Consider the following 60948-nt stretch of genomic DNA (forward strand, 5'->3'; position numbering starts at 1 on the left):
TGCGCTCTCTCTCTCTCTCTCTCTCTCACACACACACACACACTCACATGAGGGGGATGAAGAAGAGAAGACAGAGCCCAAGGTGGGAATGAGTGAGGGAAGCATGAGGCATGAAGTAGCCAAACGTAGCACATCTGGAAAAAGTGAGCTGAGAGGAGACAGGCCAAGAGGAGAAGGAAGAGGGTGGGGGGACACAGAGAGAGAGAGAGAGAGAGAGAGAGAGAGAGAGAGAGAGAGAGAGAGAGACTGAAGACAGAATGGAGGTGCTGACAGCTCAGCCCGCACACAGAGGGCTTGGAGAGAGGAGTGGGGGGGCACGCAGGTGCAGGGGGAGGACAGAGAGCTGGGGGACATGGTACCGCATCCTCCCAAGTGACACCTTATAGATACAGATCGGATCAATAACGGATCACGGGGAGGGCACCGTGATCACTCACACACACACACACACACACACACACACACACACACACACACACATTCTCTCTCTCTCACACACACACACATTGAATGCAGAATGAAAGCCTGACTCCCAGAGCACAAAAAAAAAAAAGAGGCCCTGGAGAAGACCAGAGGGACTCCTGTCTCCCCAATCCTGCCTTCTTAAAGAATGACAGTGACCCCCAGGGCCAGAGCAGAGAAGACAACAGTGCAGTAAAAGGATCATATGGACAGACAGACAGACAGTCCTACTGAGAGAAGAGAGGCCTAGTATGCTACAGCAACTCCTGTGCACACACATGGGCACACACATCTCTGCCGCTCGCTCAAGGTGTCCAGAGCCATCCAGCTAACACTGAGACGTGGGGAAGGAGCAGAGAGGGAGGAGTGACAGCTTGGGACCCGTCTCTCTTCCCTACCTTTCTCACCCACTGACGTTCTCCACAGTTACTGGAGGAAAGCCCATCCTGGTACGGTCACACGAATGCTAAGGGGCTCACGGGCACCCTGACAGACACCCGACACCTCCCACACACAGGGTGGAGGCCGTTCTGGGATCTCTTCCCTCAGGATACCTCAGAGGGAGATGCTAACCACAAGTGATGCAGAGCACCAGAAACCACTCACAGGCGTGGGGAGTGGACTTTCAGCCAGATGGCAGCCTAAGGCACGTCAGGCTGGACCCCATGGCTGGGGAAGGTAGCAGATATAAAGGCCCTGAGGGCAAGAAGGTGTGTGGCTGGCCATCTGGATGCTGGTGGCCATCCCGTCCCAGCCAGTGACAAAGGGAGGCGAGGTGTGGAAAGTGTGCCACCACCCGGCTAAGGCCTGAACTGCATCCACTCTAGAGCTTTAAGGGACAGGATGGCTGAAGCAGAGGAGAGACAGATCAAGGGTGTGTTGGAGGAGCTGATGTTTAGAGAGGGTGACAGAGGGATCAGGGCTAGATGGCCAGCCAAGGGTAGCAGGGGAAACTGGAAAAGAACAGCAGCGACACTAAGGGAGTACACCAGAGGCAGCAGGGACGGAGCTTGTGAGCCACAGCCTCAGAGGGCCGTGGTCCAGAGCCAGCGGGGGTGACTAGATCATCGCAGCAGGAGGGGCCAGAGTGTGGCTCATAAAGACAGCAAAGGTCATGGGCCTTGGAAAGGAGTGAAGCAGGAAAGGCCAGCCTCCCCCAGGGGTGAGCCCAAGCCTACTGGATGAGCCCTCAAAAAGCAGTAAATAAAGAAGTCACTCTGCAGCCGCATGCTGAGATCCCATTCACACAGTGTGTCCGTAACAGATGTCCAGTAGACAGTGCACAGACAACGTTTCCAGGGACAGGCTGGGTGTGGGAGGAGCTGGTGAGAGGCAGTGGCCTTACACGCTGGGAGTGCTCTAAGGCTTTGAGTTGTCCACCTCCAGAAGCCACCTTTAGGTGGTATGCAATTTTATCTCAATTTTAACGTTTTTAATTTAAAAAGGAATAGCAGCATACTTTAGAAGTCAACAAGCAGGGACAGAGGGTGGCACCATCGAATGTGGAGGCCCCGAGCCTTGGACAGGTGGAGGCTCAGGGAGCTGGGGAACAGGTCCCTGAGGAGAAGGGTTCTGGAGAGGCAGGCTGGAGGTGGAGAACCGGTGGAGGGTGGTGAGAAGTAACATAGCCAAGAGTGACTGATGTGAGAGACAAAGAATACACCCCAAACGAATGCATAAGTGGACAGCAGAGAAGCCCAGCAAAGAGGGTGCTGAGATCTGCAAATACTCCAAGTAAGGCCTCTTTAAAGAGGGGGCACAGGAGCAGGGGCCTGGGGGAGGCAGCTGAGGGCAGGGAAAGCTCTGGCAGCTGGTCCCAGAGGGAGAGTTGTATGGACGAAGGTAGGAGCAGGAGCACCTTATCGTATCTGAGGAGAGGTTGGGGGGCAAGGTAGCGCAGGGCTGAGCCGACAGAGTCTTCTACTTTGGTTGTAGTTAGTACCGGGAATTTGATCCTGTGATGGGGTGCCTTAGAGACCTTAGGGAGAACAGGTGGAGGAAAGAATATAAGGTCACGAGGAGCCCCTGACCCCTGTGGGAGACTTGATGGAAGATTCAGATGAACCCCAGATTCTCCCAACACTGACCCTCCAGCAGAGGCAACCGGAAGGGCAAAGTGAGGAGCTCTGGGGAGGGAGGAATGGGGTGCAGACAGAGGTGTGAAGGAAGAGGGGGGGAGGAGGGAGAGAAGGAGGGAGAGAGGGAGCTACCAGAGTGGGAGCCTCAAGGCGAGGCGAGACCCCCTCTCCACCAGGGCTCAGGATGACGTACACAAGCTGAGCCCACGCTGAGCCATCTCAGCCAGAGCTGTGACGCACTTTGCCTGCCAGGCTGCCACGCACAGACACTGACGCGCGCAGACCCCAGCAAAGTCCCCAGGAGAGGGGCTTCAGGGAAGGAGGGGTGCAGGGACAGAGTAGGCAGGGTAGGAGGGTGAACAGGAAGACGGAGAAAAGGAAGGACACACAGCCACGCAGACAGGAGACACAGACACCCAAGTCACCACTTGCACTGGCAGAATGACCAGTGACCCACATACAGATGAGGAAATACAGCCAGCTGGACCTACACCCCAACACACAGAGTGCCAGACACATCCCCACTGACGCACGCAAGTTAGATGCATGGCTGACCCACAGAGAGACATTCCAACGCCCAGAGGTGACAGACTCCAGTCCTGTCTGGGGCAAGGGCTCACAGTACCTCCCTCAACAATAGATAGGGCTTGTGGGGATGTGGGCAGCCACCAGACACACCTCAAGGATGAGGTGGAAGGGAGGAGAAGGGAAGCAGAGAAGGTGAAGAGATTCAGATGAGGAGGGCCATATGGAACACATGCTGTGTTGCCCCCTGCCCAGCCCACGCCAAATGTCTACCTCTCTGGGCTGCCTAACAGAGACAAGACAGCTGTTGAATACCCTGATTTGCCTGGGGAAGGAAGACCACAGGTAGCCCTGCACCAAGTGACAGGTAGCAGGGAAGCCTGGCCCGGGAGGAGAGGCAGGGTTTATATGGGGGCAATCTCATAAACAGGACATGGAGGATGTGCTGGCCAAACTGGGGTTCTAAGTGGGTGGTGAAGGCTACAGTGAGGACCTCTAGGCAGGGCCAGCACAAAAGCGGGGTGGCTTAGAAATGAGTTTGGAATGCTGGGAGACCCGTACTGGGGTGACAGACACCAGGGTGGTTCCTACTGAGGGGGTGCTGAGCTCCAGAGTAGGTACGGGGTGGTGGGCACAGTGAGAGAGTAAGAAGGACCCCTTGGGAATAGGGGAGGCTGGCCCAGTGTTTCTAGAGGTTGAGGACAATTACAACAAGGTGGGGAGAAGCTGGAAGGCAGGCAAGCTCCTGAGAGCCGTGTGTCAAGGTGCGGCAGAAAGTCCAGTGGGTCGAGGCTAAGGAGAGCCAGGCGTGAAGTCTTCCCAGAGCCGGGCAAGACTTGAAGGGTCCTTCTCGGGTAGGAAAGTGGGTCCAAGGTCCTAACTCAAAAGCCAGGTACACCAGGGAGCATAGAGCATGCAAAGAAGGGAGAAAGCAGGAAGGATGGAGGCCAGAATCCTGGTCCACCTCTCAGAGACAGAAAGGGGAGCAAGGAGGCTGGCAGGGACTGGGGAGAAGTTGGGCCAGCCTCCCCTGAAAATGTCTAACAGGAGTGTCCAGGGAGAGGCAGAGGTCGGGGAAGCAGAGAGGGAGGAAGATGGTGAAGAGCACCCCCCCACACACACACACACACGTACACACACACATGCACACAGCATAGAGGCAAAATGAAATGAACTTGGGGAAGGAGCAGAAAGCAGACAGAAGAGAGTCGATACTTACAGAGCCATGTTAGAAAATGTGAGCTGAATGAATAAAGACAAAGGGGCTCCTGGGAGAGAAGGCACAGAGGACAAGCTGGCCATTGTGGCACACTCCTGTAATCCCAGCACTCAGGAGGCAGAGGCAGTGGATCTCTGTGTTGATCCAGCCTAATCTACATAATGAGTTCCAGAACAACCAGGCCTACAGAGAGACCCTGACTTAATAAAATAATAATAATAATAATAATAATAATAATAATAATAATAATATCCTCTGAATTCCACATGGGGCATGTGCGCGTGCACACACACACACACACGCTCACACACTCCTAAATAACTAAGTAAATATTCTTTAAAAAACCCTAACAGATTAAAATTCAAAACAAATGTCAACAATAACAGAGGAATCGGGAGAGTCACACATTATGTGGTCTACAAGCTATTCCCTATTTTCAAAGTGAGGAAGACAAAAGAGGGATGTGAAACATGTTCACGGAAATAGGTAACAAGAGTAGGTTCCCACGTGAAGGGTGGCCAGGTCACCCAGGCAAGGTCAGGACAACAGCAACACAAACAGTGAGGCCAAGGAGAAAGGGCAGAGGGAAGGGTGAACCCCAGGACCTCTCGGCCGGCAGCAAGGAGCTACCTAGAGAGGAGGTGTCCACTAGTGGGGGGCCTTGGTCTGGGGATGAGGCAAGGGCACAGGTCTGGGAGTGGAAGGAAGGGGTGGGCCTTGAGAGTTGGGGGGCTGGGAAGTGAGTGGGCAGAGGCCTTGGATTCCTGGATCCTCACTGTAGAGAATGGAGCTGGAGAAGGGTAGATACTCACAGAGGAGAGACAGTTGTGGCACCCAAGAAAGGAGCCTGGAAATAATTACCGAGGGCCGGTGAGATGGCTTGGCAGAGTTACCTGAAGTATTGAACCTGAAGACCTGAGTTCAAGCAATTTGGACACACTAAATACATAAATAAATGGAAAAAAATTAAAGTAACTCTTGGACAAACAGGAGGTGGGCAGGACAAAGGGATGGGCAGGTGGGTCCTGGAACACATCTGCAGAGCACATGTACACACTGGACAGAGCCTGGGAGGGCCCTCCCACCCTGCAAAGGGCCTGAGAGAGGCTTGGGGAGAGCCTGCAGGCTGAGGGAGGCAGGCTGCAGGAGAAAGCAGAGCGGAGCTGACAGCACCCCCACACCCCTACGGGAGCTGACCAAAAGAAAACGTAAAGGGAATGACCCCAGAATTAGACAAAGGAGTAGGGAAAGTGGCAGAGATGACATGCCGCCAGGCAGCGCGCGCGCGCGCGCGCGCACACACACACACACACACACACACACACACCTCTGAATGCCTCGTGCGTGCATGCTGGGCCAGGCAGATTTCAGAAGTACCTTGGAGACAGGCACACTCGGAGTCTCAGGCTACAGCACATGCACTTGGACGGATGGAGAACAAAGGGTGTTGACTGTATGGACAGGCAAGCACGGGCCATCGAGATGGGCATGAAAGCCACAGGCCACAGATCGCAGGAGCTTCAGGGACCCCCAACTCCCCCCCACATACACACACACTCACACACTCACTCACACTCACATGGCTGGCAGCAGCAACAGCTTTACAAGGAGTGCTTTCTGAAGAGCCATGGGAATGAAGAAAAACAAAGCCTCCCCAACCAATGGCAGTGACCCCAAAGCCGAGGGAAGGCCACACACTAGGAAGTCAGTAGTCTGACCCCACGGGCCATGCCTGAGGGGACTTGAATGAGGCTGGGGGTGTGTGGGGGGTGTTGAAAAGAGCGCCAGAAAGGCATGTGGGATGCTGGCGGACGCACACTTGGGACTATGCAATCACATCTCTATTGAAACTAATCAGTACCAGAGCAGGCGACACACAGAGCTCTAACCTGGGGCACAGACACAGGAGAGACAGAGAAAGGGACAAAGAAAGACTGGAAAACAGAGACAGGGAGGACGTAGGACAGACACCTCATGAGAACAGCAGTGAGGGCTGAATGCAGCGGCAAGTTATGAACGCAGGAAACACGGAGCCATTTCTGTCCAGCTGTGGTAGGGATCTTGGCACCATTCCTGCTGGATCAGGAAAGACCGGGGATCATACCACCAAGGCTGCACACGTGCCTTGCTTTGTACACCATACATGCAAAGCCATATCACAGCACTGCCACATGCACACTGTGTGTCACATACCACACATTCCACACCATGCACACCAAATATGCTATCTACCACACTGCACCTCATGTACCACTGATATCTCACTCCACACACCACAAATTCCCACAATACAAAATGCAACCACACCACACATGTACCACATTCCACATACAACTCGGGGGGTTCACACACCTGGATTGTGGGAGTTCGGGTGGTGCTGGGTATGAAAGGGGGATCCAGACCCAAGGAAACATGCATATACACACACATGAATACAAACACACACATGCACAAGCTCACATGCACACACATACTGACACACGTTCACACACATGCAAACACACATCTACACACACACACACACACACACACACACACACACACACCATCAGGCTTTCACTTCCCTGGAGCCCTACCCTCCCATCCAGACAAGCTTAGAGCCTGTTGTCACTCTCCTGAAGCCTAGAGACTTTCTGCATCTGGCCTGTCTTCTCATTTAGACAGAAGGGGGTTGGTGGGCCCAGCTTATTCTCTAGCCCCCAAATTACAGCCGGGGCCAAGTCAGGGACTCCATACAAATCGTCAAGGAAACAAAATGAATGGACCCGGAGGGAGAATGGAGGAGCCAGTGTTCTGAGCACGCGGGATGGAGGGAGGCTGGAGACAGCTTTCAGGGTTTGCAGATTATAAAAACAGAGGGGAAGGGGGGAAGGGCACGGAGGGAGGCCAACACATCTGGAATAATCAGGATGGAGGAGGGAGACCTGGAAGCCGGCAGGAAATGGGTGAGTGAAGCCCCCCTACCCCGTATCGAGCACACACATAAGCGCACACACACATGCATGCACAGTGGCAGAGACTGGCAACTCCCTGGAGGTAGGGAGAGGACGGAAGGAGGGATGAGGGCCTCTGTCTGCCCCTCTCCCTCTCTCACGTGCAGCTGGGCAGGAACAGCTGCTCCACTGTTCAGAAGAACCACGGGAGTAAAAGGAAACCCCCGCCCCAGCAGGCTGATGGCAGTGACCCCCAAGCCAGAGCAAGAGAGTGGGAAGGAAGGCAGAATCAAGGGACTGGGGAGGGGCAGGTTTGAAGAGCTTTGTAGAAACTCGACCTGAAGGGTAGGAGACAGCATGGGGGCTGGGGGCTGGGCCCACCCCTTACAGACCAGCAGACATCAAAGCCACATTCATTTGGTGTGAAATGAACAAATGAATGAATGAATGAATGAATGAACGAACCAGAAAGACAGATCCAAGGGTAAAAGACAGGGACAGAGAAATTACAGGGCCAGAGAGATGTCACCACACACATATAAACATACCACCCTGGGTACAGGGCAAACAAACAAAGAAAAAGGGAATGGGTGACACAGGACCCTTACTCCCCAGACAGGGTTTCTCTGTGTAGCCCTGGCTGTCCTGGCACTCGCTCTGTAGACCAGGCTGGCCTCGAACTCCAGAGATCTGCAGAGTAGGAGCAATGGCCACAGAAAGGGCCCTGGGGTCTCATGCTCTGAAGCAGGATAGTTAAGCAGGCCAAAGCTCGACCCCTGCCTCTGCTGTCTGCACCTGTCCCAGTCTCTCTCGCACGCAGAGCCCCGTAAAAGCAAACTTAACACAACACAGCCAGTGTGGAACTAGAAACCAGAGAAGACTGGCGGGGAGAGGAAAGGGAAGTGACCACCGCCTTCCTCCCCGCACAGACTTTGTCCCATCTCAACCAGCCCCCCAGCACCTGGCCCAGTGAGTGGAACTCTGTGAACCACCATGACTGCCCCTGAAGATCCCAGGCTTAGAGAAAACGTGCTCCGTGGCCGTGGACATGTTCTGAAGGGTGAACAGGAGCTAGAAAGAGAAAGGAGATTTCCAGAGTAGAACCACCAGGCCCAGAGTAGGAAGCTGGAAGTGGACAGGGGACAACAGGGAGGCGAAACTGAGTCACAGTGGAAAGGGAAGGCTAGAGAGCATTGCGTGGAGGTGGGCATGCCACACTCACCTGGATCACCCGTACTCGCAGACCACAGTGTGCATGTGTGTGTGTACACGTATGTGTGCATGTGTGCTTGTGTGTGTGTGCGCATGTGCGTGTGTACACGTATGTGTGCATGTGTGCTTGTGTGTGTGTGCGCATGTGCGTGTATGTGTGTGCGTATATGTGCATGTGTGCACACGCATGTGTGCATGCACATGTGTGGATGTGCGTACGCATATGTGTGCGTGTGTGCGTGTGCACGTGCACGTATGTGTGTGCGCGCGCGTGTGTACACATGTGTGTGTGCGCACGCGTATGTGTGCATGCGTGTATGCACGCGCACGTAGGTGTGTGCGCGCGCGTGTGTGTACACATGAGTATGTGTGCGCATGTGTGTATGTGTGTGTGTGTGTGTGTGTGTGTGTGTGTGTGTGTGTGCAGAGAGCATGACCACACCGCACTGAGCACAGAAGATCTGCAGGGAAGCAGAAGACACAGGCCTTAAGGCCCTCTCCACCTGCCTTGTTCCTCTACACACATTTTTAAAAAGAAAGAAAGCAGGACAGACAGTTGAGGCCACCTTATACAAAGTCTTCAGGAGATGGCGTGGGGAGAGTGGGATGGCCTTGGGTGTCCACTGTGGTACTGGCCTGTGAAGGGGATATGAACTGAGACGTGTTCTGGTTTAACTGAGTAGCTATCAGGGACTTGCAGGCCCAGGTTTCCTCTGGAGAAAAGAAGTCTTTGCAGGTCTCCAGATGGGTCGGGGACAAGGCAAGGAAGGTGGCAGGGCTTCTCCCTGGGGGCTCAGGGTCTGCATGGGTTCACTCCTACCCACCCACCAGGATACACACACACACACACAGCTTTTGAGATCACCCATGAACACACTCCATGCAGGTCGGGTGGCCCTGCCCCATCATACCAGCTGCCCACCTTTCATAGACACCCTTGCCCTAAATTTTTGCTTCCCCCAGACCCTCGGTGCTGCATCTGTCCCATCTGATTGCATCACCCCCAAGTCCTGGAAGCCACCCAGCTGCAGGGATCAAGGTGCCTAACTGCTGTGTTCCCTCACATCCAGGGCTCTTCTTTCTCTCCCACACGTAGTAGATGTTCAATAAACAGCTGGCCAAACTGAGGTCTGCTTGTGTTTAATCAGACAGTATGCAAAGTATGTACAACCAGTTCTGGGTTCCCCTCCCTCTAAACCTGGGCCACGGAATGTGGGATCCCCAGGTCCTGCCCAGAGCTGGAGGGTCCCCAAGGCCTCTGCATAGTCATCTGAAATCTACAAAACACTGTTTTAAAAAAAGGAAAGAAAAAAGAAAAGGAAACAGGACAGTTGAGGCCACCGTACACAAAGGTCCTTGGGTAGCTGGGATGGGGTGGGAGAACAGGGTGTCAAGCTCAGACTTGCCAGGCAGATGGGAAAACGTGGGCAACAGACAATGGGAGGGAAATGTCAGAGCAGGCCAAGCTTGGCCTCCTTCCCGCAAGCAGGGCCTGGCTGGCTCGAAGCCCCGGCAGTGGGGACATTATTGCTGTGATGGGGTAGTGGGTGAAATGGTCATGTCTGGGGAGAGAGTGGGGTGTTTTTACATGTTAAATATGGACACAAGGAAAGACACACAGGCACATGTACACACACACACACACACAGGGGCCCTCAGTTGAGATGCCACAGATCATCAACTATCCACCTTACAGATGGGGACACTGAGGCAGAGAGAAGCCACCACATACTGCAAGGCTGGGCAGAAGAGTCAGGGATCAAGCAGTCAGCTGACTGCTGTCCGGGGCTGTGGGCCCCTTGGACTCCCAGCTGTGATCTATACAGGGTCTGAACAATGGCATGGACCACAGGCACAGGGGCAGAGACTGTAGCTCAGAGAGGGCAGGGCACAGCAGTGAGGGTCCCTGCCCACCTTTCCCTGGCCAAGGAGCTCCCTCCCTCCCCAGGAGCTGAGGTACCAGCATGGGCGGAGAGCAGGGGACAGGTGTTGAAATGATTGGGACAAGAGGAGGAGGACAGCCAGGGCTCCCAACTTCTTAGCTCTTCCACTTGATTGCCTCTGCAGCCTGGGAGCTCACTCCATTTCATGGCTGGCGCTTAAGGTCAAAACCCACCCACATCGTTACTGACCCTGGTCCACACCATCACTTTGCACCCCTCATTCCTGGCTCAGGGGCATGCTCACCTCCATTCTTCCCCCACGACAGACCCATGAGTGTCAGTGGCAGAATTCTGCCACCGGCAGACCATTCTCAGGTCCCAGCCTGTCCATTGCCATGAAGGACAGTTCTCATTGGTTCCTGAGGAAGACAGAGCAAGCACCAGGTGCTAACCCACCTCAACCCTGAACTGCCCGTGGTCTTGGGCAAGTCACAGCCCCTCTGGATTCCATTTTTCCAACAGAGAAAAGAGGGCAATGTGTTGGTGATCGCCAAGGGTCCCATGTGGAGGACAGGGCTGAAGGAGTGCTCACTCAGACTCTTATCCCAATTTGTGTTGGGCCTTGGGCTGTCTAGTCTGAGAGCCATGGAAGATGGTTCCAGACCCAAATTTCACCCAGAAGCCTCCAACAAGGATGGCCAGGGGCAGGAAGTACATTTAGGCCAAGGGCTGGGCCTCATTCCTCTTTGGAAAGGCTCTTTGGCCAGCTTGAAACAGACCCAGGGTGAAGAAGGTGGGGAGGAGCCAGGTGAGTGGAGTGGGCTGAGGTTGCAAAACTACCCCTCCCCCACAACCCCTGCTCTTCACCCAGTGTCTTCTATGAGAAGTAGGCTGACTCCAGAGAGAATGCAGAGTGGGCCTGTGGCCAGGGCAGGCTGTGGGACAGTCACTGTACCAGCCTCAACCTGTCCTTCCAGGCTGCCCTATCCCTGAGGCAACCCAGCCCCAGAGAGAGAGTGAAGGGAGGCAGGTGCATCAGAAGCCACACCCAGAAGCCTAGGGGCGACAGTCCCGTGCACACAGTTCCTATAGGTTCTCCCCAGGCTGGTACTGAGGCTCGGTGGACGTGAAGTAGTCCTCCAGGAAAGCCTGCAGGTACTCGAAGGTGGGCCGCTCCTCAGGCTCCTTCCGCCAGCACTGGCACATGAGGTCATGCAGGGACTCGGGGCACTCGGGGGGACAAGGCATCCGGTAGCCCCGCTCCACCTGGTCCAGCACTTCACGGTTCACCATCCCTGTGAACAGAAGGCTGTGAGGTGAGGCTTAGGAGAGACCGACACAGCCTGTCTCTGAGGCTAAGAGCCCTGACCAGAGGCATCCTGAGATCAGAGATTAGCCCCTTTGGTAACCAGCCCCAGGAGAAGGAAGCCCAGAGGTGGTGTAGGGGGTAAGACTTGCCCTTAGGGCCAAGGACAGGGACACAGGTGTAGCCTCCTCACCAGGGTAGGGCACCCGTCCCTTTGTGGTGAGCTCGGTCAGCAGGATCCCAAAGGACCACACATCTGACTTGATGGTGAATCTGCCATACAGAGCAGCTTCAGGCGCAGTCCACTTGATGGGGAATTTGGCACCTACAGGCAAGAAAGCACAGGCTGTCACTACCGCAGGAGCAGTGCTCTCCTTTCCTCTTGGCAGACTGAAACCATCGGATGCACCCGCAGCAGCTCCCACCTTGCCGGGCTGTGTATTCGTTGTCTTCTATGAGCCGGGCCAGACCAAAGTCAGCCACCTTACACACCAGATTCTCCCCAACCAGGATGTTGGCTGCTCGGAGGTCCCGGTGCACATAGTTCATCCGCTCCACGTAGGCCATACCTGAGGCTATCTGTAGAGACGGAGAGCCTGGCTCAGGGGCCAACCCACACCCATCCCAGGGCTGTAAGCAAGTATCCCGGGCTGGTCATTCCTGAGGATAGAGAAAGGGCCAATGCCTTGCCCATCCCATGTCTTTTCAAGCAAGGAATTCATTCAGCTTAGGGTAATCATCACTGGTTTAAAAAAATAGACTATGACTAGAGAGATGCTCAGAGGTTAAGGCACTGGCTGCTCTTCCAGAGGTCCTGAGTTCAATTCCCAGCACCCACATGGTGGCTCACAACCATCTATAATGGGATCTGATGTCTTCTTCTGGCATGCAAACATATGTGTGGATAGAGCACTTATACCTAAAAAAACAAAAAAACAAAAAAAAACCCCATAAATAAATAAAATTTTTAAAAAGAAAAAGGTATACCTTTTCGGGGAGGGGGCCAGGCAAAGGACAATGGGGAGATCACAATAAGGTGCTGGCCAGGGAAGCAGGTGAGTATAAAAAAGAGGTCCCAGGTGACCCATGGACACAGGAACATGCCTGGTACTGCCTGTTGTCCCAAGTCCCCTCTCTGAGCCTCAGTTTCCTTATCTACCAAATGGAAACAACAAATTTTTAATATTTTATTTTTATTTTTAATTATGTATATTGCGTCTCTGATGCCCAGAGACGGTGTGCTGTCCAGAACTACCAGCCCAGCACCAGCAAGGGCTCCAAGGGGAGATTTGGGTGTAATGAAAGCAGGCATCCTAGAGGGGGCGCTCTGAGCCCGAGAGCTAAAGTTGTGTAGGAAGGTGGGAGGGGAGACTCACCTGAGCAGCCATGTCCACCAGCTGGGGTAGCCGCAGGTATTTGCCAGTTTCCCCCTTGAGAAAGTCCAGCAGACTCCCTGGAGAGAGAAAGCCAACTTAGCCTTGCCAGGGTTTCCCTGTGCAGGAAGCTGTGGCTACCAGACCCTGATCGCCTGCTCAAAAGCCTTAGTTCAGTGTTTGACACTCAAAGGCAGACACTCCAGGGAGCTAGACCAAGGGAGCCTCCTGGGCCCTTGTGGTGGTGATGGTGGTGTGTGTTAGGGGATGTTAGACATGAAAGATTATGTGTAAAGCCCAAGACATAGTTTATCTGGACCAAGCCTGCCAACCAGTGGCTGCCTGGAGCTGGTGAGTCCCAGTCACTAAGGGCAGCAGGGAACTCTGGGGTAATGTGGGTGCTATATATATACATTTTGTGTTTTGAGACAGGGTCTCAAGTAGCCCAACTCGCTATGCAATGGAGGCTGACCTTGAACTCTTGATCTTCCTCCTCCTATGCGCTCAGTGCTGGGATCACAGGTATATGTCATCATGCCTAATTGGTGCAGTGCTAGGGATCAAACCTAAAGCCAAACTCCAGGCCTTGTGTATGCTAGGCAAGTACTCTACCTACTGAACTCCATCCCCAGCCCCACACGGCTGTTTACTGAGGCATTCTTGCTATGTAGCCAGCCTGGCCTCAAACTCAAGATCCTCCTGCTTCAAGCCCCTGGGCACTGGGATTACGGGTGTGAGCCACCACACCATGTAGGGATCTTGACAGTGGTAAAGGACAGAAGCATAATCCCTTTTTTAAAAAAGTATTATTATTTCTTGTTATTATTTATGAAAGGAGTGAGGCAGTCCCTCAGGTAACCGTCCACTCATCGAGGGTTGTCTGAGGGTAAGAAGTAAGCTGATCTTGTGTGGTCTGCCCTGAGTGGCACTCTCCCCAGGCACACGCCTTACCCTTGCTCATGTACTCTGTCACAATGTAGATAGGTTCCTCCGAGACCACGGCATACAGCTGCACCAGTTTCTCATGCCTCAGTTTCTTCATGACTTGGGCCTCCTGCAGGAAGGCCTCAGGAGACATGGTACCTGGCTTCAGGGTTTTGATGGCAACCCTCGTGGTGCCGTTCCAGGTTCCTGTGGGGGAGTGACAGTGCCCTCAGCACAGGCCACTGTTCTGTTGCACTGGGGCCACATGGGTGCCTATCAACTCTTGCCTCCCAACTCATAGAACGGACTCAGCCATGGCCAGGGACCTTACTCAGACTCTGTATTCCCACTCATAAAATAGACGCATGCAATGGAGACTCCTCCCAGGGCTGTGAAATGAGTGTCTGGAGCCTGCTAACCAACCATAGCTGCTACTAGACATTGATTGGTAAGGAACGTTGCCAGAAAGCAAGACAGCAGCCTGATGGGTAGGTGACCAAGGCCCCATCTCAATTGCTTTCACTTGGGTGACCACGTTTCTGCTGGGGGCACTGCCTCCAGGCATCAGCAGCCAGGACATGGGGCAGAGTAGAGAAAAGCCTATGTCTGGGGCCACTGGGGCCACCAGAACAAGAGGTCAACTCAGTGCCAGCACCCCACCAGGCAGGGAAATGACAGGTCAGCCTGGGAGTCCTCCTTGTCACAGGACTGGGTCTGAAGGTAGCACAGGTCAGCCCTCTAGCCCTTCTTGAGTCAGGCTATCCAGGGATATGTTTATGGCAATTCCTGGTCTATGCAGAGCCCCAGAAAGAAGTGAGAGGTCCTCTCAGAACCCCACCACACACTTGCCAAGAATCATAGTTGACAAGGACTGAGGCTGTGGCTCACCCAGGTTCTGCCTAAATCCTCCTTTGGGTCTGAGCTTAGGAGCTGGCTTCTCCCTCTGCCCTTCTTTACAGCCCAGGACATCCATCCCTTCCTCACCTGGCCCCAGCCCCTCTAGCGCCCTCTGTAGGGAGGAGAGTAAAATGGTTCAGCCACTGCAGCCCCAATCAGTGCCCCTGTGCTCCTGGCTGGGCAGAGGGACCTGGGTTTGGTTAGGGCTGTCTGCAGCTCACTGTCACAGGGGACTCCCAATGGCTCCAAGGTTAGACAGGAAACAGGACACTGACTTCCCCCGATCCTTCGCCACGGCACCTTCTCTTTCTGTGCCAAGCTAATATGCAGATGCCTCTTGAAGCTTAACATCGGTCCCCATTTTACATCAGGAGTCTGAGGCTTGGTGTGAGACCTGACCAGACACTCACAGGCGTGGAGGACCGTGGTGCCCATGCCCCAGCAGCTCTTGGTACACAGTTGTCCTAGTCTTTACATGCATGGGCTATAAGGAGTCAGGTGTGCCCATTTCAGTGCTGACTCCAGTTGGGTCATGGTCAGGGTGAAGGGGCATGAGCAAGTATGTTACATGTGGGTTTGAAAATATCACAGGAAATGTGATACTCTGTACGGTTAAGGTACAATCATAAAATAAAAACAGACTAGCTGCTCAGCAGAGACAGTTAAGGAGAGGGGACCCAAGGTCCTTGAGCTGGCTGGCTGGGGTGGGGACAGGGGTGTGTGTTCCTTACCCATCCACACCTCTCCGAAGCAGCCCTGGCCCAACTTGACCTCCAGACGCAGGGACTCCCGGGGGATCTCCCAGGCATCCTTGGCCAGGCCCTGGGTCTGAGGCTTGGATGTGGGGCACACAGTAGTGAGGCGGTGGCACAGGCCATCAGCGTGTTCTGAAGATGGAGGCAGGGAATGGGGCTCAGGCAGGGTCCCCCAGCAGACTGGCTTCCCTGTCCTGGGGGTATGGCCCTATACATCGGGTGCACACCAGCTCTGGGGATAGACAGACACCCTCCTGTATACCTCTACTCCTCACAGGCCGGCAACGTGAAATTCATCTGCTCAACCCACTCATTTGTTCACTCACGCATCAGATTTGAGGGTGCCAGAGAACCAGGGGCGTTCGAACAGGTATGGAAGCCTATCCTAGCCAGCCACAGACGCCCCCCACCCCAGTCACCTGCCAAGCTTCCCTAGTCACCTCTCAGGACCACAGAAGTGACAGAGGATAGACTGGGAGGGAGAACCAAGCAGGCTTTGGGAATCCTAAGGGAGCTCTGGAAGGCATTCCCGAGGAAGAGGTTCCTTGCCTGGCTTTGAGGGGTAACTAGGGTGGTACCCCAAAAAACACACAGCCTGTGCCAGGACCCAAGACAAGATCAACTGTGGTGTTAGAAAAGCTGCCAGGAGGCAGGGAGCTGTAGGTGTTAACCACCTGGGCTTAGGGCATCACCCTGGAGAATTTGGTCTGGGGACCAAATAAGCCCCAGAGCAGAGGCAGACCAATAGAGAGGCAGCTGGTCCTAAAGAAGCCAGAGGCTCAGGCTAAGGGGACAGACAGCTCTAGCAGCTTACGGCGGCACTGCCGCCGCCGTGCACAGAAGGGCACAGCAGCCCCATCGCTGCACACGGCCCGCACCCCAGCTCCAGCCCCCCTCCGCTGTTCTCTATCAAAGAGGCCTCCCCCTCCTCCTCTCCCAGGAACCGGTTCAGACCAGTCTTAGGGCAGCAGAAACAATCACCACCAGCCTCTGCCCCTCCCTTCTAACTAGCTCAAGGCAGACCCCTCCTCATCAGCCAGCTGCAGAGGAAGGAGAGGAGGGGGCTGGGCAGGGAGACAGGGAAGCGGGGAGGAGATGGAGAAGAGGCATCCCAGGGCTGAGGAGGCACCCCCGGTGGTACCCCACCCCCTTCTGGGGTGGCAGCCAGGGGGCACTCACTGGAGTAGTAAGCCACTAGCTGCTGCAGGCTGTTGAACTGGGTGCGGGAGGTGATGTAGAAACCGCCACTGTCCAGTTTGCGGATCTTGTAGTGCTTTACGTTGAGGCCCTTGGCATTGTCAAAGTCGGATACAGAGAGGCAGTAGGCACCTGTGGACAAACAGGGAGGAGACATCTGATGTGCCCCCTGCTTGAGGAAGTGAGTTTGGTCCCCACCCTCTTTCAGCACCTAGTGTGACGAGGCTCCAGAGCAGCCATGCAGGCACAGTCATTCAGGCAAGGCACGAAACCCCCATGGCAGGGATTGCCCCAAACTCTTAGCTCTGGTAAGACCTCCGAATCCCAAGTGTGCTCCCAACTGTGTGACCCTGACAAGCCACTGCTTGTCCTCTACGGGCCTCAGTTTCCTCCTCTACACAATGAGACTACTGTGGAGATTCATGTGTACTCAGCAAGCACTCCAGAAATGCTGGCTGGGGTCTGGGAACGGCCCCAGGCAGCTGTGTGTTCTCAGCTTGGCCGCTGCTGCTCTCTCTGGATCTGCCCACTCCCATGTCTGTCCTGTTCTGCTTCCTGGAGCTAAGCGGAGTAGACAGGCGTAGTAGCTGGCTATGTGGACATATGTGAGTGCTGACCCTGGCAGCCATAGCAGCCCAGGGCAGGAGGCACACACTGAGTGTGGCCTGTGGAGCCACTCTGCCTCCCCGAAGCCTAGAAAAACCACAGCTGGCAATGTCCTGGACAGAAACCTTTGTTAAATAGAGCCAGGGACATCTGGGGTAGCATCAGGGAACAAGGGGAGACCCAGAGGAGGGGCATAGGTTCCAGGGACCTGACAGGTAGTGGGCAGCTCTAAATGGAAGGCCTGCCTCCCTAGCACCCACTGCTGAGACCCCTGGAGCCCCACTTGACATTGGCAGGTAGATATGATGAGCCTCTGGTAATCTGTGAGCGAGCTAGGTGGGGCTGGACCTGGGACACATCCTTGCTTGTCTCAAAGCTACACTGGGGGAATCATGGTTTCTGCAGACGGCACACATCACATTCATACAGAAGGCCATAGCCAAGCGGGACCACAGATACACACAGTAGCATACCTATGCCCAGTGACCACATTTGCCCATACCCCTCCATCCCCCAGCCCCAGGAACTGGGACCACAACCACATTTCACTCCCAAGCAGCACTGGCCAACTCCGGCCCTGCGCAAGCACACATGGGGGCGCAGGCACGTTTCCATCTCCCGCTGAGCCCCAGGCCCACAGGAAGCAGCCTGGCTTGGTTGCCATGGTGATGGGCGAGGAGAAGAGGCAGGAACAGAGCAGAAACAGACTGTGGGGGAAGGGTGAGGCCAGGAGAGGCCCCTGGGAAAGGGAAAAGGGAAACAGTGGGCCCCCTGCATCTGTACCATCCCGGGAACAAGGAACAAGTGTGGCTGTGTGCACTCAGAGCTCCTCATTACCTGTGCCCACCCCACCCCCGTGGGAGAAACTGAGGCCAGAGCAGAAAGCCTCAGTCTGGCTGCCCTGACGACCTCTGGATTACTTGTTTTCCTTATGCACCATCTTGACTTTAATCCCTGTTGTCACCTCCTCCGAAGGGCTCTTCCCTCTCCAGCCCAAGTACCAAACTCCTCCTTCCTCTCCAATACCCAGCTCAAACAATACCCTCAAAGCTGAGGTCCACCAGCCTCAGACGTCTCCGACACACCTTTTGTGGTCTCACTCTCCCTCACCAGGAAGGTCCCTCTTGGGTTCTCGGCATTGAGCAGTAACCGCTCTGACTCCCGTCGGGTGATCTTGCCAAAGTACCACCTGGGTGGGAAGGACAAATCTGTGTTGGTCGGCCAGTGTTCACTGCCCACCACGCGGGCTCTGGGTCCTGGGACTCAGAGTGGCCAGACTGCCGCCACTCAGGACCAGGAAGGACACTGTGCTAGTGGTGGCAATGGCGGCAGACAGGAACTAAACACCATACTCACTCCTCAGCCTGGATGGAGTCGGAGGGTGCCACATAGTTGCTGGGGATGTAACCGGTCTGTCCCGTGCTCAGCGAGTGTGCCAGCCACCAGTCCCCCTCTCTGAGCAGATGGGAGGGAGCAAAGAATGGCATCATCAGGGGAGCAGGGTCAGCAACCCTGACCTTCCCAGGTGCACGGCCAGGCTCTGCAGCAAAGGAAGCTGGGCTAGCCTGTGTCCACAGCAAGCCAGCAGGAGCTGGCCTGGAACTCACACCTCCCTGTCACGCTGACCCAGAAGGATGCCACCCAAAACCTCAGCAAAACTGAGCCCTGTCAGCCCAAGGACTGAGCCCAGAGGCCCTGTCCAGAAGTGCATAGCGGCCTGCAGGTGCCAAGGGCTGCCTGAGGAGAGAGGGAGGGAGGAAACTCCCTGTCTAGGGGAGGAGGGGTAAGCAGGGTTTACATGAGATGGATGCCACATTAGACCTTCAAAGTCTTGCCAAGCCCTGAGAGCCCTAACACCCAATGGAGACAAGGCTGGCCCTTCTGGGGCCCAGCAACAGTCCAGGCCCATCCCTTCACACACGCAATACTTGCCCCTGTCCCAAATCATAGCTCACTCCTACAGGTTCTTAACCAAAACTATAGGCCTCCTCCTTCAGCCGACCCCTGTCCACAGGGAAAGTGAAGCCAGAGAGAGAGCTGGGCCAGGCCCAAAGTCACACAGCGAGTCATAGGGAATGAGGTGGCAGAGCCCCAGTGCCCAGGGCCCTCTACAATAACTGCCCCAGGAAGAGGGGAAGGAAGGAGGAAGAGGGAGGAGGGAGGAGGGCTCCCCGCAGGGCTCGGACTCTGGGCCTGGGCAGGAGAGGGGGGGTGGAAGTACCTTTGCAGCCATCTGAATGTGAACCAGGTCTGGCTGGAGCAGGGGTCCAGACACAGAGGAGGGAGGAGCAAGCGGGAGCCCGACAGGAGAGAAGAGGCAGAGATGGGGGTGGTGAGAGGCCGTGGCAGGGGGCCGAGGGAGAGAGCGAGAGCCAGGCAGTGCTGGGGACACTGGGAACGGGGCCTGGGGGCAGCCAGAGGCCTCACATCCAAAGCAACCAAAGGGGATAGGGCAAAGGCTGGAGGTGTAAGGGAAGATCGGGAGACAGGGCATGGGAGGTAGGGTCCAGCCCTGCCCACACCCCCTGTACAGATGGAAATACTGAGGCTGGAGAAGCAAAGGGCTCTGTGCAAAGTCACACAGCCAAGCCAGGTCCTGGTCCCGGGGAAAGTGCTTCCCTGTGGGTACCATGAGGCTCAATGGCTTTCCAGCTCATCTCCATGCAAGGTTTGGGGATTGGTAAGGTGGGTATCAAATGAGCCAGCTGGTGTGGTCCTTGGCCCCTGCCTTGACCCTGAGAAGATGTACAGCGACCCCACCCCAGCCCAAAGACAGAAAGGCCCTGGCCTCACATCACACAGTCCCAGCTTGAACACACTTGGTATCTGAGCGTATCTTCACCCAGCTTTACAGATGGAGAGGTTGAGGCCATGAGCAAGCAGGGCTGGGGAAGCTCGAAGGACCTGCTGGAGGCCAGGCGAGCGTCAGACCTGGCTCTGGTGACTGGTGCTGGGCCAGAGGGATCCCTTCTAAATGGACATGTGCAGTGAAAGGGTGTGACTGAGCAAGACAGACACACGGCAAGATGCAAGCTCACCCAGCACCCGGGCCCCAAAATTCCCCCTCCGCTTGGGGTACACACAGTTTCCTGTCTGATTTGACCCCCAAGGTCATCCTACAAGGAAGAAGGCAAGACTCTCACCCCCAGCTGAAGAAACTACATTTGAGAGAGGAGGAAAACGCAGTCACTCTGGCAAGAGAGACCAGTGTTTTCTTTATAGAGTTGGGGGAACTGAGGCATGGAGTAGGAGAGGATTTGCCCAAAGCTACACAGACTCAGGTCAGAAGCTCTGTAAAATCTTTCAATCCAAAGCATCCATCTCCCCAATGGGGAAAATGAGGCACAGAGAGAGCCATGATTTGCCCAAAGCCACACAGCATAGTCCATGGCAGAGAGAGGCCAAGGGGCCTCTGGCGTCCACAGCCAAACGCAGCAACCTGAATCCACAGACGCTGAGACCCCCAGAAGCAAGGGGACAGGATGGCAGATTAGGAGAGGGAGGGCAAACGTCCAGGTTCCATCCGGGGCTTGCTACTCAGTAGCCATGGGACCTTGGGCAAGGGCCCTCACAACTCTGAGCCTCAGTTTCCTCATATGTAAAATACAGCCAGCCCCTCCCCCATTGCTGCTGCCCCCAGGGTCAGCAATAACAAGATGAAGGGAGCATGGGTGAGAATGACTGGCACAGCACATGGCACCTGCTCGCTTTTGCCTCACACAGGGGCAGTCCCACCCTGGATCTTGAGGGATGAATAGGAGTTCACCAGATGGACAGAGGAGAAGGAATATTCCAGGCAAAAGGAACAGCATGCGCAAGGATCAGGAGGCATGAGCAGCGAGACACATCGAGGGACGTGGAAAGCTTGCCTCCTTGGCCAGGCCCGTGGGCTCTCAGTGACAGATTCCTCTATCCTCTAGAACACCCCAAATCAAACGCCCCCAACCTTACCTGCTCCAAGGAGAGGCCCCCCCGCAGCCCAGCACACACCTCCAACCTTCAGCTGCCCACCTCCCAGGGACGCTGCTCACCACCCTTACCTGCAGTAGCTCACTGTCCTTCCTCTGACGGGCAGCCCCTCTCCTGGTGCCATCTTTCGGGGACCCCAGCCTACCTCTACCCACCCTTGGCCTGGCCTGGGGTAGCCCACTCCCCACCACACTGCCTCCCTCCCTGGCCTCCAGAATGCCCTGGGTCCTGCATGTAGCTGGCACTCAAAATGGAATCACAAACCAGAAGGGAGGAGGTGAGCTAACAGGAAGGTGTGGGGAGAAGACGGAGGGGTTGGCTTAAAGGGTGGGATGCAGGATGAGAGAGGGAGCTGGAGACCACACGGGGTGGGGGGCGGGGGGCAGTGGGGGAAGCACATGCAGAGAGCAGCCCCCAGCCTCAGCGAAGCATCCCCCTCCACCTGGCCTCGGTACACACCTGACATCCACCTTCCTCCTAAGGGCCAGCGAGAGAGAAGCAGAGAGAGGGAGAGGCTGAGGTGCGTGCAAAGGCAGGGCCCGGGACAAGGGAGGACAGAGGTACGGGTCTAGGGAGGGCCACCACCCACCAAGGGCAGAGGGGCCCTGCGGGATCTGCACTGCCCTCTGCCGGCAGCTCTGGGTATAGGTGGGTCCACGCCCCCAGTGCATTCTCCGGCGTGCCACTCACGTGTTGTTGACAATCTGCAGCCGCTCCCCTTTCTTGAAGGACAGGTCAGTCTCTGTCCGTGACTCATAGTCATAGAGGGCCACAAAGGTGGTCACCCCACCTGCAGAGAGGGACGTGAGGTGTCAGAGCCCAGGAGTTGGGGTAGGAGACTGCCTGCCTCATCCACCTGCCTAACCCCCAGAAGTGGCACACTGCGTCCCTGGGAGGGAGCCAGGGGCTGCAGGCAGGCTAGGTGCTCCCTGCCTGGTTTGTCTCATAGACACAAGCAGGAGCCCCACAGAACAGGCGCCCTGCTCTGCTCAGACCCCATGCAGTGGGGACTCTGCCTCTGTGTATGTGTCCTTGGAAGCTCTGGGTATCTGGGCCGAGCTGCAAGGCCCATCCCCTCCTCGCCCACAGCTGTTCCTTGGACTCTTGCAGCCCACCCTCTGTGGCCTTAGGCCCCCAAATGCTTCTCAAATGAACGAAGTCGGCAGCCTGTCCAAGGGTCGCCTGTCTGCATCCCGTGTGCAAGCGATGATTGGAGGTGCACAGGGCATCTGAGAGTGCGAGGTTGCAGGCACACCTGTATCTTTGTGTGCTGCACTGCGGGTGTCTGGCTTAGTTGTGTGTCCAGCAGCACAGTGAGCATTTCCATGGTGTCTCCACTCAGTGTGGGCACATACCACGGCTGGGTCTGGCCATGAGAGGTGCCTGTGTGGGTGTGCAGCTGTGCGCATGGCTGGGTCTGAGTCTGAGCATGGTGATTGCACGTGTGGGTGTGCAGCCGTGCGTGTGGTTGGGTCTAAGCGTGGGATGTGCCCGTGGGGGTGTGCAGCCGTGCGTGTGGCTCGGCTAGGCGTAGGATTTGCACGAGTGGGTGTGTAGCCACACTCCTCTGGCAGGAGCGTGAGTCACCCAGCTCAGCCCCTCGGCGTCAGGGCTGCGGCACCTCGCAGCGCCAACAGAGGGCGCAGGGGCGCACTCGGGCCACCGCACAGCAGAGTCGGAAACAAAGGCTGGGCGGGAGGCTGCAGCTAGGCCGTCCAGGGCGGTCCTTCCCTCTGGACCTCAGGGTCCCCTACAGCCCTTTCCTTCGGAACCCGTTATGCTATGAACCTAGCAGCCTCCAAAGCGACAGGAACCCCGCTCTCCAGTTTACAAGTCCTTCCCCACTCGCAGTCTCCAGTAAAGCAAGTCCCCGGAGCCCAGAGAGGGTGCACCTCAGCCCAGAGACGCACAGCAAGCGGGGAAAGCCGACCTGCCAGAGGCCCCGCCCTCTGCGGGGAGGTGACGGTGTCCGAGGAGTTGAAGCCTCCAAAGAGCTTGGGCTCAGCGGCCGCGGTGGCTACGAAGGCAGCGCTGGGCCCTCGGTGGCCGTCGGCGGAGGCGGGCTTGCTCGGTGTCTGCGAAGCCGGGAAGGCGCCCCCCGCCCCGTGCACGTTCTCGGCGGGCTCCAGGCTGCGGCGCCTCTGGCTGGCGTCTTTGGGCTTGCTCTTGTTGCTGCCCATGGTCCTGGCTGGGGGCGACAGAAGACCCTGAGGTAGAGGAGCGTCTCTGGGAGCAGACAAGCACCCCACCCACTCAGCGAGTAGGGAAACAGGTCCTGAGAAAGGGAAGAGCCAGCCTGGGATAGCTGGCCTCACGGTTTCTTCACTTTGATTGGCGCCTTAGGACCGAGCTACGGAGAGAAGACACGCCAGTCCAAAGCTCTGACCCTCGCTACCCAAAGTCAGTTTTAGTCTTTCGTGCGCAGAAACAGAGTCGTATCTGTGCCCCCAGCACATAGGAGGCTCACTCAAGTCTGCCCAGCTGTCTAACACGGGGTGTGGTGTAGTGTACTCAATGTGGTGATCTAGGCAACAGTACAGTTTGTGGCCTGAAGAAGGGATGGCCACCGGGCCTTCCCTCCAGCCACAGGACCTCTGCAAACACCGTTCACTGACAGCCTCCCCTGGACAAATCAGTACCGTCAACTCCCAACTTCCTGGGTTGGGGAGATGGCTCAGCAGATAGAGGTCAGCAGGTAGCCACAACCCCCCTCCCAACCCCCCCCCCCCATCCCCTACCCCCCAGGATCCCCAAGGTGGAAAGAGAGGTGGGAGAAACGGCCCTGCAAGTTATCCTCTAATTTCTGACCTTCACACATGCTATGGCTCACACACACGCCTCCCCATAAGCACACAGAATAAATAAATAAATAAAGTGCAATAAAAATGTTTCAAGTCACTTCCCAAGGGCCCCCAAATTCTTTCATGAGCCCCTTGACTACTGTACCCACCCTTGGTTACATGCAACCCCCTCTTCTTTTAATTCCTATAATTATTCACTGGTATGCAAAGTGAGATACACAGTAGGTGCTTAATAAACAGCCAAATGGATCATGAGTGGTGACAGAAACCTGAGTTCAAAGATGAAGCCCAAAGTTTGGGAGGTCCTGGGACCAGGACACACAGAGAGAACCATGTTGAAGGCTCCATGGCATCCAATACCCTGCTACCCTCCTCCACATCTGTGCCCAAGCCAGGAGGCTGGGCTGGGGCTCCCCTCCACTCATCTCCGCTCACCCTGGGGGGCAGCAGGGCTACCCCAGCCGGTCTGGGGAGCAGCCTGGGGGCTTGGCACAAATACCAGCTGTGGTGTCCGGGGTCTTGGCTTAGTGACCTTGCTCCACCTCTCTTGCTGTGTGTCCCTAGGCGAGTTGCTGTCCTTCTCTGAGCCTCAGCGTCTGCATCTGTAGCGCCTCTGTGGGGATGTGAACATGGAAACTGTTAGCGCTCTCACCCTGAGATCATCAGAAGCCTCGCCTTGCCAAAATGCCCGTTGTCCCTTCCAAAGATCCTGGGAACAAGAGAAAGGAGGTGGCACAGTGGTCTGGAAGGCTCAGAAGCCAGCTCCCCAGTTCTGGTCTCAGCTGTCTAGTCTACACTGGTGTGAGACATCATCCCCTATACCATTTCTTCCCTTTATGTGACAGCGATGCCATGACCAAACAGGGCCACAGCAGGGGTTACTCTGCACACCAAGTCACTGGCATGTGCTCTGGATGTGCTGGGGGTGCAGGGAGCGCCTGGGATGCAGAAGGCCTCAGCATTAGGCCAGATCTCCTCAAAGAACAGTGACAGAACAAGTCTCCTTAGTTGACCTCAGTACCAAGCCCAGCTCTGTGGCTCCTACCCACCAGGACCTGGGTACAGCAGCCCGTCCTTTACTTTCAGAGCTGTGGAGGTGCACACTGAGGACATGGGACTGGAGAGACCTGCCCAATGGCCCAAGGGATCACCAGAGACTCCTGAGGGCCAGTCCAGCTGTGGGCACTTAGGGAGGGCCTGTTTCTAGGTCACAGTGCCCATCAGTACTCACAGACTCTGTTCTGAGGGGTCTGCTGATCAATGGGTTTCCCTACAGCCTGCCTTGCTAGAAGCCAACCCAGTTGGCGCCCTCAACCCCCAGGAAGTTGTATAGTTCCTGGACATCAGGTCCTTGGCTAACTGTTCCAGAAGGACTTCAAAAGATATTGCAGAACATAAAACAGATTTTAAAATAAAATCTATTTACTATATACAAAGGGTTGTCTGAAAGCAAGAGCTTTTCTTGGAATGATCACAAGAGTGCATGGTGTGCCCCCTGTCATTGGGGGTCAAGAATGTCTCTCGGGACATGTGCCTGGAGGGAGGGGAGAACCAGCCCCCAGAAGACATATGCCCCATCTTTTGAGAAGGTGGAGCACGAGTATAGGCCCTGCACTTGAGACCTCACACGAACCAAGGGGAACACACACCCCCCAGTATACAGAAAAGTAAAGTGCGGACCTTAAAGGCAAATCCAAGGGGACCTGGGCCACAAGTGGCAATTCTGGCTGGTGTGTGGAGTAGGAGCTGTCTGTGGTCAGTGCTGGTTATACAAACACTGGGTATCTGAAGGGGCAGCAAGGTTGGGAGCTAGCCCAGGAGTGGGCTGCGGCAGCCTCTGAGTCTGAGGGCGAACAGAGAGACAGAGGAAATCAAGGGATTGTAGGAAAGGAAACTAACCTCTTATACAAACTATCCAAGTCTCTCTTTAGCCGAGAGTTAGTAATTCCAGCACAACTAAAGCCTGCAGAGAGGCTGCCAACGTAGGCAACATCCTTTCTTTGTAGAGGTATTCCAATAAGAGGCTAAAGGCCCGCGAGATGGCTCAGCCAGCAAAGGTCACTGTGGAGCCCGACAACCAGAGCTCCAGCCATAGAACCGCATGAGGAGGGACCCCAAAAGTTGTCTTCTGACCTCCACATGCTTGTGTGGCATGCTTGTGCCCACACTCACGCATATCATACACACACAATAATAATATATATTATACTGAACCAGCAACGAACCACGGTTAAGGCGCAAGATTGCATGACCTTTGAGTGTGACCTTTCTCCACTTTCAGCTAAACCTGCCATTTTCTAGGCATCTCCAAACCCCATTTACGGTCAAAGGCCCCATGTTTCATCCGTGTGGCCCAGTCTCACCTGGATGAAAACAGAGCTAGAAAGACAGCCCAGTGGTTAAGAGCACAGGTTCAGATCCCAGCACCCATATGACAAGCCAGGCATCGGGCAAATGCCTGTAACTCTGGGATGGAGGAACCCAACACCCTCTTCCAACCTCCTAGCACAAAGGCATATGCACCTGCACATACCTGTGCACATACACGCACACAAAAATAATAAATCTTTTCTTTTTAAGAGAAAAAGGGGACTGGGCATAGTGCCCATGCCTTTAATCCCAGCACTCAGGAGGCAGAGGGAGGCAGATCTCTGAGAGTTCAAAGCTATCCTGCTCTACATAGTGACTTCAAGGCCAACCAGGGCTACATAGTGAGACCTTACCTCAGGAAGAAAGAGAGTTGGGGCAGGCAAAGAAAAAAGGAAGGAGGCAGGTCCCTTAGAAACTCCTCGGGCAACATAATTCCAAAATCCCATACACAGCTAGAGCCGAGCCCGGGGCCCTTCGGAAGCCCCACCAACCCTGCGTATCCTGCTCTTTTCATATGTTCCGCTCTTCCCATTAAATCCCACGTTTACATCTGTGTCTGTGTGTGCTTCTGTGCATATGTGGGGTACACTCACCAGCACATGCACACCTGGAAGCCAGATGCTGGCAGGAGGGCGGCTTCCTCACCTTATCTTTCCCAGACATGTTCTCACATAGCCCAGGCTGACCCTGAACTTGCTAAGTAGCTGATGATAGCCTCCTGATCCCCCAAGCCTGTTTATCCTTTTGAAAAGGGAACCCAGGGCCTTTGTACGCAGGGCAAATGCTCTACCAACAGAGCTAGCTCCTTAGCCCTAAATTCTTTTCTTCTTCTTCTTCTTCTTCTTCTTCTTCTTCTTCTTCTTCTTCTTCTTCTTTTTTAAATGACTGTTTTTATCTTAGGTGCATTGCTGTCTTGACTGCGTGTGTGTCTGTGTGAGAGAATCAGTTCCCTGGAACTGGAGTTACAGACGGTTGTGAGCTGCTGCCATGTGGGTCCTGGGAATCGAACCCAGGTCCTCTGGAAGAGCAGCGATCGCTCTTAACCGCTGAGCCACCTCTTTAGCTGCCCAGGCCCCAAACTCTTTCCTAAATAAACTCAACTCTGCTTTATACCGACTCATCCTGGAATTCTTTTCTGCAGCTCTACATGAGTGGAGGTCTCTGAAAAGCACCCTGCAGGCGGCAGCAGTGGGGAACTTCTGTGCACAGGTCCGCAGAGACAGATGAGAGCAGCCCGGGAAACAGAGGGCCCCTACTAGTCTTGAAGCACGGTAACCAGCCCAAGTGGACTTGGGAATTGCTGTCTATGAGTGGGCAATGGACACCAAGCTCCTTGGACACCCTCTCAGAGCAGCACCCAAGACAGACAGGCCTCTACCAGCTGCTCTGGAAACATTTGGCTGAGCACAGCCTCACAAAACTGTACCCTGCTTAGTCACTGAGAGGGTCGTGTCACAGAGACCAAGGATTGCTGGGTGTCAGTGTCCAAACCTGCCAGAAGTGGGGTCCTGCTCTAAGCTCTTGGCAAACACTGGATTCTCATGAGCATCTCGGTTGTGGGTATTAACAGAATCTTTAGTTCACTGACGGGAGGCCCAGACACAGAGAAGTTGAAGAACCTGCCTGAAGTCACACAGCAAGAGTAAAAGATAAGGGGACCTACCCTACAAGGATGGTGAGGGACTGAGATGACCTGGGCGCTGGGCTCTGTGCTGCCTACAGCACACAAGAGCTACAATTGCTGTAGAAAGACTGGCTTGTGCATGCGTGTGTGCAGATGTATGCACACACACACACACACACACACACACACACACACACACACGCCCAAGGCTTAGAGAACATTCTGGAAGAACCCCCAAGTCTTCACGTATTTTAGCTGACACGGAGTAGGACCGGAAAAGGGAAATCTCCTTTTTACTTTATATCCTGTGTCAGGTGACATCTGGAAGTTAGTTTCTCATGGTAATAACTATTATCTGCAGTGCTGGGGATGGAACCTGTCTTGTGCTCACTAGGCAAGTAGCCCACGACCACTAAGTACTTAAGAACGTTTGAGAGTACTGCACAATCCCCCTGTGCTAAGGCCTAAGTGGCTAGCCCAGGGCCCACTGATCTGCTCTGGGTACGGCCCTCACTGCCCAGCCCCCCACTGCCCAGCCCCCCACTGCCCAGGACTCCACACCCCTTCTCTGGACTTGCTTCCTCTTCTCAGGCTGAGGGAGGCCAGGTACGGCGGGGGCATGGCTTTGCATCTAATCGAATCTTCTCCACAAGCCATGGTGCCCTCCCAGTTTCCTCTCTGTCAAATGGGCATGGGCTGGGGTATGATTCAGTGGAGGATGCTCGCCTACACGCATGAGCCCCCACTTACATCATTAGCACCACAATCAAAACAAGCAAACCAAGAGATGGGTGGATGGGAGATGGATGGATGGACGGCCGGATGGATGGACAGACAGACGGATGGATGGATGGGGTGGGTGGATAGCCAGACAGCCAGATGGGCAGACAGACAGGGCTGATAGTAAGCCTAACATTTGGAGCTGTGTCCACATGACAGGATAGAGTTGGTTTCTGATAAACACTGTCCTTACAGAGAACAGAGAAACAATACAAGAGGGGCTGGAGGGGCCTTGAATGCCAAACACAAAACTGGGGTTCCCACTGTCCCTACAGCATAATGAAGTAGAGGCTACAGTTGCACCCCTCAAAGATGAGACCAAGGTTCAGAGAAGCCAGAGCCTGGCCCAAGGCACCAGAGGAAATAAAGGGTGCCAGACATGCCCCTGGACTCTGCCAACACGCAGAGGGTTCCCATTGTCCAAGGCACCACAGGAGTGATCACAGGCCTGGGGCTACAATGCCAGGGGCAGGTGCCAGCTCACCTTTTCCTAGGCACACAGACTAAGCAGGCCTCGGTTTACCCCTCAAAATTGAAATGGCATGATTGTTCCTGCTTAATCGAGCATGTTGTAGGGAAGAGTCAGGGTAGCGGTGTTTCAAGGGATAGATGAGGAAAGGAACCAGAGAGTCACAGTCTATAGACAATATGGAGGCCAGAGAGAACAAGAGAAAACATTCTAGAGACCAGAGAAATGGCTTAGTGGTGAAAAGTGTATACTGCTCCTGCAGAGGCCCTACATTCAGTTCCCAGCACCTACATTTAGAGAGCCCAGAGACACCTGTAACCCCAGCTCCGGGGCCTCCATGGGCACTGGCACTAATGAACACATACCCATGCACACACACACACATACACATAACTAAAAAATAATATACATCTTAAAAAAAGAATACACTGAAAATCAGTCACACACAAAGTGAATTATGCACAATGACAGTAAGCTAAGCTGTTATCTGAAAGTCTGTAACATTCACACACCATTAGTGTTAAATGTGAAATGAAGGAAAGCTTAGCATTATAAACAGCCATTATTCCCATAAAACCTTCAAGTTGAGTGTGAACCCTGTAAAAACTCTAATGAGATGCCAGGCAAGGTTGTGATTGCCTTTAATCTCAGGACTCAGAAGGCTGAAGCAAGTGGATCTCTGTGAGTTCAAGGCCAGCCTGGTCTACAAAGTAAGTTCCAGGACAGCCAAAGCTACATAGTAAGACCCTGTCTCAAAAATAATAATAATAATTATTATTATTATTATTTTATGTATACAAGTATTTGCTTTCATGTACATATGGTCACCTTGATGTGCTTTTTGACCAAAGAGGCCAGAAAAGGACATTGGGTCCCCGGGGACTGGAATACAGGGAACTGTGAGCCACCATACGGGAGCTGGAAACTATCCCGGTTCTCCGTAAGAGCGGCCAGTGCTCTTAACTAATGGCCATCTTTCTAGGCCTGAATTTTTTTCCTTTTTCTTTTAGTGGGTCAGTTTTCTTGTTGTTGCTTTTTGTTTGGAGACATGTCTTTCTTCATAGCCCTGGCTATCCTGGAACTTAGACCAGGACAGTGCTGGGTTCACAAGTGTGTGCCTCCATGCTTAGCTACGTTCTAAGTTTTTATGTGGATTTATCTTCTTTTCCTAAAGAAACTTAAGTCTTTAAAAATATTACTTAGGCTAGGCATGGTGGTGCACACCATTAATCCCAGCACTTGGGAGGCAGAGGCAGACAGATCTCTGTGAGTTCGAGACCAGCCTGGACTACAGATCGAGTTTCAGGACAGCCAGGGCTACACAGAGAAACCCTGTCTAAAAAAAAAAAGGAAAAAGGAAAAATAAAACAAAACAAGACTCTGCCTGGCTTGATAAACAAATTTAAATTAGGAAAAAATGTTTGCAGCTCATATGATAGACAAGAGTTTTGTCTTAATATATAAAGAGCTCACACAACATAAAAAAATAAGCTCAGTCAGTTCACAGGAAGAGCAAACTGAAAGAGCTGTAAACACACCACAAGACTCAACAGACAGACAGACACAAGCCAAACCACACTGGCCACCCAGCAGCAGCAGAGTCCACAGGCTCCTCAAGTGTGCATGGAACACTCTCCGTATGCTGTGCCATAAACCAAGGCTCAATACATTTAAAAGAAAAGAAATCACACAAAGCATGTTTCCAGCCACGGCAGAGCAGAATAAATGGATAACAGAATGTGACTGGGGACCTCAGAGGTGAAAACGACCGAGGAAGAAAACACTGAAATAATTAGAAACTACGTAGAAAAGGAAAGGAAAACACAGCACAGCAAGGGGCTGAAAGCAGTAAACTTCAAGAGGACTTTGCAGCATCACTGTCCCTGCCAGAAAAGGGAAGACAACACAATACGCCGACCTGACGCCGTCTAAACAAACCACACTCAGGGTAAGCAACATGGAAGAACAGTAGAGCTGAGTGTGGAATTGATAGAGCAGAGTGAGGAGAATCAACAAAAGCAGGTTAGTGCTTTTGAAAGATCAACAATACAGTTCTAATAGCTACTGAGCAAGGAAGAAAGAGAAGATTCACAGTACTCAGGCCAGAATAAAAGCAGATCATCAAAACCCTGAAAGAAATAAAATACGCAGGCTGCGGTGACGCAAACCTGTAACCCCTGTACTCCAGAAGCTGAAGCAGGAGGATGTGAGCTTGAGAGTAGCCGAGCTACATAATGAAAACCCATGAGAAGGGTGGGGAGACTCGGGCATCAGGTTCACCATCAGAGGACAACTTGTAGAAGTCAGCTCTCTCCCTCTACCATGTGGGTACCGGGAATTGAACTCGAGTCTTGGCAGCAAGTGTCCTTATCCACTGAGCCGCCTTGTTGGCCCTAAATCAGTAAATTGTTTTATTTGTGCGTGTCTGTGCCTGCATGTATGCATGCCACCCATGTGTTGGCGTCCATGGAAGCCAAAAGAGGGTGTCAGATCCCCTGGAGCTGGGGTTGCAGGTGGTCATATGCCTCCCAACATGGGAACAAGAAATCAAATTCAGATCCTCTTTGAAGAGTAGCACACATTACGAACCACTGACTCATCTCTTCAGTCCCTAAATTAGTCATTTTAAAACTTCCCTTAAAAAGGCCCAGGCCAAGCCAGGTAGTAGTAGCATATGCCTTCAATACCAGCATTAGAGAGCAGGAGAATCTCTGTTCAAGGCTAGCCTGGTCTACAGAGCTAATTATAGGACAGCCAGTGTTACACAGAGAAACCCTGTCTCAAAAAAAAAAAAAAAAAAAAAAAAAAAAAAAAAAAAAAAAAAGAAAGGAAGGAAGGAAAGAAGAAAGGAAGGAAGGAAGGAAGGAAGGAAGGAAGGAAAGAAGAGGCCCAGATTGCTTCACTTCCCTTGACCTTAGCAGAATGACTGGGAGGCTTCAGTGGTGGACTGGACCAGATACTCAGGGAGCGTTAAGGCCAGTTCTCCATCAGAGCACACCTCCAATTCACTCCATGAAGCCAGTGCGCCCTGACACTGGAATGCCACAAAGCTATCACTGGCAAATAACAGACTGACATCTCAGAATCTGGAGGTAAAAACTGTCCACAGATAACAAGCAAACTGCCTCTGGATGCACAGGGAAAAATCTGTGCCAGGCCAAGTGTCTCTTTATCCCAGGGTGCACATTTGGTTTCATTTCTAAAAGCCAGTGACTAACACACCATCCTACAGAACAAACCCACATGATGATCTCAACGTGGGGTGATCTAAATACACACGGAAAAGATGTCTGATAGAACCCCACACCCTTTCACCACAAAACACACAGGAAAAGCAGTAGGCCCTACCTGAGATTCCAGTATTCAGAAAGCGGAGGAAGAAAAGGCACAGGTTTTGAGGCTATCCTGGGCAACATGAGACTCTATCGAAGAATCGGGGAACAGGAGGAGGAAGTGAGAGAGGAGGATGAGGGAGAGGGAGAGATGGGGAAGATGGATGGGGCAAGTGGGGAACTACCGCACCTGACAGAGGGCCACTCGAAAAGCCACAGCTCTCACGTGGTGTTAATGGTGACAGACAGCAAAGCCCAGACAGATATCCCCAGCAGCACTTCCGTTTGAAACTGTACTTAGGGCTCCAGCCAGGGCAGCTGAGGAGGAAAGTAACATACAATGCACTCAGGCTAAAAAAAGAAGATGCCAAATTACCTCTACTTGCAGACGACACAGTTGGTTTGCTTGTTGGTTTTCTTTTGAGACAGTCTCAGGTAGCCAAGGATGGCTTTGAGCTCCAAGGCTAGCTCCAAACTGATTGTCCTACCTCCATCTCCTAAATTCTGGGATTACAGGCATGTACCGTCATGCTGGGCCAACATGATTCATACAGAGAAAACTCTAAGGATTCTACTAAAATCTCAGAACTAGTGAGTGAGTTCAGGAAGGTTGAACATTACAGAATCAACGTGTGAAAACGCGGCTCGTGAGATGGATCGCCCTGTGGGGAAAGGTGCCTGCTGCCAAGCCACACATCCTGACAGATTCCCCAGGACCCACATGGTGGAAGGAGAGAACCAACTCCCAAAAGTTGTCCTCTGACCTCCACTTACGTGCCGTGGCACATGCACACGTGTGCACACACAAAATAAAAAATTTTAAAAACCTTTTTTAATTGAGCTTGGAGTGTGGCTCAATAGTACAGTGCTCACAGCATGCATGTGGCCTTGGGTTTCATCCCCAGCCCCACAAAATACAGAAACTAGACACTAGCAACTAATAAACTAAAAATGAAAATAAGAAAAGAATATCCCATAAGATCAAAGAATCTAGAACAAGATCAACAAATAAAGACCTAAGCTCCCAAAAGCTATGAACTCGCTGTAAGAAACTAAAGAACTAGTGAAAGGAAAGCCACCCTGTTCACAGGTCATGAGAGCACATACTGGTCAGATGGCAACATGGGCTGGGGGTGCTGTCAGCTGGACACGAAGACCTGAGTTTGAGCCCCAGCACCCACTGCCTGAAAGCCCAGCCCAGCACCCACTGCCTGAAAGCCCAGCCCAGCACCCACTGCATGTAAGCCCAGCCCAGCACCCACTGCATGTAAGCCCAGCCCAGCACCCACTGCATGTAAGCCCAGCCCAGCACCCACTGCATGTAAGCCCAGCCCAGCACCCACTGCATGTAAGCCCAGCCCAGCACCCACTGCATGTAAGCCCAGCCCAGCACCCACTGCATGTAAGCCCAGCCCAGCACCCACTGCATGTAAGCCCAGCCCAGCCCCCTGCTGAAAGCCCAGCCCCCTGCTGAAAGCCCAGCCCCCTGCTGAAAGCCCAGCCCCCTGCTGAAAGCCCAGCCCCCTGCTGAAAGCCCAGCTGTGTGAAGCAGAGAAGGCAGATCCTGCGGCTCACTTGCAACCTAGCCTACAGGGAGAGCCAAAGTCAGTGAGAGAACCTGACTCAAACAAAGTAGATGGCATCTGAGGAATGACATCTAAGGAGCCTCATCCCCCAACACACACACACACACACACACACACACACACACACACACACACACACACAAAGATGACAGTACTCCCACCCGCTGAACTGAGGTGGCCCAGCCCTACCAGAGTCCCAGCTGATTTCTCTACAAAACTGACAACCTGACTTAAATATATACAGACAGTTGAGGCACCCAGAATTGTCCAAAACCATCCTGAAAGGGAAAACATAGCCTGAGGAGTTGCACTTCTCAGTTTCAAAACACATTGTAGACCTGAGGTCATCTCTACAGTGTGCACTGCTACACCCCACACCTTACAACCCAACGGAACATAGCATCAGAAACACAGCTTCAGGGCTGACAAGGTGGCTCAGTGGATAATGTGCTTGTATCATAAGCCTGATGGGCTCAGTTCAATCCCCAGAACACACACACAAGTAGAGAGAACCGACTCCACAGAGCTGTTCTCTGAACCCCACGTGTGCACCACGATGCACGCCCATACACATACACTATTAATAATAATAAATGAATTTTTAAAAAGAAATACACACTCAAAGAGCCAGGTGACATTGCAAGGGTACCAAGACAACTCAAAGGAGAGAGCCCAGTCTTTCTACAAAGGCTGCCGGGTCAACTGGGAAGCCACACATGGCAGGAGAATGCTTGGCAATTTCTTCCAACTAGACACAAAAACAGCTTGAAATGGATCACAAGCCTGAACCTAAGAGGTGAAATGAAAAGCATACATGAAGAAAGTTGGACATCGTGGCACACACCTGTAACCCCAGGACTTGGGAAGTGAAGTGGAGGCAGGGGCATCAGCCTCTACTACAAAGTAAGTTTGAGGGTAGCCTAGGCTACATAAGACCTTTTCTCAAAAAAAGCAAAAAAAAAAAAAAAAAAAGCAAAAAAAAAAAAAAAAGAAAGAAAGAAAAGAAAAGAAAGAAAGAAAAAAGAAGCAAGAACTCATAAGGAAATATAAGCAAAATTTTCATGACCTTGGGCATAATGATTTCTCATACAGGACAATCAGGTACCAAGTAACAGAAGAAAAGTAAGTTACTATTTATCCTAAACTAAAGTCCTGATGGTCTTTCCAGAGGACACCCTTAACAAAGCAAAGAGAGGAGCCAGAAGAGGTATCACAGGACTGGAATCCCAGCATGTGGGAGGCTGAAGCAGAAGGATCATGAATTAGAGGCCAGCCTGAGCTACACAATAAGGCACGTTACACCTAATGTTAATTGTTAACTAGACAGAATCTAGACTCACTAGGGAGACAGGCCAGTGGGAAAGACTGGGGGAGATTATTTTGATTGCTTTATCTGAAGTGGGAGACACGCCCACTGTGGGTGGCACCATTCCCTGGCTGGTATCCAACCGTATAAGTAGACTGAGAGCTGGGCAGCAGCCTGATTCGCCCCTCTGCCTCCTGACTTGTGGATGCAGTGTTATCAGCTGGGTGCAGCTCCCGCACCTTGACTCCCCTGCCATGATGGACTGTGCTCTTGAACTGTGAACCAGAGCCCTTTCTCCTCTTGTCAGAGTGTTTGTGACAGCAACAGGAGAATCAACTAAGATAATCCCTGTCCAAAACATGGAAGAAGACATTTCCAAATCAGGTGACAAGGTATTTATATCTAGAAGATGGAAAGAAACCCAGACCATCAAGATGGCTCAGAGAGGCAAAAGTGTTTGCTACCAAGCCCAAAGATCTGAGTTCAACTCCCAGGACCCACACAGTAGAAAGAGCAAAACAGCTTCCCAACTGTCCTCTATCACACATGGGCCGTGACACTTGGGCAACACACATACAGAAAGAAAGAAAGAAAGAAAGAAAGAGAGAGAGAGAGGGAGGGAGGGAGGGAGGGAGGGAGGGAGGGAGGGAGGGAGGAAGGAAGGAAGGAAGGAAAGAAAAATCAATGTTAAAAAAAAGTTCTGGCTGGGTAGTGGTGGTGCACACCTTTAATTCCAGCACTTGGAGGCAGAGGCAGGTGGATCTCTGTGAGTTTGAGTCCAGCCTGGGCTACAGAGTGAGTTTTAGGACAGCTAGGGCTGTTACACAGAGAAACCCTGTCTTGGGAAAACAAAAACAAAAAATCCTAAGTCTGGAGCAATGCCTCAATGGTTAAAAGCACTTGCTGTCCTAACAGAGGACCAGAGTTCAGTTCCCATATCAGGCAGCTCACAACCACTGGTAACCCCAGTTCTAGAGGAACTGACAACCTCTCTGGCCTGGAGGGAACCTGTATTCATGCACACACACACACATAAATCCTGGGCTGGTTGGCTAAGGGGCAGAGCACTTGCTGGCATGGGTGGGGGCCTAGGTATAAATCCCAGCACTACAAATTGACAGTAATCACAATCCAATTTAAAACAGGCAAAGGACACAAACAAGCATTTCTCCCAAGAGCCAACCTGCAGCCCACATGGACAGAAGCGCATCGCCAGCACCCACAAGAAAAGGCAAGTCAGTCATGTGAGATGCTGTGTCCCACCCCCAGAACATCTGTCATCAGAAAGGCAGGCACTGTCAAGAACATGGGCACTGGGACCTTCCTCTATAGTTGTGGGCCATCAAGTGATTCAGCCACTTGGAAAAAGTCTGGCCTTCCTTTCAAAGGTTCCATAGAGACTTACCATGCCATCCAGGAAGTCCACTCCCAGATACACATCAGCAGCAATTACAAGATACAATCACACAAAAACCCCACACCCCACCGCACACAGGGAAGCACCCACTGTGGCCTCACACTGGAACAACCCCAAACCCATCAACTGATGAACTTGGGAGTAGAATGCGCACCTGCTGAGGACAGCCAGGGGAGTAACACTGGGCTTAGGGCTCACTGCTGTGCCCACCCACTTCCCGAGTTCACTTGGAAAGTCTAAGTTTGTCTTTCCTCCTCCTTCCATCTCCCATGGCTTGGCACTTGGGCACCATTGGGCATCCTTCCTCCATCTGAAGAGTTCCCTAACCGTATTAGGCTGGCTGGCACATGTCCACCCCAGAGCCCACCTGGATTCCTGCCCTCCAACTCAGGACGCCATGATTTCCCTTTATTCTTTTATTATGATATTTATTATAATATTTCTATTATCCATCTTCTCTTCCTGGCACCTGAGGTCTTCAGCCTGCCTATCCTGTTGTTTTTCTCTCAAACGCTGATAAAATTGCCCTCTGGTTTCAAAATAAAATGAATACATCAGAGGGACATGGTAACTTCCACGTCCATTACAGCAGTATTCATAATAGCCAAGAAACAGCCCAATGTCTACCAACCAATGAGTAAAGAAAGGAGGAAGCTCTGTCATTTGAATCAACACAGAACTGGAGGACTTGTGGGAAGTGAAATGCGTCAGGCACCAAAAGTCCCACCTGATCTCACTCACATGTGGAGCCTCAAAAAGTTGCTATCAGGAGCTGGAGAGGCAGCAGCTAAAAGTATTGGCTGCTCTCGCAGGGGACCCAAGTTCAGTTCCCAGCATCCATATGGTGGTTCACAACCGTCTGTAACTCCAGCCCCAGAGAAATGACACTCTCTTCTGGCCACCCCAGGAATCTGCACTCACACACACATACACATATTTAAAATAAAAATAAATGTTTTTTTAAAAATGTTGACAACATGAGCAGGAGAGATGGCTCAGTGGTTAGAAGCACTCACAAGGCAGTTCACAGCAGTCTGTAACTGTAGTCCTATGAGATCCAATGCCTTCTTCTGGAATACAGATACATACAGGCAGACAAAACATCCATATGCACAAAATAAATAAAAAAATATTTTTTAAAGAAGTGTTGACATCACAGAAGCTGGGATAGAACAGTATTTACCAGAGGATGAGGAGGGAAGAGAAAATAAGAGGAGGAGAAAGATCGATCAGTGTGCAGAATGTTCTAGGACTAAGGTCCCTGTGTGCCTGTCACTGAACAGTGGGGTGCCAACAGGTAACAAAGCACTGCCCATTTCAAAAAGCCACATGGAGTGATTCTGAATGTTCTCACACAGAGAAACTGAGTGTTTGAGACAGACAGGTTCACTCAGGTTTGACCATTATAAAACACACACACACACACACACAGTGGCTTAGGATGGAGCAATTCCCCAGCAGGAGTGACAGAGGGTTCCATCTCAGCACAGAATCAACCAATCAATCACATGTTATCCATAAACACATACAAGTTTATGTAAATGTAAAGATATTTTTACTCCATTTCATGTTTTGAGATTTATTTATTATTTTATGTGAATGTTTTGCTTGCATGTATGTCTGTGCACCTTGTACACACCTTGCACTTAAGGTGGGCAGAAGAGGATGTTGGATCTCCTGAAATTGGAGTTACAGGTGGTTGTTAGCCATCATGTGGTTGCTGGGAACTGAACCCAGGTCCTTTGGAAGAGCAGCCAGTGCTCATAACCACTGAGCCATCTCTCCAGCCTCTACAGTTTGTGTGTATATGGCAGGGGTGGGGTGGGGTGGGGACAGGGGGGAGACACTCCTGCCACTGTGTGCAATGTGGAGGTCAAAGGACAACTTGGAAGAGTTAGTTCTCTCCTTCTACACATGGGCCCCGGGGAGCACACTCAGGTTGTCAGCCTTGGTGACAAGCTTCTTTACCCATGGAGCCATTTCATCAGCCCTCAGAAACAGTTTAATGTGTTAAAAATAGATCTATATGGGGTCTGGGGAGATGGCTCAGTGGGTAGTGTCCACTATGAAAGCATGAGGACCTGAGTTCAGATGCCCGACACTATATAAAGCCAGGCATGGCAGCACATGCCTGTGACCCCAGGGATGGAGGCAGTGACAGGCAGATCGTGGGGACTTTCTGACCTTATCTAGCTAAGACAGTGAGATGCAGGCTCAGGGACAGACACTATCTCAAAAAATAAGATGTTGCGTGTGTGGTTGAGGAAGATGTCAAATCCAGTCTCCAAGTACGAATGCACACCCACATACCCACTCAGAGAGAGACAGAGATCAGAGATAGACAGATAGACATAAGGCATATCCAAACAACAAAATATTATTTGATAAAAGGAAGTCTTGGCACAGCTGGATACATGATGCCCCAACTAAGTAGATCTTGAAAATATTATGCTAAGTGAACAGAGGCAATCAACTCTGATGAGACGTGTGATGTACCACTTCAAAAGGATTAATACCATGGAACTTTATCTTTTATCATTGCGATTTTTTTTCTTTTGAGCTGAGGATCGAACCCAGGGCCTCGTGCTTGCTAGGCAAGCGCTCTACCACTGAGCTAAATTCCCAACCTGTTAGAGCCATCTTTTTGTTTGTTTGTTTTGTTTTGTTTTGTTTTGTTTTGTTTTGTTTTTTGAGACAGGGTTTCTCTATGTAGCTTTGCACCTTTCCTAGATCTCACAAAGATCCTCCTGTCTCTGCCTCTCGAGTGCTGGGATTAAAGGCGTGCGCCACCACTACCCGGCTATTGTGATTTTTTTTTTAAGCTATACTGGAAATCAGTGTTCACCCAAGAGATTGGCAAACTGATACTTCTATAATTCAGTCTCAAATCCAGTAACATCTCCAGTCTGGTAAGAGAGAGGGGAACCAGGAAAGGTAGCACACACAGCTACTGTCTCTCCAAAAGACACTCTGTTACCACTACCCAAATTAAAACTGTAGAATTATGAATGAGTTCATGACCACTCTGGGCTACATGGTGAGCAGCCAAGGCTACAGTAAGTTATAAGTCAGCCTGGGTTACACAGTCAGTTGTAAGTGATCCTGTACTTTATAGTGGGTTAGGCTAGCCAGCCAGTTGGAGGTTACCTGGGTTACAGTTAGTTCACAGCCAGCCTAGATCACTTGAGACCGCCCCCACCCCACCCCAAGTCAAAAACTGACATGCACCCAGCTTACCTGCCTCCGATCAGAACCTGGCTCCTCAGCCTGTCATGCTGCACAGGCCACTCAGTGCTCTCGGTCTCCGTATTCTGTCCTGCAGAAGGATGTTTGTCAGTGACATCTCCACATGGCTGTGGTAAGCCACAGTCTGTGCTAGCGATCAATGTTACTATGGACACCAGGTGACTGTCCTAGTCACCCAGAGCCTTAGAGGGGGTGTGTGTGCAAGAATAGCAGTGTGCTCTAGCAGCAGAGAGCAGGCAGGCTTCCTGCAGAGGCAGCCCCATGAAGGGCTGCAGGGAGAAGAAGGGTCACCACAGTAGGGATGGAGTCTCTGGCAAAGGGGGTCTTTCAGTCACCCATCCTTGAATGGTCAACCAGCTGGCTGCAGCCAAGGGATCGGACACACAAAGGAAGAGCCACAGAGGGCGCTGTGACCAGCAGAGCTTCAGCCCCCAGCCCACAGATCAGAGAGGGACTGTTCAAAGTCACCTGGCACTCTCAGCCCTCCCTCCTCTCCCCTAACCCAGAGGACAAACCCCAGAATCTATCTAAATTGGGGGCTCTCAGAGGAGGGTGACTCCCAGGGACAGACACCGTGCTAAACAGTACACTCCATGCATGGATCCAGGATGCTCCACCCAACCCATGTGGCCAGCTCCTTTCTGTAGAGGAGAAAACTGGAGCACAAAGAGGTTTACAGCAGCTAAGAGACAGCATTAGGAAGCAAGCATGGACTGTCTGGGATCCACAGTCTCCTATACCCCAGGGACTGTCCCATGGTGACTAGCAGGGCCTGAGTCTGCCATTGTCCATTCTCCCTCGGGCTGTTCCCAGTAAGGCCAGGAACACCAGCAGGACCACTGAGCACTGGGAAAGCGGGCATGCCTGCCATGTAGGAATGAGTAGGAGGTGGCAGGTAGATTGGGCAGTGCCGGGGTCCCCACTCAGCTGGGTCAAGGGAGCATTATGGTTTCCTGGACAAGTCCTCAGAAACCTCCTTCGGTGTCATTCTTGGGGGAAGCACCCTAACCCACAGGCTGCCCTGGCAATGGGCCTACCTCTGACCTTCGTTACCAGCTCCCCAGTACTCCCAGGCCATGGGCACAGGGACAGACACACAGCCATATCTGCCTGCAGGAAATACTCAAAGAAGCTAAGTCAGGTGCCAGGGCCACCATCTGAGGTCCCAGCTATCCTCCAGCCCTCTGCCAAGGTCACTTGTCCCAGCTGATCTCATGGGGAGCCTTAAGCTCATGGGCCAGCTCATTTTTCCAAAGGGGAACAGAGCCCAGACAGAAAGAGGGGTACACACTACAGGCCCCAGGAGCCAAGCTGCCACAGCCTCCACAGCCTCCCAGACATAGGGGCGGGGCACAAGAGCCTGTGGGACCAAAGGATGGGCTCCCAGCTGACATTCTGACAGGTCCCAGCAGTGGCCTCCTGTAGTGGGTCAAAGGACCTGGGAGGGCATCGCCAGTCTCACAGGAGGGATCCTCCCTAAGGCAGGAAGCTCCCTGACTCTGCCTTTAGCGTTATCGTGGGAATGGCCTGGGTAGCCTCCATAAGTAGCTTAACAATGCACAACAGCAGTGATGACTGAGACTTACTTAGCATCTACTGAATACCCCCATGGGGCCTCCTATAGCCCAGGCTGGCCTCAAACTCACTATGTAGCTGAGGATATCCTTGAAGTTCCAACTCCTGCCTTCATCTTCCAAATTCAGTTTACACAGCGGTGGGGACTTCACCCATGGCCTTGAGTAAGCACTCTATCACCCAGCGACAGCCCCAGCACCTCTCATGAGTTTTCTTGAGATAAGAGACACACTAAGTAGCACTGGGTAGCCTAGAATTCAGAATGTAGATCTGGCTGGCCTTGAACTCAGAGATCCACCTGCCTCTGCCTCCTTCCTAAGTCCTGGAATTAACGTGCCTCCATACCAGTCCTGTGTGTCATTTTCTCCCCCTTTTTCAAGACAGGGTTTCTCTGTGTAGCCTTGCCTATCCTCACTCTATAGACCAGGCTGGCCTTGAACTCACCGAGATCCTCCTGCCTCTGCCTCCCTAAGATCAAAGGAAGGTGTGCACAAGTGCTGCTTGGCCTTTTGTGACATTCTTAAGCCCATTTTACAGATGAGAACAGGTAAGTCTCAGGTCCCATCCTGTGATAGCTGGTGACTCCTGTGACACCCCACCACCACCACCACAGGTTTTCCCTACAGCAGGCTGCCTCCAGGGGCTGCAGAAGGCTCTAAGAGCCTGCAGCTGGGCCGGTCTTTCCTGGAACTCAGCTCAGACTCCTGGGATGACAGCAGCAGTAGCGCAGGGACAGATCCTCCTGTAAGAGCTCACACCACCCAGAATGGAGCCCTCAGCAGCCTGCGGCCTCATGGTTTTACATCTGAAGACAGGGCTCGGGAGACTTCCTGGGGGCCGGGAACCCCTCCTTTTCATGCCGTCCCAGAGAAAGGCAGGCAGGAGTGGCAGGTGTGGCTAGAGCTGTCCCAACTTAGTTGAGGAGCCATGGCACAAGGCCTAAGGGACACCCCGAGATGGTTTATTAACGAGTTCAGGGAGGTCCCCATTGTTATGTGACCCTAGGCAGGCCACACTTCTTCTGGGCCTCAGCCAGTATCTGGGCACGGTCTCTAACAAGCTCAGGATGAAGGAGTGACCTTTGTGGGATGTCGAGGCAACAAGTTCCAATCTTTCCCCAGCCTCTCCAAGGTCATCCGAGCGGCCTCTCCCCATCGGCAGCAGGCGGATGGGCCCTGAGGGGGGCTGCCAGCCGGCCCCTGCCCACGGTGCCCGCTGTTCCCTGCCAACAGCTCTGGTTGCTTCTCAAGTCTAGGAACACAGTGCCCCCTCCTCCCCGCCCACACCCAGGTGGCATCTCCCTTGGGGACATGGGTGGGCAGGAACACCAAGTGGCCAGGCCCCACGGCACTAGCAGTCCTAAGCTCCCCCCCCCTGGTCCGAAGGTGCCATCTCCTTTCCATTTCCATGAACTGAGGACAACTATTGAACATGAGTCGGGGCAGTAGTCAGCAAGATGGTCCAAACACGCCCCTGCCTGCTGGGGGCTTGCTCCATCTCTTCCCACCCCCTCCCATTACTTCACTCCTAAAGGACTGTCCAGCTTCCGGGCCTTTGCACATGCTGCTCCCTCCTCAGGGGCTGATCACGGTCAGTTCCCAACCTCACCTGTCCTTACCCAGGTGGAAAGAGGTGCTCCTCTTTATCTGGGCTAACAGAGTCCTCAACATGAGGATTAAGAGCAGAACCACCTTGGTTCAAAACCCAGCTCCAACCCTTCCTTACTGTGTGACCTTGGCACAGTTTCTCTACCTCTCTGTGCCTGTTTCCTCTCCTACATAATCAGGATACACAAACAGCCTACTTTAAAGAATGGCCATGAGAATGAAGTAAGTTCCTGTCTGTGGAGCCCTGAGAATAGGGCCTAGAGCCCAGCAAGCATGCTCTGTGTATCTGCTGCCTATCAAGAGCAGTGGCTACTGTGTGCTGGGCACCTACTGAAGTGCTAGGCCCCCAGCTTAGTGTGGCCACTCAGCACAGCAGAAAGGCCGCCCATATAACCCATAATAACCTCATGAGCAAACTGTACCAGGGGAAGGAGGAGGCCAGTGGTAGGAACAGTGGGCTTTGGGCAGATTACAGATCCGTGGCTATGCAGAAATATGTACACTCAACGTGGGACACCAGAGATCTATTTCATCATGACATGAGGGAGAGGAAGGAAAGGCTAGGGGCCAAGGGCTCTGCTGTGGCTCCTCGATACAGAAAGGAGATGGCTACATTGAATAGTGAACTGTGACTGAGTACTCTAGTACTCAGTACCCAAGTACTCCAAGCAGACAGCTATGTGCTCCTCGCCAGCATGTACTGCAGCCCCATCCCACTTCCAGCCCACAGACCACCCTGGGCACCAGCTCTGCCCCTCAGAGCCTCCTGCCTTCTTCCACTTCCTTTTCTACCCTGTTCCCCAAACTCTTGATGATGCTCCAACACTCCAAGCATGCCCCTGTCTCGGGCCTTTGCACTGGCATTCCCTCCCTAGGTTCTCTTCCTGAGAGCTGTAAGCCCACCCTTCTCCCAATGCCAGCCAGTCTTTCAGTGTGAGCACCTTCCTGGCTGCCCACCTATTTCCCCTCCCTGTTTTATGTAGGGTCCACAGCACTTGGCTCCCTCTAGCAGACCATGTGCACTGATCCCTTGTTTGCTGCTTTTCTGACCGCCCTGTGGGTCAACAAACGGCAAAGGCAGGGGGCTGTGTCCATCTGGTTCTCTGATGTGTCTCCAGGCTCCAGAACACTGTCCAGTGCATAGAAGTGCCCAGTGTACATGGATGGATGATGGATGGATGCATGGATACATAGATGACTGCATGGATTGATGCATGGAAGGATGGATGCATGCATGGATGGATGGATTTATGAATAGATGGATAGTTGTGGATGGATGATGCATGGAAGGATGGATGGACGGATACACAGATAGATGGATGATGGTGCATGGATGATGCATGGATGGATGCATGGATACATGGATGATGGTGCATGGATGGATACATGGATAGATGGATGATGGTGGATGGATGATGCATGGATGGATACATGGATAGATGGATGATGCATGGATGGATACATGGATAGATGGATGGTGGTGGATGGCTGGCTGGATGCATGGATGGTAGGTGGGTACATGGACAGGTAGGAGGATGGATTGGTAGATGGATAGGTGAGGATGGTTGGGTAGGTGGATGAATGAAAGGACAGACAGGTAGGTGAGTGGGTAGATATGCACATGGAGGGACCCCACTAAGGGATAGGCAGGTGGATGAGTAGGTAAGTAGGTGGACAGATGGATGGGCAGATAGACGGATGGATGGATGGACAGAAGATGGCAAGGTGGGGATAGAAGAGTGGATAAACAGTAGGTGGACAAGTGAGTGGGTAGTTAGGGGGATGGATGGGCCCCACTTAGAGCCTCCCAGGAAGGAGAGGTAGCCTAAACCACAGGTCTATTCATCCCAAAGGCTGAGCCCCATCCCCAGCTCTCCAAGCACCCTGAACTGCACAAGTTCCCAGCAGAGACTCTGACCACCCAGCTTACACAGGCAAAGTAAAATATACAGCAACTCCAGTCCCAGGCCCCACCCAGCACAGGCCTGGGCCAGGAACTGGGTGGGAGGTGGGGGAGGTGTCTGCCAAGTGAGTAAGGAGTGAGCAGGAGTGAGAGAGGGCGCATGGGGGTGGGGGAAGCGGGCAGATCCAAGGGCCACAGCAGTCAGAACATGCCTGGTCCTGCATTCTCAGTACAAGCATGCTGGGGGCTGTCATGCTTCAAACCGGCTCTGCCAGTGCCACTGGGCAGAGTGCCTGCAGGCTCCAGCTGGCCCTGGCAAAGGTGGAGGGGGTGAGGGGGTGGTGCTTTTGGACCCAGGACCTGCAGCCTGGGAAGATACAAGCTAAGCAAGTGGAAAATGAGGCTCACACAGCAAGCCCAGTGCAGACACACTGGTCCCTGTTGCTCTCTTCTGGACTTCAGCCCCTGACCTGTGCCATGAAGAACAAGATCCCTTCCCACTAGGCTGTGTCCTAAGCCTGGACGTCCAAAGTGTCCACACTGCAGCCCTCAGGCCACAGCATCCCCAGCCGGCTATGAATGCAATCTAGCACAAAGTTGTAACTTGCTTAAAACAAGATTCCCCTCCCCCACCCCGCCCCGTTTTGTTTTGTTTGTGTAACTCAAGAGTCCCTGGAGCTTGAACCATATAGATGACAACAGTGTGTCGCAATGACAAGAAGCTGGGAACCCAGCTTCCAGGATTAGGGAGGGCAAGGCAAGGAAGTGAGTGGAGCCTGAGCAGGCAGGGCGAGCTGGAGCTAAGAACGCTGTCTGGTTCTGCCAGGCTAGGAGGTCTTCTGCAAACCATGGAGCCCTTCTGGGCTGTTTCTCCATGTGGAAAGAGGCTTTGGGCTCTGATTCCGAGAACCTTCAATCCCAAAGAAACTCCAGCCTTGCTCCAAAGCCCAGCTGTGGACGGGCAGGCCCCTACACCCCAGACGCTGACTGAGGCTTCCCCGCAGCACTGTGAGGGAGAGACTGTTAACAGCAGGAGAAACTGGGGCTCAGTTCAAGCTTTCCCCAGCCTAGAGGCATACTGAGCAGTCTCCACTTCCCAAGACAAGAAATGGGTATATTTTTAAATTGCTGGCTGGGATTTGGGGACCAGGGTCTGTATTCTCTGAAGCCATAGATCCCCTAGGCCTTGACAGCCCAGATACAGCCCTCTCTGCTGTGTGATCCTGGCCATGGAGAAGCCACGCTCAGCCTCCATTTCCTGTCTTCAGTAGCCCGGTTGCAAACCTTGTTAGTCTCGGCTCCAAATACTTCCGATCCTTCTCTCATGCACCACCAAACTGGAGCAGAAAGCTTCTCAGAAACACTGATCTGAATCCTTCAGCCCTTGACCTCCCCACAGGCCCTACCCTAAAGGAAAGACCAAGTCTGTACAGGGGCCCCAAAACCCTCCCGGTCACCACACCAACCCTACCCTTCTCTTTTCCCGCTGTTGTACAGTGAATAGCACTCCCTTCTCTGGAAACAGCATGTTCCTGCCCCAGGGCCCTTGCACAGGCCATTCTCTTTGTCCGGAGTTTAGTCTACCCCACCCCCATCCACATGCCTCACCCCCTCACTTTCTCTGAGTCTTCAGGGCTCCTGTCCCCCACTCCAACAGGCATTTCAATGACAGCACCTCAGCCATCTCCACTCTTCCAGGCTCAGTTCAAAAGAGATCTTTTCTGGGGACTTGAGAGTCCCTCGGCCTGAGGCCCTCCATTTCTCTTTCCTAGCCTGGATCTTTGCTCTGATGGCAGCAGTCTCTGGATGAGCACAGGGCCACTTCCACTCGCTCACACATGGATATTTGGTGGTTAGTGTTGTATTAAAACTAGCACCCAATGCTTTAATCCCGGCACTTGGGAGGCAGAGGCAGGTGGATCGCTGTGAGTTTGAGGCCAGCCTGGACTACAGAGTGAGTTCTAGGACAGCCAGAGCAACACAGAGAAACCCTGTCTCAAAAAAAAACAAAACAAAACAAAACAAAAACAAAAGACCACCACCACCACAACAAAACTAACACGTAGCTGGAACAGCTGGACATCTTCAGACAGAGCAGTGTGGCTAAAAGCACAGGCCCCGCAAGCGGAAGTTTCCTGGGGTGGAGGGGTGGAAGGAAGACGGACAGATGGAAGATGAATGGGTGAATAAAGGATGAACAGTGGACAGAAGGAGAGATGCACAGAGCACCCACAGCAGGCTCAGAGCTTGCCAGAGATGCCCAGGACCCCTAAGAAATGGTCAAGACAGGGAAGAGACACTGAGCTCCCCAGCCATAATGGCAAGGCTGTGCAACCCTTCGGGTTCCCACCCTCGGCCCCAGAAAACTCCTTCTCCCGGGGGATGGAGTGTAGAGGAGGGGCAGACAGCTCTGCTCCTCAGGGCGGGGGCTCCTAGGCTCCATCTGTCTCCCCACAAAGGGGCTTTGTCCTTGGAACTGAGAACCTAGGGCGCCCGGAAGCTGCCCCTTGGCAGCTCAGCAAGGCCTCGGCTCTGAGCCAGGTTCTCCCAGGACTGTACAACACTGGACACAGCCCTCCAAAGGATGGTCTCCATTTCTGGGGGGGGGGGGAGAAACTGAGGCTCAGGAAGGCAAAATCACTTAGCCAAGCTCTCCCAGCTGGAATCAAAGTGAGGCTTCAAAGCCAGGCCTGTTGGGTCCCACAGTAGATAGTTCTCAGACCACGCAGAGCTCAAGAGAGGGTGGACTGTGCCCTGGGAGGCTCACTCGAAAGGAAGGAGACTGGAACCTGGACCAGAGCCCAGCCCAGGTGCCTGGGGAACCCACCACTGAATCCCCCCATTTCCTGAGGGGCAGTGTGACCAAGAGATGCTGTAAGAGGGGACTGTGGCGAGCCTCCCTGCTCCCCACCCCACCCAGGCTCTTGCTATTCCCAGACAGAAGCACTCAGCAGAGTTCCCTGGGCCACTGCAAGGAGGCCACACCGCCTGAGCCAGGCGTGAACCACACAACTGTATATACCCATCTCCCCGAAGCCCTCCCACCTCATAAGGCTGTGTGTAAACACTTCAGCATTACGCTTGGGGTGTCCACAGAGGGCACCAGATCCAAACCTGCCCCCCCCCCCCCCAGTGCTCAGAAGGAGCTTGCACACTGTACCATCAGGCCCTGATCAGGCTCCTCCTCAACCAGCCGATGTCCTCCACCCAGTGAGGGGCTTTGATCCCTGTTTTGAACCCCAGCCCTTCTTCCTCCTCTGCCCTCCACCACCTACGCCTGCCCTGCTCCCATCACTCTAAGACAGCAGAGTCTGAGTGTGCTGGATGAACCAAGGCCCCTTCTTAGTACCTATGCATGACCACAGCCCCCAGGCTATGCACACACACACTCATGGAGTGTAGAGGAGGGGCACACTTCGGTCCCTGGGTTCCCTCTGTTCTGCATGCCCTCACTTTTCTCTTTCTCTGACAACCTCTTGCTCACCCTTTAAGTCCTAGATGTCACCTCCGGGAAGTCCACCCAGCATTGTTAGGCCGCCATTATTCCTGTGGTACCTAGCTCACAGTAGAGCAACCATCAGGGTCTGCACTTAGCTCCCCAGAGCATTGCTTCCCGACAGTCCCAGATCGGTCCCCAAGACTGCTCAAGGTGTCCTGTCCTCCAAAGTCCATCTCCTCTCAGAGCCCAGGAGCAGCCGCCCATGCGCCACCTCGCCCCACCAGGTGTGCCTCACTGGCTCAGACACCATCAGTTGCTAATCAGGGCCTATGCAGACAGCCCCAAAGGCAGGCAACCCCAAAGGCAGCCAAGGCCTGTTCTGACCATGATGCCCATGGATCTAAGGTGTGGGCAGAGCGGGTGGAGGGGGAGCTGCCTGCAAATGGCCAACTGGTAACCAAACCCACATTGCTTCTAAAACTAGGGCACAGGATTGAAACGGGAACAGCAGAATTATCCCCAAATAGAACGGTGGCTCATCTGGTTCCGGGCTGTTGGAACACCTGGAGGGGTGGGGGTGGGGAACAGGAGGCAAATCTTGCAGTGGGGACCCACTCAACCCACAAACCTTCCCGCCTTGGGTCCCAGGCTGCCCGACCTGCAAGCCTTTGATCACACCATCCTCTGCCTGGGACAATCTCCCCTTCCTGCCCCTGGACCCAACCACTGAGGGAAAACTTCCTAAAGCTGTACGATATTTAGAGAGAAGGAGCTTGTCATCTTCCAGCTAACCCAAGAGGAAAAACTGCTGCCTCCTGACATGGACAAGGAAGAAGCCATTTTCTTGGACTTCCAGCAGAGGTAAGTGGAACAGGGTTCACTTCAGCCTTCTCTGGGGACTAAGGACAGCTCAGAACAAAGTCCACAGGGCACACCCTGGCCATCGAATACTTAGAAGGAACCTCCCAATGTCACCCCTTCAGTGTGCTATGTGACCCCAGGGAAGTCACTTTATCTCTCTGATCCATCTAGGAACTCACAGGAAGGCAAACTCAAGACTCAGAATTGTGGAGTGTCCTAGCTACCCAAGCAGGGAGAGCCAACCAGAGGCCAGTTTCCTTAAATGAAGCTGCTCACTGGGCTCTATCTCCCTCACAGCCCTGCTGGGGTGCACAGGTAACTACACACAAGTGCTTCGTAAACTATAAAGTGCTATACCATTGGGAGTGCTAATTACCACACATTTATTTCCTTAGAGGCAGAGAAAACCAGCCTAGAGTCAGGACTTGCCACCTCTGACAGAGCTGGAGCCTTGAAAGACAGCAGAGAAAGGGGAGAGCCAGAGACACTTTGGCTACTAGAGGCCTTGGGCAACAGTGAGGTATCCAGTCAGGTGTAATGGTGGATCCTGTAATTCCAGCTCTCAGAAAACTGAGGCAGGAGGATTGCTGCCAGTCTGGGCTACAAGATGGGTTGCAAGTCAGCCTAGGCTATATAGCAAGACCCCCCCTCTCTCTCTCTCTCTCTCTCTCTCTCTCTCTCTCTGGACAAAGGCATGGACACCCAACTATCTAGACAAGCATGAAACCAGCCAGTGTCTCAAAGCGCTTGCGAGGTAACCCACAACAGAGACACATGGGGAAGGGAGGCCGGTGCTCAGGAAGGAACTCTGTCCCGACTGGTGATTTCTCCAGGAGCTATGCAGAGCTCGGACCCTTCTATGAGCCTCTACTTGTCACCACAAGGAAAGCGCAGCTTGCACCCATGCCATGTGGACCAGCACGCGGAGCACCCACTGCCCAGATGGCAGTCATAGAAAGAGCTCCACAAGTAGGGGGGTCTTGGGCACTGGAGGCCATGGGACGGATATGTGACCAGGTTCTAGGAGGGGCGGAGAGAGGCAGGCGCTAGCTTTGGAGTAGCTAGATGGAGCTGGCAGGTTCCAATCAGTGCAATCCCTCCTAGAAGTGTAGGGCAAGACAACCAGAAACCAAGGTGGCCAGTGCCAGCTCTGAGGTTCCCAAATCAATTTGTCTTTCTGCCTCATCACAGAATCACCTTCCCTCATAGCTTCCAAAACACGCTGAATGGGCCCTGTGCCCAAAAACTGGACATATACTAGCATGCCTGACAGTCAGGCCATCTTCTCACAGCTATACTAGAGCTACACATATTGGGGAAACTGAGGCACAGAGAAATCATTTTCTCCACAAACTGATACAACAAACAGGTCTCTATGCCAGGATTCAAACCCAGAGCCAATTGTCTCCCTAGGATCTCCTACTACCAGGAGATCATGCACCTGCACCATCCAATATCCACCAGCCACATTACATGCCCAGGAAGTCAGGGAACTCATACTCTGCCTAAGAAAGATGTCAGCCACACTGGGGACATTCAGCAGGAATCAGATATCCACAGTTATCCAGACTCCAGAAGTCCGTGCTCACATCTCACTTGCTGGATGGCTACAGCCACAGTCCTTTGCTTCTCGGGGACTCTGCTCACCTTCCACATAATAGGAATAAATCTCTACCCACTCCAGGATAAGGAACAGATATAGTGGGTCACCCTGTTGTGGTCAGCTTTGGAGAACACAGTGTGTGGATACTGACATCAGATAAAGCCAAGTGGAGGCCACAAGTTGGACAGAGTGGCCTGAGAGAAGCTACCAGACTCCAGCAAGACCTCCATGCCTTCTGGTGCCACTCCAGCCTGTTCCCAACCCCCAATGTCAGATTCGATCGTGCTGGCTGCACAGTCCAGCAGGCCCAAGGACGCCCAAGGAACCATGGCTACCATCACCAATAGTTGGCAGACACCCTCCACCCATCCTGAACACCCACTCGACTCCAGCTAGGACCCTGACTCAAGTTCCCAAGCAAGGGAAGAGCTCCATGATGAAGACACGGAGGACCAGAACAGGAAGAGATAAACCACAGTCTTTCAATTTCTTCTCCCTTCCTGCTTCTCCTTTCTAGAACTCCTTTGAGTAGTCCTAGGGGAAGTCACTCACCCCGAGTCCCATAGCAACGAGTGGAGAGATGGGGGTTCTGGCTTCCTGCTCTGGGATTCTCCCTAATTGCCTAGCCCTCTCTCTTGTCAGGCCATCTGACAGTGTCGTGGTCATGGGCAGGCTGGCTGGTGGGGACAGTCCTACATCAAAAGACATTAGCATTTTCTTCCTAGCTTGGCTAACGTGCCCTGGGTCTGTCTCCTTCACTTCCCCCAGAATGAAGGAGGAGGTCTGGATAGATCAGGAATGACAAACTCATGGCACCTAGACAACGCTTGCTAATCTTCTGCCCAGAGCAGACATTACTAATCTATTACAGCACTGTCTCCCATGAAGCCAACACTGGACGTCAGAATGCTCAACACAGCACTTCAGTTTGTGGAACTGGAAGTCAGAACTTCTTGTCTGAGCCAGAGGGAAAAAAATACATATAATATACAAAAAAAATCAGTAGATTAAGCTACTGGGATTACCTTAGCAAAGAGGCTGTGATTTGACTCAGGGCTTACCAGTGGAATGAGGCTTTGAGCAATAGGTCTCCTCTCTAAGAGCAGTGAGGCAGAGCCAGCTCCAGTGAGGGCCTGTGGGATCCCAGCCTCTCCTTGGCCCTGTCAGCTGCAAGTCCATTTTACAGCTTCAGCCTTGTGTCCCAGGACCAGGGCCAACTGCTAGAGGAGGCAAGACTTTGGCCCATGTCTGGTTCCAACCTGCTCACATTTATTAAGCCCTGGATGTGTTAGGTACCCTGTGTCCATCTTCTTGGGACATCAAGGCAGCCATGAGTCAGCTCTACTTCATGGATGAAGAAACTGAGGCCCCTCAAAGGTGATGACCTCTCCCCAGAAAACCAGAGAGGTTTTCCCCGGAGAGGTTAAAGGTCTATCAGAGGTACAAAGGGCTGTGAAGTCTAAAGGGCCATAGAGGGGAAGGAGGACCTCAAACTGAGGCTGCGGCTCACAGTGGGGTCTCCACACAGAGCCTCTGCAGGCCTCTGAGAATCCAGTAGCGCCAATTCTGAATGCGGAGTTCAGAGCTCTACAGCCCATCCCTGGATGTCACCTGGGAAACCCTAAGCAAGTGGCCTTTTCTCTCTAGGTCTTAACAACAGTGTACATCCAGAAAGTTAGACCACCTCACGTGCACAACTGCCAGCTCAGCTTTCCGGGACAGAGAGTACAGGGCTCACGGTCACCCAGCACACTGATGTCCTTTCCTATCAATATCCTCTTCTAGCTTTGCCCAAACTGAGACCTTCAGATCCATGCCATCACTCAAGGCCATGGCCACAGGGATGGCAAGGCTGAGCCCAGAGATACCAACAGGTTTCCCAATGCCTCATACAGCCAATGGGTCCCATTTTCTGGGCATCCACTAGTGCCAGGGACAGGGCCTTCTCTCAACCCTAACTGGAAAGGGGGAGATTGTTGGTCCTCGTTTTTAATGAAGAAGCCAAGCCCCAGAAAGACACAGCAAAGGACTCAAAGATACACAGCAAATGGGACAGTCAGCAGTCAGAACTTGAACTCAGGCCTATCAGATGCACAAGATGATCTCCGGTTTCTAGGCTGACCATCCCTGTCCTTCAGTTCACTCCCAAGCTTCCCACCCCACCCCACCTCCACCCCCACCCCCCATACACCAGCACTGTGCTTCCTGATCCCTGGTTCTCACCGCCTCTTGGCTTCATGGGTTGAACTCCTACTGTACCTTCAGAGCCTAGCCTCATACAGTGCCTCCTCTTGAGACCTGATCAGGCCCCCACAGAATATTAGAGGCCAGCCTACACATCTTTTCCATTAGCTCTGGGTACTTGGCCTCCAGAAGCTGGTTCACACAGCTCCCTGTATAAAAATGGAGGACAAGATCCTGCTCAAGACTTCTGGGAGCCCTCACAGAGACCAGCCCTACTGATAGCAGGCCGTGTTGGACAGTCCTCTCTCACAGCTCTTCCCTTGTTTCTCCACAACAGGCATCCACTCCCCTGACCTCAGGGCCTTTGCACATACACCTCCCTCTGCCTGGGGCACCTTCCCCTAGCTTCATGCCCAGGTCCCTCCTACACCCTTCCTTCAAGATTCCTCTGTTCCCTAGGCCCTGCCCTTATCACAGCCATGATTATATACTCATTTATCTGGCCACTTGGCTTATCCTCTATAGTCCAGTTTCTAGGAGCCAAGGACCTGTTCACAGTTTCCCAGCAAGTCCCCAGGCAGATGACCTTCTGAGCAGAGAGGAAAAACACTGGCCCAGCTGCACTCTTGGCTAGCTGGCCACTGCTTCCTGCAGCTCAAGCTCCTCCTCCAGGAAGCCCCCCAAAGCTGCTCACCCAAGTTCACAGGCCCTAGCGCATAGTAAGTGCTCAATGAACGATCAAAGACAGCCGAGGACCAGATGGACAGCAGGGGCAAAAGTCATTAACCAAGTCCTCCCTAGACCCTGGGGCTTAGAGGACCCAGAGAAGCCCCATCCCCACCCCAACGCTCAGATGACAATCGGGGTAAAACCTCAAGCAGGAGGCAGCCTGTGCTCTGGGGGCAGGGGGACAGGGGGGGCAGGGGGGCACACAACAGGAAACAGGAGAGGATGAGGTGGGAGAGATAGGGTTGCCTAAGGCTGGAAGAACAGGGATGAACATGAGATAGGGGGTGCTCTAGCACTCATTCTCAGTGTGTACCCCAGAATGTAGGCAGGCGGTCAGCTGAGAGAGGTGACACACTGTAAGTCACTCACTTCCCCTTGTGGAAAGGCCACCTCACCGGGACACACCCCATCTCCAGTAGAGACTTATGACTCTGCCAGGTGGGGGTGATATGGGAGGAGCCTTTTCCAACAATGCCTTGTGCCTGACCCCAAAGTACACAGCCTTCGGTGTCACTGCTGGTTAAAGGGCAGCCAGCCAGCTCCTCTCAAGTCTAGGCTTCGGTTCCAGCTGCAGACTGAGCTAGCCCCAGGAGTTCAGTGGACTTCAGCATCTCTGGTCATCATGGCTCGATCTGATTTATCTGTCCGTTCTGTGGTGCTGCGGCTAGCTCCAGGCAGGGCCTTGGGCAGTCGAAGCCTGTGCTCTACCACTGAGTTCCCTCACAAGCCAATTGATCATTCCTCCCTGACAGGATTGAGGCCAAAGAGAACCTACCTTCACACAGCTGTGGGCCGCTGGAGGATGCTCTGCTATTTCTTTCTGGCCGGGCTCTAGGGCACCCTTTGAGGCACAGAGTTCCCCTCTTTAGCAGGTGGCTGTGCCACAAGCACCCCAGCCATCTTGAGCAGGCTCCAGGATGGGACTCATTTATTGAGTTCCCCGTCCCCATGTATGCCAACTCCTTAGCTGCAGAAGCTCAGGGAATAGTCACCTGAGGCCCCTGTCGCTGGTGTGAAGGGTCCAAGGGGCTGGCCCCAGCTCAAATCACGCAGAAAAACAAGAGACTTCGATGCCTGGACTCACAAGTCTGCAAAGAGCCCCCCCCCCCCCCCCTGCGCGCGCCCCGCCCCCATGCCCACCTTGGAAACTGAATCTGACTTCCACCCAGGTGAACCCGTCACCATTGCCTTTATTGGGCAGTTTGAGGCTGGAAAGCTCTTGTTCAGGGCCTCATAAGCCTCACATTCCTCTGTCCACTTTTCTCCCTCTGAGTACCCCCAGAGGTTTAGGGGTTACCCAGAGGTGAGTCCTCTGTTCACTCCCACCCTTCAACAGCTCAGCAGTCCTGGCCAGGCCCACCCAGCACTGAGGAGGACCTTGGCTCAGAGAGCGAAGGCAGTTGTCCCCAAGACACACAGCATGACAAGTGGTGGTCGGTCCTAGCAGGGGACACAAACTCACCTCCATTACCTGCCAGGGTGGGCAAGCGGACCTAGTGGTGGTAGTGAAACCCCAAAACTTTTGCCAACTTCTGAGCCGGCCGGTCGCTGGGCCTGAGCAGGGGCGAGGCTGGGGGGCTGGGGGTGGCTGAGGACAGAGTGGCCCAATCTCTCCCAGGCCAGGAGCAGCAGGCCCTAACCGAGGCCCCGAGACCCAAGGAGGTCGTGTGGCCGGCAGGGCACCCAGTCCTCAGGGTCCACCCCACCCCCACCACCCACTCCGGGCCGGGGGGCGCAGGGCCCCGCAGCCGCGATCGCGGGCGGCACCGATCGGCCGGGTTTTCAGATGTGGCCTAGCCGGGCCGGGGACTCCGCGGCAGAGGGTCCCCACGCGCCGGTGCCCCCCGCGCCCCGCCCGGCCTTCCCCGCGCATCCCAACAAAAGGCCGCGCCGGGCAGGTCGCGGGCCGCGGCGGGGAGTGGGCAGGGCGGGAGCCCGCAGCGGGGCGCGGGACCGGCGGGGCGGGGGCGCTCACCTGCGCGGCGGCCGCGGGCTCCGGACGCGCCCGGGCGGACCCCAACGGGGCGCGCGGCGCTGGCGGGCGGCGGCCTGGCCGCTCCGGCGGGGCGGCCGGGTGGATTCCGGGCCGGGAGAGACAGACCTAGAGAAAGGGAGGAGGCGGCGGCGGCGGCGGCGGCGGCGGCGAGGGGGAGGGAGCGCGCGGGAGGAGGGGCCGCGGTCGCGGCGAGCCGGAGAAAGAAGGAAGCGCGGACCCGGGCCCCGCCGGCGACCCGGGGGACCTGCTGCGCGAGCCGGGCCCGCGCCTCCCGCACCCAGCCCCCTCCCCGCAGCTCCGCCCGCGGGGGCGCCCTCCACGCCACGCGCCCGGCTCTGCCACCCGGGACCACGTTAAGGTTCCACCCTAGCTACCTGAGCTACGCACCGATGGCTAGCACTGTCTTCCAGACACGGAAACTGAGGCACTGGTCACACCAGCCTCGCCCTAAGTGTCTTTAACCGGAGACTGGGTTCAGAAGGGCAGAGTGAGGAGGAGAGGCAGCATTATTAAAAATGTATCAAGAGGCGAATAGTAGCTCACTATGTGGCCCAGGCTGGCCTTGAACTTGTGGGAGTCTCCAGCCTCTGCCTACGGAGGGAAGGGACTGCAAGCATCAGGCCAAGCCTAAATTCATTTTCAATGCATACAGAGACCATGGACATCGCTGGGCAGTGCGCAGGTAGCTAGCCACTGAGGACAGCAGCACCAGCTGGACAGGAAGTGGAGAAGGAAAATGGGACGAGGGGGCCGGGATGTGGCTTCAGGTTGGTCTCGAAGACCACACACACACACATCAGTCCCTGTCCAGGCTCTAGGGCTGCTCCTTGGGGACAGGCAGAGGGTCCATCTTTGACTCCTCCTTCCCCCTCTACAAAGATGGGTCTGACCAGCTGTCAATCACCATCTGCCTACATCGTCCTTTCTTGAAAGTGCTCCCATCTCACAGATGGGCAACTGAGATCCAACCCCGTTAATGTGGCACCATGGCACCAGGCCTGAGCTTCTCCTGATTAGAGATCCCTCCTGAAAGGCAGGTTCCCTATCCTCCTAGAATGTAAGAGGCTCCAGCCTCGGGATACAATCTCTTCCAGGAGGCCAGGAAGGAGCAAAGCTTTGAGTCAGGCTGATCTGAGTTCACATCTAGGCCAGGTGCCTCAGGGCTTGCTCAGCCCATCAGCTTCCTATTCCAGCCCCCTCTGAAGTAGGAGTGGACTAACAGAAGGCCCACTGCTGAAGTGTGGCCAGGGTATCCCATTGAGGCCGAAGAGGGGATGGGACTGATCAGGGTTCCTCATGAACAGCAGGCAAACTAGCCACTCCTGTTTGCAAGGCTTGCTTAAAGATTAACGGCAGTTTCCCAGGACTCCACTCAGCAGGCCCTGGCTGGAGGAGCAGGTTCCCCGCCCTCTTCTCTGCCAAAGAGTTGTCTAATGGCCTTTACTGGCCACACTGGGCTGGGGGAAGGGTGGAGACTCTTCCTATGAGGTGCTGGCACTGGTTTTCAGCGGCTTGCAAGAACTTATGACGGTGTCCTTCCCAGTGCCATATTCAGTGACGTCAGGTTGGTCACCTGGCATCGGCCGCAGAGGAAGTACGTTCTCCTTGGAAATGGAGAAAATTGACAAACCATGCCTTCGCTTTTTCTTCCAGAGAGTTGGCTGTTAAATATTTGCCAGCATATCACTAAATCCATTGCCAGAAGTTCAACAGAAAGGTCTGGGCACTTCTAGAACCGAGACAAGCTTCAAAGCACAAACTTTGGACCCACAGGCTTGGGTTGACGACTCAACTCTACCACTTTGCAAATAAATGAATGACCTAGAGCATGCTATTTTTCCGAGCTCAGTATGCCAAAAACCTGCCAAACGGGTAAGGAGAACACATCCTGAGAACACTGGCATGAGGGTACAGAGAGGCAAGTGAGGTTTGAACGGTTAGGTTCTCACAGCCTTACACAGAAGACTCTGTTGTGGCACAGCCTCACACCTGCAGCTACCCTGCTTTGAGGGCAGAGTGACAGGCGGGGTTCTCTGAAGAAGTGGCCAGCACAATGGTTTCATTATTGAGCTTTCAGAGTGCTCTTTATTTTTAACCACCCCCCTGGGCTTTTGCTCAGACTATAACCCCCACTAGGGATGCCTACCCTATCACCAGCCTCCCCACCCTCTCAGACCTTTAGGATCCTGGGTAAGGGCCATGTCCTCCAGGACTTATTTCTAGACACGCCCCCATAGAGACACAACCCAAGTCCATTCTGGGTGTGTCTGAGGGCAGGAACCATGGCCTGGCCTGTGCCCAGCATCTAGTGGTCACTGGCCAGCTGGCTGTGGAAAACACTGGCATGGTATCCACAGACTCTATGAGGACAAGTTCCAACTTTTTCTGTCACTGACTGTGACCCTTCTTCTGTAGGCCTTAGTTTACTCATCTGTCAAATGGGAGGGAGGGAGTGTCCCACCACTTCGCAGAATATGGTGGGAGGGTGGGTGGTCTGGCCTGGCAGACAAATGACTGTGTACATTATTTTGCTTTGTGTTAGTAAAACAGCAACTTACTGCTTCGAGTCTGCACATCATTATTATGAAACATCCGGGGCCAGGCTTGGAACGTCAACAGGAGCTGTCTTCCAGCACCCATCACTAACACATAGTAGGTGCTCCCCCCACCCCCAGAGAAGTCTCTCTCTGTAGCCCACACTGGCCTCACTCAAACTTCTGACAGTCCTGTCTCAACCTCCCAGGAACAGAGGCCCAGACAGAAGCCATCTTGCCTAGCTTTGGCAGACTCTACTTGTGTGACGTTGTCAAAAGGGCTGCACAGCCAGAAGTGGATAATGAGTCAGTGGGTCGGAGCACTTGTTGTACAATGTACAGGCATGAGGATCTGAGTCTGAATCTCCAGCCACGCATGGCTGCACATGCAGAAAACCTCATCGGTGGAGGGTAGAGATAAGTGACTCCTGAGAGCTCACTGGCCAGCTGACCTACTCCAAAAAAGCAGGATTCAGGTTCAGTGACAGACCCTGCCTCGAGGGGGTAAAGTGGGGAAAAGGGGGGGGGAGGTGAAGAACAATAGAGGAAGACATTGGACATCCTTCTCTGGCCTCCACACGTGTGCGCGCGCACACACACACACACACACACACACACACACACATATACACACACACATATACACACACACATACACACATACACACACACATACACGCACACACACACACACATACACGCACACACACATACACATACACACACACATACACACACGCACACACACATACACGCGCGCACACACACATACACACACATACACACACATACATACACACACACACACACACATACACACACACATACACACACATACGCACACACACACATACACGCACACACACATACACACATACACACACACATACACACACGCACACACACATACACGCGCACACACACACACACACACATACACACACGCACACACACATACACGCGCACACACACATACACACACACATACACACACATACACACATACACACACACATACATACACACACATACACACATACACACACACATACACACACACATACATACACACACACACACACACACACACACTTGTGCGTGCACTTCCACATGCACATACATGTACACACAATATATATATATATATATACACACATTGGTTTTGGGGTTTGTTTGGGGGGGTGTTTGGTTGATTTTGTTTGTTTGTTTGTTTGTTTGGTCTTTTAAGACAGGATTCCTCTGTGTAGCTTTGGAGCCTGTCCTAGAACTCACTCTGTAGACCAGGCTGGCCTCGAACTCAGAGATCTAAGTGTCTCTGCCTCCTAAGTGCTGATATTAAAGGCATGTGCCACTACACGCTGGTTTTTAAAGCAATGGTTGCACACAGTACTGTGTCTCAGACCCCTTCTTGCCCTACAGAGGTAAAAGCCTAAAGACGGGACACCGGATGGAGCCTGTAGAGGCCTGGCCCTTCACACATGATAGGGACCCATGGCTCACTAGCAGCCCTGGTGGCCCTAGTCTATGGTAGCTGATCTGCAGAGCCCAGATCACCCTCCGAGCAATGCCTGGGAAGTCAGACCCATCACAGTCTTCCGGGGATCCCAGTCCCACCATACCCTGCATGACCTTCTGTGAGTCCTTTACTTAAAGCCACCAGCCTGGAAACTGCACGAGAGGGTAGAGGGGTGGACAGGCTCCAGGCTCCAGGCTGAGGCTGCTAGATGAGGCTGGCCTTTCCTGGGGGAGGGGGGTCCAGGACTTTACAGTTTACACAGAACTGTCCTCTGATTGGCCTCTGCCAGCTACTCAGGTTCCTGGCCTTTATGTCAAGCCTGCATTCTGCTGTGCCTCATTCTGACCCTGGGCCTTTGCATGGCCTGGTCTTTGCTGGAGTGCCCCCCCCCCCTCTTCTGCCTGTACTTACTGGGTCTCTAGTAGATACCGGGGTCTGGGCCTGGGGCTGGGGATTCAGTGTGAGTTCCAAGAGCCCAAAGTAAGAAGCAGGGCAAGCACAGAGGACTAAGGGGCGAGGTGGGGCTAAGCCAGACTGTATGGAATCTGGAGAGCTGGACAGTTGGTGACCAGGTAAGGTAAGGCAAATATGTGGGCAGAGGGGCTGTGTGGAGGACTGAGGCTACACACATTCTCACAGCTGGAACTTAGTGAAAGGGCTAACGGAACACAGGACAGTGGTGTGCTGGGTGTGGCAAGGGTATGGCGCAGGGGAGCCTAGGCTGAGGCTCC

General features: G+C 53.5%; 2 protein-coding genes across 5 annotated transcripts; both read right to left on the bottom strand.

The window, feature by feature from the left end:
* Positions 1-9553: 9553 nt before the first annotated feature.
* Src (SRC proto-oncogene, non-receptor tyrosine kinase) lies at positions 9554-24703 on the bottom strand. 4 transcript variants are annotated; one of them, XM_036184497.1, is made up of 14 exons: positions 24640-24703; positions 23270-23527; positions 22030-22129; positions 21799-21816; positions 19592-19624; positions 18727-18825; positions 18456-18559; positions 16747-16896; positions 15544-15699; positions 13943-14122; positions 12995-13071; positions 12044-12197; positions 11812-11943; positions 9554-11607 (listed from the first exon to the last, which is right to left on the bottom strand). In XM_036184497.1, the coding sequence occupies exons 2-14, from the start codon at positions 23517-23519 to the stop codon at positions 11399-11401; spliced, it is 1662 nt and encodes a 553-aa protein (XP_036040390.1). In that variant the 5' UTR covers positions 23520-23527; positions 24640-24703; the 3' UTR covers positions 9554-11398. The 4 variants fall into 4 exon arrangements, with proteins under 4 accessions (XP_036040390.1, XP_036040389.1, XP_036040391.1 ...); XM_036184496.1 differs by lacking the exon at positions 24640-24703 and adding an exon at positions 24576-24633; XM_036184498.1 differs by lacking the exons at positions 19592-19624; positions 24640-24703 and adding an exon at positions 24576-24633.
* Positions 24697-57747, bottom strand: LOC118581929 (atherin-like). Its single transcript, XM_036184325.1, has 6 exons — positions 57666-57747; positions 56147-56533; positions 40262-40340; positions 32906-33033; positions 25821-25983; positions 24697-24753 (listed from the first exon to the last, which is right to left on the bottom strand). The coding sequence occupies exons 1-5, from the start codon at positions 57745-57747 to the stop codon at positions 25907-25909; spliced, it is 753 nt and encodes a 250-aa protein (XP_036040218.1). The 3' UTR covers positions 24697-24753; positions 25821-25906.
* Between the last annotated feature and the right edge of the window lie 3201 nt (positions 57748-60948).

Source organism: Onychomys torridus, chromosome 4, assembly GCF_903995425.1.
Source record: "Onychomys torridus chromosome 4, mOncTor1.1, whole genome shotgun sequence".
NCBI classification, from domain to species: Eukaryota; Metazoa; Chordata; class Mammalia; order Rodentia; family Cricetidae; genus Onychomys; species Onychomys torridus.

What these genes read in the sequence shown, in the direction of transcription:
- Src (XM_036184497.1), bottom strand. Translation starts at nt 23,519, where the DNA reads ATGGGCAGCAACAAGAGCAAGCCCAAAGACGCCAGCCAGAGGCGCCGC. An exon ending in GAGGGCGGGGCCTCTGGCAG is followed by an intron (nt 22,130 to 23,269) that starts GTCGGCTTTCCC and finishes CCCTCTCTGCAG; the next exon opens with GTGGGGTGACCACCTTTGTG. An exon ending in GGAGAGTGAGACCACAAAAG is followed by an intron (nt 16,897 to 18,455) that starts GTGTGTCGGAGA and finishes GTTTGTCCACAG; the next exon opens with GTGCCTACTGCCTCTCTGTA.
- LOC118581929 (XM_036184325.1), bottom strand. Translation starts at nt 57,747, where the DNA reads ATGCCAGGTGACCAACCTGACGTCACTGAATATGGCACTGGGAAGGAC. An exon ending in AGCCCGCGGCCGCCGCGCAG is followed by an intron (nt 40,341 to 56,146) that starts GTGAGCGCCCCC and finishes ATCCTTCTGCAG; the next exon opens with GACAGAATACGGAGACCGAG. An exon ending in CAGGTTCTGATCGGAGGCAG is followed by an intron (nt 33,034 to 40,261) that starts GTAAGCTGGGTG and finishes TTTCCTCCTCAG; the next exon opens with CTGCCCTGGCTGGAGCCCTA.